Raw genomic sequence first — 60,948 nt, 5'->3', positions numbered from 1 at the left:
TTATATTACATATTGATTATATTCATTTTGTATTTAAATTCTTATATTATTTTTCTTATCATTAGACTGCTGTATTAGGTTATTATAAAAACTCAAATTCTCTGAGATTGAAGTTACATAATAACATTTCTAAATAATAATAAATATTATAAAAATATTTTTGTTGTTGTTGTTTTTACCTTCAATTGCAAATTAATGCAAATGCAACGATAAGAAGTTTGAGATTCAAACTTTAATCGATGTCATAGACTGCAGCTAATCAGAAACGAGTCAGACATTCAAACTGTAACCGGTGTTAAACACAGCAGCCTCAGAAATGTAAAACAATTTGCACTCTTAGGTGTTCCAACAATAAACGAGCACAAAGGAACAAGTCTGAGGCACTGCCCCCCCAACGGAACCCCGTGTTTTTTAAAATATATATATAGAAATACATAGCGCCAAATCACAACTCACTTTTCACATTGAACAGGTGCTCTTTTATTAAATAAACCAAACGCTTATGTTATTTATCTAATTTATGTGCACGTTTCCGTGTCTACTGCGTTGCTGCTTTGCGCATTCACATTCTCTTCCCGACACACACACACACACACACACACACACACACACACACACACACACACACACACACGTGTGCGGGCACACCTCCAGTCAGACACAGAGCGGAGGAATGGAGAGGAGAGAACTACAACGTGCAAAAAAGTAAAAACATCCGTGTTGGCACACAGCATACAGCACACAGCAATCAGCAGCAGTGATGCAGATGTTAGCTCTGCTACTACGAGCAGCTAGAGTGCAGCTCGTCTGCTGCTGGTCCAAGTCCCGACCAGAGCGATAGTGCTTTAACATTAATTCAGATCAGTTTTTTTCTTGGTGTATCCTTGGATAGATGGGCAATTGTTTAATTGTGTAAATGTTTTAAGCTACTGGATGCCTGAATTTCCCTCGGGATAAATAAAGTATCTATCTATACATCCAGCATCTACACATAAATCACAAGTTAAGCTCCAAAACAATTATGACACATTTAAAGAACACCTCACTCTCTTCAACTAAGCAATTAGAAATGCAAGACAAGCTCATTTCTCAAAGCTCATTTCTAAAAAATGTAATATTCACAGAATACTTTTCTCAACTAATGACAGCCTCATAAATCCAGTTCCAAAAAGCACTCCCCCACCCCCAACCCCACACACACACACACCCTTAACGGAGGAGGAGTTTGCAGCATTTTGCAGAGACAAGGTACCAAACTAAACCCTGCTCTGAATAATGTGGGTGACCACCTGTCTTTAACTTTCCTCTGTCTAAGACTGCTATGAATGATTTTGCTGCTGTTGATAAAGAAATGCTCAGGAACATGGTCATGCAACTAAAACCCTCCACCTGCTCACTTGACCCTATCCCCACCACCTTTTTTAAGACTGTGTTTGATTGTCTAGACCAGTGGTTCTCAACCTTTTTTGGGCCAGCGCCCCCCTATCCATTATCCAGGTCCCTTACCCCCCACCCCCCACCCCACATCAAATAAAATGTAGGCTTCCTGTTGGTCTCCCCTGAATTTTAATGTTGATTATTATTCTGTTTGTATTATTCTAATTATCATTAGTAGTATTTATTATTTATATTACATTGACATTGAAGTTACATAATAACATTTCAAAATAATAATAAATATTATATTATTAAACAAATGTTTTGTTGTTTTTACATTCAATTGCCCTGATACACCCAGTACCCAGGGAGCAAACAAATACATTTTATTAAGGAGTGTTAAACAAATGCAACTAAAGTTTGAGATTCAAACTTTAATCGATGTCATAGACTGCAGCCAATCAGAAACGAGTCAGACATTCAAACTGTAACTGGTGTTAAACACAGCAGCCTCAGAAATGTGAAACAATTTGCACTCTTAAGTGATCCAACGATAAACGAGCACAAAGGAACAAGTCTGAGGCCCCTAACCCCTCACGGAACCCCGTGTTTTATGTTATATAAATATATAGCGCCAAATCACAACTCACTTTTCACATTGAACAGGTGCTCTTTTATAAAATAAAATAAACGTTGCTTTGCGCATTCACATTCTCTCCGTTTCGCGAACACCTCCAGTCAGACACAGAGCGGAGGAAAGGAGAGGAGAGAACTACAAAAAAAGTCAAAAATCCAACACATTAATTATAAATGGAGCGACGTCGACTCCAACGTTCAGAAACTCAGACGAAAATATCCGCGTTAGTGTTTTAACATTAATTCAGATTAGTTTTATTCATGGTGTGTCCTTGGAATAACATTAATGCTTTCGAGTAGTGGCGGCTGAGGTGGACAGCGCTTGTTTAGTTTTTTTCAAGCAGCACTTTATCGCTCAGCAAAATAAAAATAAAAGTCTAAAAACACACAATGTTAACTTTATCCAAACGCACTCGTCCTTTCAGCTCGTGCAGTTTGGCATGTTTCGTGCTGTAATGCAGCTCGAGAGCCTTTTTCATCACCGCAAAAACTAGACACACTGGCCTTATACTTCCACAAAGAAATAATCGTTCGTCCATTTCTCCTGGAACATTCCGCATCCACCTTTCTCTTTTTTACACTAGCCATGCCGCGTTCACTGATGTCAATGACAGTTTAATATTGAAGTTTTTTGACATGAGGTGACCACGTGTGGCACGTTCCGCTCGTGTTGGCAGTCGCCGATTTTATTCTTTATCTGACTAGATTTTGATTTATTTTTTTGCCTGTTTTTTTGCGTGTGTTTATGAAATACCTCGCGGGCCGTACACACAAACGCCCCCCAAAGACACGTGAATGCCCCCCTTTCTAAAATATTGCTTCCAGCGCCCCCCGATGTTCTCCCCGTTGAGAACCCATGGTCTAGACTGTATGAAGTGTAAGTAGCTCCCTGCTGATTAGCATTCTCCCCCAGCACTGAAAACTGCTATTGTGACACATCTCCTTTAGAAAAGTAACCTGGATCCTTTAGTGCTAAACACTTTCAGGCCAATTATTAACCTTTCCTTTTTTAGTAAAATTCTTGAAACATTAGTGTTCAAACTGTTTAATGATTGTTGCATATATGTCCAGTTAAAGTTGGAAATGATATGGATGACAAGAAACTCTCAATATTAGTATTTTTAGACTTAAGCGCTGCTTTTGATAAAGTCCATTATGACATCCTTGTTAACAGAAGTGTGTTGGTCTCTCTTGCTCAAATTTAGGACTTATCTGTGTGGAAGACTATTTTGTCTCCCTTGGGGACCACTCCTCGGCTAACACGAGCATAACATGAGGGGTTCCTCAAGGTTCCATTCTGGGACCTGTGTTGTTCAGTCTCTATATGCTGCCACTGGGAAATATCATCAGAGAAAACAGGATTCACACAACTGTACATCTCCTTTTCACCAGATGACTTCAGCCCTATTGATAAACTGGTTCAATGCATTGATCATACTTGTGGATGTCACATTATTTCTGTTGATTAAAGTGGGCATTTCAGTCATTTCAAGCCCCGAGCTGGTGTCTGTGCCTGTGCTGTGATCTTGTAGTATGCAATAGTGAAAATCAAAGTAAAACTGATATTGAATGGCAATGACTGAGGCACTCTGTAAACTCTTGTCATGTGTATTGTAATGTGTAACTGTGAGAAGAACATTGTCTTGTGGGAAGTATAAGGAAAGTCTTTTCATAACGCTGAACAAGAGACTCAAAACAGAAATAAAACATTTTAAATGGCAATTTATTAATGAGAATGTTCAAACACTCAAACAGAGATCTGAAATCAAATGTATCTTTAGATGCATCTCTCTGACTTCCTGAAATGCTCTGAACTGTTTGCATGATTAAGGCAACAGGTGCATACTCTTCATTACTCGGCAGTCTGTTACATATTAATAATTACACATTTTTCAATTAAAATAAAGGTTGATCCATGATAGATATGTCCCCAGATATATGTATTATAATCTTTACAATATAAGCGGTTGTGTGCTAGTAAATGTGCATAATAAGTGTCATAATAGGACCATTAATGTGGGAATACAAATATTTTGAGTGCAAAATACATGCATATTACTTCAAAAATAATAACTTCATCCACAGGAAAGTGGAACATAAATGCTGACTTTCATGAATATATGCGAACAAGAACAAATGCAGAGGGGTCTTCACACACACTCTAACTAGCTGTAGCATGCTACTACGCTGCTAGCTAATGACAGCTAACGTCTGAACAGTCAGCACATTGGCTGTTTGCGAATAAAGACAGACTTCAAAAATGAAGGTGAGGTGACGATTGGAAAAGTGGTCCACCCTTTAGGAGGTGAGGTATTACATATCAAACCCTTACGCAGGGTTTAATGTTCCTGAGTATGAGTGCTTGCTTTTTAAGCGGAAATTATTTAGACTTCAAACACTGAGCCAGATTAACTAAACCAAAAGCTCATTCACTACACTGTCAACAGTGTAGTGAATGACATTATTACTCAACACCAGCAGTGTTTTGTAATAAGTGTATATTGATAGCTGTATTTCACCTGCTGAGCTGTGGCTACAGTTCATCTCTGCTTTGGTAGTTGCTATGGAGGGACACATTATTACAATGTACACAACAGACATTCATGTTGACAGAAAACATTACATCTGACTTTGGACCTGTGTTTCCTGTTTCTATGACTTGGCTGTTTGGGATGCTTCATTACATCATCAGGAGCAGAAGTATAAGAACACTGGCTGGCTCAACTTTGTGAGAACTATTTGTCTATTCAATTACAAACTGTTATTAATAAGATTACATTTTCCTTTTTTTAGTGATTACAATTTCACTAATAATAGTCATATAAAACAAGTACATTAAGGATATGAATGCTTAAAAGGTGTATTATGCAGTGTGAGATATAGAGACTGTTTATATTCCAGCATGAACCATTGAAATGAGAGGATTTAAATCAAGCATTATGTTCAGTCCTGACCTCTACCATTAATCCCAACACACTGGGAAGATTAAGATTAAATTAGACGTTGATGGCTGTAATATTTAAATTTCTCCTTCCATTACAGTCATCCATAGCTTCATATTGTCCTCTCTCTTCATTCACTCCTGTTTTCTGGAGCGTCCCTTGAATGTGTCCATGAGGTTGAAGGCTCCCAGGTACTGGCCCAGCATGATGCCCTGCTTCATGGGGAGGATGCTGTGGAGACAAACACAAAGAAATGAACCCTCATGTCTGCTACATCTCACAGGTTAGGTTGGGAGTTGGGTTTGGATTTGAAAACAACTGTAGAGGTGAGAGGACATTAAGCATAGTTTATATATATATATATATATATATATATATATATATATATATATATATATATATATATATTATAATATATATATTTAATTATTCAAACAATAAATTTGGGTTTGGATTTAAAAACAACTGTAGATTCATGTGAGAGAAGATTAAGCATAGTTTATATATATATATATATATATATATATATATATATATATATATATATATATATACATATATATTATATATATAAATATAATATATATGTATTATATTTTTATATATATATAATTGTATTATTCAAACAATGAACTGGCACATACTTATTATGCAGGTGATACCCACACTTCCCTTGCTCTGTCCCAGATTCACTTAAAGTCGCATGTTTATAGAAACCAATCAATGATCGGATGTGCCCAAACTGTATCAGCTGAACACATATTTCTGTGCAGAGTCAGAGAGACAAAGTGTGAGTGTAAAGTGCTAGCATGCTAGGGTTTACTTTTATTTATTAAAACTACTTTTAGAATGTGGGAAAAATTAAATATTTAATCTCTAATAATCTGTTTCAAATTCAACATTTATCTGACAACTGAATGCTTTTGAAAGATCTTAGACTTTTTCTATGTACACAAAAGGCTTGTTTCTCTCAAATTTAAATATGTGCATATATATGTAGCCCATATACACATGTGAAACCCATAGGTCAGTGTCTAATAAAGGTCTTTTCTTTTTTAAAGAGTGGCCTTTTATTGTGACCAGGCCAGGCCCCTGTGTGGTAATCCTGCTGTTTAATGTCTCACTTGTCAGATGGATGGATTATCAGGTGCTCACTGATTTGTGCCCAAAATGTAAACTTGGGAAAATGGGAGTAAAAACAAAAGTGTTGCATTCATTTTTTTTAAAGAGATTAAACTACAAATAATTCAAACAAATGAGTGGAAATCCTTTTTAACTTAAAGTGACAGCCCTATTTCAAAGAGAGGTATCCTCTCTGTTTTGGCATTATGACTATGGCAGACATAACACAGGCACAGTGTCAGTGCATAGGTTGCTACTTAGCTATATGCAAAAATACTCTCCAGTCAAATTCACACAAATAATGCAAGTTTGCCTTACCACACATTATACTGAGACTCAACAGCAGCACAAACTACAGCCTCCAAAACCTTCACAGTGATACACAGCATCTACACTAACTGCACAATACCATGACTGAGGATATTAGATGTTCTCCATACATTTTTATTGGACCTTATACACACAGCACTTACATGCATGGTGCTCATCTTTTTCATTTCTGTATCATGTATATTTATAAAAATTATCCTATACTGCAATTCTTTGCTTTGATGCCCTAAGTATAAACTATTTGTCCCCTAAATTAAATAGCGTTTATATGATGGATATATTTCATTAGGAGTGCAATGATGCTCTTAGTCTGGACATAGTCTCATTAGTGTTATTTGTTAGAAAGGTATGATTTGCAGAACAACGATCATATATTTCTGTCATTATGGTCAGCGATCTTACTGGCGGATCAGAAGTCCTCTAACACTATGGAAGAATACTACATTTCTTTAAAAACAGACAAACATTCCAGGGGCCAAAAATATATATAAAGTTCCTAATGGAACAACGATTTTGTGCTAATGTTAAATCATTTGTTAGAACAAAGATGCATCCCTGCATCTCTTCCTAAGTGTTAGCAGCTTTTGGATGACTAACAATGAAACTTTTGTCTCCAAAGAGGCAGCAGAGACAAGGCTGGAGAATACAACAACATGTTATTAAAAGCTTGACTACAAAGGCTTTTATGTAAACTGAGCAGAGGAGACAGGCAAGACACTATCTCCATTTGTGTGAGCTGTGTTCCAGAGACGAAAAGCTTTCTAATGGAGAATAATGGCTCCGTGCTCAGACAAATGGACCGGAGAAAGAAAAGAAGGCTGCCAGAAGACTGCAGTATGCTCTGTCAGCACAGGGCAGAAGACAACACACCTGTTTTATCACCAGGGGCAAGTGATGGCACTGATTTACACTTGGACTGTTACTTTGTGGGAAATGTAGGCACCACGAAGTAGCCTACCTGACTCTGAAAAATATCAATCAATATGTTTACATGTCCACACAGTGAACATTGATTGATCCATTCAAACGTCTCTCTCTGCTGTCTTCTCCTGGTGTTTCTATTCAAACCACCGGGTAACCGGGGCAACGGCTGCACGCCTCATCTTTTAAACCAATGTGGCCAAACACCTCCAGAGTTTAGATTCCAACACAGGTGGCAGTCATTTTAACATGAAGATGTCGGAGGTAAAACAGTCAAATCTAACTTGAAAAAAATACACCATGCAAAAAACTAGATCACATTTTAAATAGGGCTGTCAAGCGATTAAAAAAATGAATCTAATTAATTACAAGCTTTGGGATTAATTAATCTAAATTAATCGCATATATCAATATTTGCTGTGAGAAGCATTTCAAAATATTCAAATAGATTTTGGAAGATGAGTGAATCAATAAGTAGCATTATAAACTGGTCAACATGTCTTTTATTTCAATACGCTTTCTCCAATATCTTGTTTTACACAATTATCTTAGACAACACAGACCAACAGTTTGACATAAAGTGCAATTTCAAATCTGGCATAACATCTTTCATTGCACAATAAACAATATGTTTAAAAGTTGTGTAATTTGACACCATGTGTAAAGCCTCCGTTAGCCCCCTGTCCTCTACCACCTGCAGTCCATTGCAATACATTTCCTGATGGAGTTGTTAATGTGTCTCAGGTAGATCGACTCATGCTGCGTCTGAACGCTTGATCGAGAGATGACCAGACATGCGGTGCTAGCTAGCTCTGAGCGCTTTGCGTTGAGGTGATATTTCAGGCTTGAAGTTCTCCGATGGTTCGAACATTCTTTGCTGCAGGAATCTCACAGAACGGAGCATCAACAGTTACATCTGGGAGTTTATTAAATGTAAACTTTCCATTTACTGGGCCAAGTAACGTTTTCCATCCGCTTCATCTAAGGGGCATTCATTTTTTTGTCGCGTCATTTTTTCTGTGATTAATTAATCTAAATTAACGCTCTAATTTGACAGCTCTAATTTGAAATTCTAATTTCATTGTATTTATGGTACCTCGTGGATTGCCCATGCAGTGGTCTTCTGCTCTTGTCGGTGTATTTAAGATGCTGTATAGTCATCATTATTTCATATTTGAAACTCTGCACACTACAGTTTAAGGACGAGGAATGAACCAATGCAACCTGCCACACTCATTTATCATTAGTCAGTGCATTACATCCTTACAAGAAGCACTCTAACAAATCAATAATCCTTTAAAGCAGTCAGGTTAGTTTCATGACAACCCGACTCTGTAGAACAGAAGAGGCTCCTCTGCTATTCACTGGCATAATTGAACCAGTTAATGGCTATTCAGATCATTTTAGTCAAACTAATCCCTAATCAACTATTTCCAAGTCTTACTGGGAAAAAAACAACTGAGAATTAAGGGATCCACATTTCTAATGGAGCTTACCCGTCTCCCAACTCCTTAGCTAATGTAGCATCAGCATTATCACTATATGTGGACAGCTGATTGGCTTACATGTAAAACAAGGAACCATGAGACTGAATAACAATGGGGTACTTTTTATTTTAGGGGCACTTTTGACCACTGTATCAAAATCAAGTGCAATAATTTAGTGGGCTGATTTGTAATTCAAACACAAGCTGGATACAAAATGCAGTGCAATGAAAATGCCCCATTAGCATGTGATGATGTTCATTCTCTTCGCTGTCCCAACATCTACAAATGCACTTGAGCATCGTCATATTAAACCATCAAACGGACCGAGACAGGAAGTATGTGTCTGAACTTCTAAAACAATATTGCAATTTTTCAAAAAGCACTGAATTTCAAATAAAGGACTGTTTTACTTGGACTCTACAATAACAAACAAAAGGCAAACCTTTCACATCCTAAAAATGTGCTGTATGTCAGTATTTTCAAATATTCTTCTGCCCTTCCATCCATCAAATTCCAAATCCAGTAAAAAGAAAAAAAGACCAGGGATCACAGTACAAAGCTCTGCTATAAAAGGTCAGTCATATTAGAGTGGATAGCAATTAGCAGCAATGTGATCTATAAAAGAGCTGTGCTCAGTAAGTCGAGGGGAACAAACACAGACTCACTGATCAGATGAAAGCAACAGCAGTCACAGTCGGCAGGAAGATGACTGACACACTAAATGACACGAAAGCATACAGGAGCACAAACTGAATTCTGATTTCACATGGAAGCTTTAAGCCATTATCACAAATACACAATAAATAAATAAATACATAAAACCGTTTAAGCCACTAACTGCAAGTCAAAATCAACTACAGAATATGAGAGTATCAAAAGATTATCAATAATCTTTAATTAACATTGTTATTTGGGCTTCATCAGGTTCAACCCTGCAGATTGAGTTATTTTGAACTATTGGCCAAACAAACTAAATAACTGTTGCTTAGAAAATGATGAGACAACACATTAAAGGGAAAGTCTTCATTAAAGGGTGGCGCATAAACGTTTAACATGTTTAACACACACACACACACACACACACACACACACACACACACACACACACACACACACACACACACACACACTGTATTCCATAGTTTGTTCAATGTTATCTAACTCTTCAGATATGAATCAAAGGCAGAACTGTGTTTGTGTTATGTAACAGTGTATTTGTATGTAACTTTTATAGTTAAAAAAATGTCAGAAGGGAATTTTGGCCCCCGGCCTCTTCACATTATCAAATCTGGCCCTCGTTTGGACACCCCTGATTTAGACCCTCGTAGAGTTCTGTGACAACCTACGACAAACAGAATCATTTGTCTTGTTGAACTGAGGACATTGGTATGCACCTTAGACCACAGATGTGCATAAACAAGATGTCAAGATAAGAGAAGAGATCGAAAGAACCCAAGGGTGACCACAACCTGTCCCAAATACACCAAGGGATCGTTCAATCTAACTAACGTAATTCAGAGCGAGGAGAGCAGTGTCATATCACCAGCTAACAAAGGACTGGAGGTCCAAACAAAAAAAAATTATTTCATTTTTCATGAACGCCACAGTTCAGTCTCCATTTGCCTCATTAAACACATTTTTTGAAGCGCCGTGGTAGCTGAAAGGTTAAAGAGCATGTCACACTCCCTCTTTTTTCTCCGTCCTTCAAACTTCATGCTCAGTTTGTTTGTAACTTTCTGACAAAACTTGACAAATCTAGATAGCATTAAGATAGTACAGTACAGCAGGTTTAAAACGTTAAACAGCAGGTACACTGTACAATTCCTCAACATGCTGCTTTACCACAGACCACTACTGGCATCACTGTGTTCTGTTTTGTCCCCCCAACACAAAATATTTTAACTCTCCTTCAACGTTTTATGTAGTAACATTTCAGAAACTCATCTCTCCACAGCCTCACGTCAGCACCATCAGATTGTCTTTATTACAATAATAAAGGGCTGTGAAGCACAGAACAAGCCTGTGATGGTAGTTAAACATGGTTTTATCTACATTATATCATAATCTATGAAAAATATGCTGTACTGCCACACTGGTTCAGTAGGGAGTCACTCTCAAGTGTCACCGCTGACGAGGCACGTTTATAAGGTTGGCGCTTACAGCCAAGACTTTTAAGTGTGAGCACGATACCGACAACGATCAATACACTGATGACAATGAACCAGAGTTTATCTTTAACTGACATTATACCCTGGCTAACCACCATCCACCAGTGGCAGGGCCATGCTGTGGTATTGACAGTGTACGGTACAAAGGCTCATTCTGCAGGGATGAATTGCTATTTCTGGACATTAGCAGTAACAGCTCTACAGAGTCATTATCCAGCTGTTTTATGCATACACCTGCACATAAAACAGCAATCCATTAATGAAATCACATCATCGTAGGCGGTCAGAATGTGTAACTGTGTTCAACAAGAGCTGAAAAGCAGCTCCTGGCAGGAACATTATCATGCTTCATAAGTTGGCTCTAGACTGAGACCCACTGCCATAAAGACACCCAGTGTCTCCATAAAAGTGATGCGTGTTGATGGCTGTAGAAAAGGCAGCTTGAGGCTTGTGCTGTTTGACTAAAGGTCATAAACACTGAGTATATAGAGCAGCCAGCTGATTTATTTCTTATATTATGTTGTTTCTGCTGTTTGTCTGTACTCAGTCAAGCTCTGAAGGTGGAGACATTTGAAAATGTATCACCCCAGATGGGCTCAGGTTTGCAGCAAATGTGTTCCCACAGCCACTCCCTTGTTTTATTGATCTGTTTATCAACTCGTATGTCAATGTGTGGGAAACATGCAGGTAGAATATTTACAGTTGTACTCCTGCAATGAGGTTGCAGCTTCAGAGCACTGACTGTCAGGCAGCACTGTGGCTGAGCTGCCTGCATCCCACTGTACAACAAACTGACAGACAGAAATATAAACACCTGGCAAAGTACTCAGACATTCCCCGTCCACTACAACATATGTACCAGGGAGACACACCGTTATTTATTATCTGGGTAGGTTGCTTTTAATTTCCTGTTCATGTCCTTTCTCTGTTTATGTCCCCTATTCAAAGCCCCTGCTTGTGATAAGACTGTATAAATATATTAAATTGAACTCTAAATGTGTGTAAAGATGATGAAGCAAACAAATGGAGGGCATCTGACTTAATGGAAATGCTTTTAGAAGTGAAGTGAACATTGAAAAAGGTCCACACTGCCCTGACAGCAGGTGAATCACTGCCCACTGATGAAGTCACATACAATGTCCACTCGGGTTACATTTCCTTATTTATCAACACTGCCTACACAGTTGTGTTGTAACTGTGCTCATGAGTGCTTGAAAGCAGAATGTGGGATTTATCAGTTTGTAGTGATGCTTGAGAATGTGAGTCAATATCAGCAGGCACAGGGTCCACCAGGCTTTTTCACTTTCACTGTGAGTGAAAAGCAAAGACTGCAGATACAGAACGCAACTGAAGAAAGGCTTTACTTAGATGATGACCTCAAAAGCCTGTTTTCTGCTAATACCAAAGGGCAGAGGAATGCCTTTGATATCTGTAACCTCTCTGCAATACGTTGACATGCTAAGCCAGGAGAGATGTGGTATTTATTACTGATGGATGAGAGAAGTGTCTTTGCCGTTCTCCTGATCCATGTATAGATACAGTCAACACAACTCAACACTGCCTGATGCTTTGTTCACATTAAAATACTATAAAAGGGAAGGCTGCCAGACTCTATACTGGTGGAATTAGTGGTGTGGAAGTGAACATTATACTGAATTATTCAGGAGAACACGTACACATGGAAACATATGTGCATTTGCATTGATTGTGGGACAGCAGAAATAAAAAATAATGCTGGTCAATAACATAATAAGCCTTTTCCAAATAAAGGCCTACTTGGTCCTTGCTACTTGATCAACTTTTAAATACATCTTTAAGCATATCAAATAACATTGATTTTACATACAGTATATACATAATGGTTACATGCATGCATGCACATACATACATACATGCATGCACATACACATAAAACTAGTCTAACGTGTATCTTATTTATTTAAAGTTAAAGTGGCCTGCAACAATCTGTGACAAACTTTCTTCATCAGATCCTCGACTTTCAGAAGATCAGGCTCCCAGCTGCTAGCACTTTCCCTGGAACTCATGTATTGCCCAAAGGCTCTGACATCACACTGCAGCCACATCTCTATACATTACATAGTCCTTGTCACTGTATTTAAAAAGCTCCAAACAACATCCAGAAAGATTTCAATGTTTTGCAGCCAATGCCCTTATAGTAAAATGGGATGCTCATCATTAATGTTGATAGACAATAATAATAGAAAATTGTATTTATAGGCACACTTTTCATTTGAGTAAACAAAATTCAAAGTGCTACAGAGTAAAAATGATGAGCAGAATATACATATAAAAAAATAAAACATTTGGTGGACAGACAAGGCAACAGATGGATGGTTAAAAGTCTAGCAAAATGCTCTGTTAAAAAGATGGGTTTTTAGGCCTGTTTTAAAAGCATCCACAGTCTGTGGTGTCCTCAGATGCCCAGGGAGAGAATTCCACAGTCTGGGAGCGGTGGAGCAGAAGGCGGAAGGTTAGCCTTTCCAGAACGGAGGTTTTTTGTGGAGGTTTGTGGGGTTAGTAGTTCTCTGAGGTAGGATGGAGCATTTCCGTGAATGCACTGATGATTTTATAATCAATCCCGAGTGAGACCGGGAGCCAGTACCGTGCTTTGAGGATGGGTGTGATGTGTTCATACTTTCGCACTCTCATCAGGATCCCAGCAGCGCTGTTTTGGATGTATTGCAGCTTCTGGATAAAAGCATGGACAAGCTTTTCAGCATCTGACAGAGTGAGTGTGGGGCGGAGTTTGGCAATGTTTTTGAGGTGGTAGAAGGAGTTCTTGCATGTTTGCTTGATGTGGGCCTCAAAGGTCAGGTGAGGATCCATTTTAACACCCAGATTGGTGACTGTTGATGAGAGTGGAATGTTCTGACCGGAGAAGGTGATGCAGGTTATGGAGGAGGACTGGACCTGATGTGGGGTGCCAACTAGAAGGGCTTCGGTTTTAGAGCGGTTTAATTGGAGGAAGTTGTGCTTCATCCGCACCTTAATCTCCTCCAGGCAGGTGGTTAATGTGGATGATGGCAGAGGTGCAGCGGGGGTTGGGTTAGTTCTGATGTAGAGTTGTGTGTCATCAGCATAGCAATGGAAAGATATTCCTTGCCGGTTGATGACACGACCAAGGGGGGACATGAAAATGGTGAAAAGGGTGGGGCCGAGGACAGATCCTTGAGGGACACCTCAGGTGACAGAGTGTATTTGTGATTTTGCCACTGCCAAAGTGACATGCTCAGTCCTCCCAGTAAGATATGAGGTGAACCAGTTTAGGGCCGAGTGAGAGAGTCTGATTGTGGAGTGAAGACGTGGAGGAGGATGTCATGATCAACGGTATCAAATGCTGCAGTTAGATCAAGGACGATGAGGAGTGATGGAGATCTGGCATCAGCTGTCATCAGCAGATCGTTGGTGACCCTAACCAGGGCAGTTTCTGTACTGTGGCCAGGGCGGAAACCAGACTGGAATTATTCAAGGAGGTTATTGAAGTTGAGATGGTCCTGAATCTGAGTGGCAACTACTTTTTCCAGCACCTTGGATAGAAATGGCAGGTTGGAGATGGGTCTGTAGTTGGCAAGGACATCTGGGTCTAAGGTGGGTTTTTTGAGGAGTGGTTTGATGAGAGCAGTTTTTAAAGGGGATGGAACATGACCAGACTGGAGGGAGTGGTTTAACACTGTAGTGATCAGGGGACTTATGGCACAAATGTTAGATTTGACCAGGGCTGTGGGAAAGGGGTCCAGAGCACAGATGGAGGGTTTCATCTTTTTGATGATGGCCTCAACCTCTAGCTACGAGAAGTCATTGAAGCGGCAAAGAGGCTGGGTAGGTCAAGGCTGGGGGTTGACAGTCGGGACTGGCAGAGCAGCGGAGTTGGAGAGGAGAGAGCGGATGGTATCTACTTTTTTTCTAAAGAATGCAATGAAATTATCACACTGCTCCTTTGCAGTGTCTTGGTGTAAGGGAGTTTGAGGTTTGAGGAGATGATTTATTGTGGAAAAAAATAGCTTGGAGTTGCCAGGGCTGATTGTTGATCGGTATGCCTGTCTGTGAACAGTGAGTCCTGAAGCCTTGAGGCGCCGCTCAAGGACACGCCCCGCTGTCTTCATCTTCCGCAGATCGCAGATGTACCAGGGTGCTGAGCGTGAGAAGGTGACTGTTCTGGTTTTGACAGGGGCGTGGCGATCCAGGAGACTGCTGAGATATTTGTTGTAAAAGTCCACAGATTCATTGACTGATGTGAGATTTATAGAGGAGAGATGCTGGAGATCCGAGGTCATGGTTGATGTTTTTCAGATTTATGAAATGGATTTGATGCTTGGGTTTGGTGTAGGGAAGCAGGAGAGGCAGATCCATTGTGATGGCCTTGTGATCGGACACACTCAGATGGTAAACCGATAGATTAAGGATGGGGGCAGAGTTTGTGATGACTAGGTCAAGTGTGTGGGGACATCAACATGTTGAACGAGGTTGAGGCAGTCCAGAAGGTGTAGGAACTCTGCTGCATAGTGACAGGATGGGGTGTCAACGTGAATATTTATATCTCCAAGTATTATAATATTGCCAGAAGTAGTGCAGAGTGTAGTCAGAAGGTCGTGCACCTCTGGGATGAAAGCTGAGTTGGGTTTCGGTGGTCGGTAGATGAAAAGTATTGTCAGGAGGAAGGGGGGGGGGGTTTACATTTAAATCCAAGGCATTCAAATGAGGATAGTACAGGAAGAGGCATGGGGGACAGTTTCAGTTATTTTCTGTATTATTGCTAAGCCGCCACCACGGCCAGTGCTGCGAGCCTTTTCTAGGTAGCTGTAGCCAGGGGGACAGACTTCATTTAGGGCAGAGCAAACCTCTGGCTGTTGCCACGTTTCCGTAAGGCACATAAAGTCTGTTCCCTTGTCCATGACACATCTTGTATGAAAGATGATTTGTTGGTTAGTGATTGTGCATTAAAAAGTTCTATTTTGACTCTGGATCAAATGGTGGATTTCTGTAGGGTCCAGAGTAGACTGAAATCCACTCCACGTTTTCTGCTCTGCTCAGTGTGTAGCGATCTCGGGGTGTTTCCCGTGCTACTAACACCGAGAGCATCAGTCCTCTGATGACGCGCCAGACATGCGACAGTGGTCCAGATGGAAGGAATGGTTGACACAGACAGGCCAGGCTGGTGGTAAACAAACTTTTTACGGGAGCCTCTGTGAGTGTAACGAGGTCTGCGTAGGAGTCCAAGTTGTTTGATGGCTGAGATGCACGTTGGAGCTGTGTAGTTGTTGAGACTCAGCAGTTGCAGGATGGAATACGTGCGGTGAGGTTCATGGCTGGGGAGGCACTGACTCTTTCAATCAGATTTACAAATATATGAACCCAACTGAGTAGCTTATTCACCATTTTTTTGGCAGCATGACCATTTTTTCACTGTGGTTTTATGTCACATCAGCAAGACTAAATATGTTACACACATACATTACATACATTAACTGGACTATGGAAAGTCAGGACTCATAATAAAAGTGTCTGTAAACATTATATTGGCGACATACAGAGAGATAGCAACAGGCACGTGCCAAATGCATGCGCTCAACCTAGTTTGCGAAGGATTGCGCAATCCAAGGTGAGGCTCAGCTCGTCACTGCCTCAGCTTGCATCTCTCCTGTATCGGAACAGAGGATACGCAAATTCAGCGATTTTGACTATAAAAGTGATCAAAATTATTGGAATCATACAGAAAATGCAGTTATAGCATGGACCAGTGGACAAATATACATTTATATTTATTTTATTGTTATTTGTTTTTTTACTTTTCATGATGACAGGGGAGGCTCTGCCTTCACTGACCGCACGTCCCTGCTTGGACATCATGCCAGTTGCCGCAGGTTTTAGGCTGGGGCTAGCCGTTAGCCATGGACAGAGATGGAGAACTGTTAGGCAAGGCAAGATGGTGATCCGTAGCATGGCAGGAGGAGATTAAGCAGGGCGAAGCAGTCTGTGTCCATGCAGCAGTTTAGCCGGCAAGCTAGTTGACGGCTAGCTGTGGAGGCAGCGGTCCTAGCCAACAAGGGCTAATTACACCGGGACAGCTGAAAGGCTGATAGGAAAGGGATACCTCACAGTAGCGATGGTGTAACAATGGTGGATGTATTGTGGCCCACTGGCAACAGGAAGCTGACCGTAGGGAGCTGACTAGCTCGTTGCCAGCTAGCGTTAGTTGTCCGGGAGCTATCGATAGCAGAGGAAAGTGCCAGCAATAGGTAGCAGCGTTTATCCAAACACTGTTTGTAATTCAGTAGAATCCAAGTAGAAATGCAGTCAGCAGAAGATATAAGTTAGACAAATTCACTTCATTCTGAATGGAAAGGTCAAAAGGTCACCAGACTTAAAGCTGGGGATCATGATCAAGGCAGATTGACTGCTGCAGTGAGAGAAAGATTGTAGCAACTCCATACAAATTATGAATCATATTTGGTGTCAATTTCACTATCATGACAGTAAGACAGAATCATTGTTGTGAAGAGGAGTTTCAGTGGATCAGTTGGAGGTTCAGTACCTTGGTCAGGGGCACCTCAACAGTAGTTGCCAGCAGCAACAAAGGGAGAGTCTTTTCAAGAAGCCGGTGACCACTCAGTAACAAGTTACAACAACATGTCACCAGTTGAAGTTATGAAATGACAGAATCATTACAAAACGTGCATTGAATAGTCACCTCAAGGATCCTACACAAAGCCTCAGGGATAGTAAGCCTACTCAGTGTTTCCCCTAGGTTTACTGCTTTGGGGGGGTGCTGTGGTCCGTGCGACATTTAGTTCCCTCCTCTCCAATCCTCCGCTCTGTCTTTGACTGTGTGTGTGTGTGTGTGTGTGTGGAGCGAAGCCCCGCCCTTCGCAAAACAGAGTGGAGGAGAGAATGTGAATGCGCAAAGTGGACAGTACACACTGAAACGTGCACATAAATTACCATGCACCCCTACCATTGTCTACCATTGGCAGTGCCCTCCCAAGACAATGGTAGGGGAAACACTGCTTTATTATAAAAACACACAGAATTCAGATTCAGGACAAAATAGACAATCTTTATTTAACACTTTCAATATCTTCATTTTTCAGGGACAATTAACCAACACGGCAGAACAATTAGGCACATTTTCAGTGCTTAAAGCTTTACTTACGTCAAGTCACTCAGAATATGAGTGTCAATGGAATAAAGTTTTTTTTCTATCAAAAAGTTGTACAAGCTTTTAGTCAAACCAGAGTCATGATGACACATGACCTGGAGCTACTCTGTCTGTAGAGTCCTGATGACACATGACCTGGAGCTACTCTGTCTGTAGAGTCCTGATGACACATGACCTGGAGCTACTCTGTCTGTAGAGTCCTGATGACACATGACCTGGAGCTACTCTCCAGAGACTGTTGAAGAACATCATCAGGACCCGGCTGAGCACAAGCTAACAATAAAATACCTGCAATATGTTTGCAGTCACTAATATACTAAAAAGACACTTGCTCAGTTTGTCTGTGAATGACATCACAAACAGGTTTGGCGTCTCTGGGTAAGTCTTGTTTGTGTTTTGCACACTAAACTGTGAAAGAAAAAGCTTGCTGTCAGCTCTGTTCTATAGTAAATCAATAGAGAACAATAATCCTTGTGAAAAGCTCTCCTAAGGCTGTAATAGTGCTGCATGCTAAAGCCGCACTGACCTCCACAGTACATTAGTGCTAGAGGATAAGACTTAATGTGCTTGATGCACTTCCTGTACAGTATTTGTGCCACTGACACACACACACACACACACACACACACACACACACACACACACACACACACACACACACACACACACACACACACACACACACACACACACACACACACACACACACACACACACACACACACACACACACACACACACGCACACACGCTGAATGTGCTAGTGCAATTTGTAGTGCCGACTGGTGATACTGTGGCAGTCTACTTCGACTGACAATCCCAGGTAAGAGCCGAGGAGGGAGTAAAGTTTCCACTGTAGAACACTGAGAAGCATGATGAAAGGACAGGAGGAGGCCAGGGGAGAAAGGTAGAAAATATTCAGCTTCTTTCACAGATGCAGGCAGTGCATTCAGCATTTTAATTCATCAATACACTGTATATTTGTCCAACTGACTGATAGCAGTATGTAGAGCAAAACTCAGAGGAGCGGTGCGTCACTTAAATGAGCTGGTCCAGCTTAAGAAGGTCAGCCCACCTTAAGTGAGCCGGAGCTGCTGTTGTCTCTAGCTTTGGGGCTAACCCCCATCAATTCAATCAGCAGGTGGTTCACAAGACACAGTCGCTTTGCCTGGGTCTTGAGTTGTATTCACCGATAAATATTAAAATGGCTTTGTTTACAGTTATAACGTTACTGCTACTTACCAAACACACTCTCTCTCTATATATCGCTAGCTCGGGTACCGACACATCAGTGGGCTGAACGGAGATGACTTGGGTTGCATAAAATCATGTGGCTATAAAATGACAGCGTCATGTATGGTGCAGTGTTTCACCGCGGGCGTGGCCCCATGAACAAAAAAGGCAATAAGAGCAATTTACAAATGTAATCGACGCAAAAGATGTATAGATGACGGAAATGAACACTCAACATAATACAGTTCATTCAGGTGACTTTACATTACACCTAGCTGTCCAAGGCAACTTACAATAAGTGCAAACAATCATGATGATAAAACTCAGAACAGTAAGAATCTTGCAAGTATATTAGCTTCAATAGGTGAAATAATTTAAAGTACCGTACAAAAGCTTCAAATATGCCAAACCAATGTAAGTGCTACATACAGAAATAAGACTTTATTTTTTTGGCCAGGGTGCTGTTGAAACAGGTGAGTTTTCAGAAGACTGTCTGCTATCCTGACATCAATGGGGAGCTCATTCCACCATTTTGGAGCCAGGATAGCAAACAGGCGGGTTTTGTTTGAGGGGAATTTGGGTCCTACTCGCAGTGAGGGAATAGCGAGCCAATTGGATGATGCAGAGAAAAGTGAGCGAGCTGGGGTGTATGGTTTGATCATGGCCTGTATGTAGGAAGGGGCTGATCCATTCACAGCACGGTCGGCCAGCACCAGAGTCTTGAAGCAGATTCGGGCAGCCACTGGTAACCAGTGAAGGGAGCGGAGTATTGTGGGAGAACTTGGGTAGGTTGAAGACCAGTCGTGTTGCTGCATTCTGGATGAGCTGTAGAGGTCGGATGGCACATGCAGGCAGTCCAGCCAGGAGAGAGTTGCAGTAGTCAAGGTGTGAGCTGACAAGAGCCTGGACAAGAACCAAGAAGCAGGATCAATCTGAACAGACAGTTGGCCGTCCAGTGCCACACCCATTACAGGTAATTTAGCAGACGCTCTTATGCAAAGCTTACAGTAAACTAACTACAGGGACAGTCAACTCAGGGTTAAGTACCTTGCTCAGGGGCACAATGGTGGCAGCCCTGGTATTGAACTCACAACCATCTGTGTTATATTTGGAAGGCGTACCACTAGACCATCAACACCACCCAGATTTCTTGTATTCTGCTTTGGGGAAACAACAGAGGTGGCAATGTTGATAGTAAGGAGAGCCATTCCCCGGAAGAAAAAGCAGTTTGGCCTTGTTGAGGTGGAGTTTCAAGTGGTGTGAGGACATTCACTGAGATATGTCAAAGATTCATGCCTCCACCTGGGTTTCAGATGTGGGAAGAGCGAATCAGTTGAGTGTCATCTGTGTAGCTGTGATAGGAGAAGCAATGAGAGTGAATGTCAGAGCCAAGTAAGACCAAGGAAGAGGAAGGAAGGAAGGAAGGAAGGAAGGAAGATTGCGTGCGCGTGCAAGGCGCGTTTTCAATTTAGTTCTCCCCTCTCCTTTCTTCCGCTCTGTAGGTGTGTGCGCACGTGTGTGTGTCAGCTGCGAAGCCCCGCCCTTCGCAAAACGGAGCGAAGGAGAGAATGTGAATGCGCAAAGTAGACAGTGCACACTGAAACGTGCACATAAATTAGATCAATAGCATAAGCGTTTAGTTTATTTAATAAAAGAGCACCTGACCATATTTTTTTTTTTAATTCGAGAAAGAAAAAAAACACTTTGAATTTCAGGCCAAGACAATGGTAGGGGAAACACTGCATATGAATACAATGTTTCAACAATGAAGCACAAAAACACACCTTAAGAGAGTTCTATAAAACAGGTAAATTACATTGAGGTAAAATTGTACATTGTAAAAGACAATTTGTTACACGTTTGTTACAATTGTAGTTGTTGAGGTGATAACGTTTTCAAAATGACTTTTACAATTACAATTTTGCCATGTTAATTTTCAAATGTATGTTTGGGCCTATGTTTTATAGAACACTCTCCTTGTGGCTGCCATTTATGGGAAAATGATTGCTAGTAAAATAATGTTTTTATTTATAAGTAATTCTGTATTCACACTATCAACTTTGACAGCATGTAGTTCTCATTACAGATGGGGGAGCTGCAAAAAAGCAAAGCTAGCTTTCTCAGCAGAGTAGTTACAGCTCATGTCACATTACCGCTTTACTTTACTTTGACACTGGAAGTATTTTTCTAATTAAAGACTCCAAAGTCAAGAGGAATGAATAGCCAATGGCATTAGTCTCTAATGAATTCTCGAACAAAGATGGGAAAGTCTGCAGTGAAGCAATCAAGATTTCTCCATCTCGTCTCCAGATAAGATGGTACCAAGCTCTTCCTCAGACCTGTCACGGACTTAGTCCTCCTTCTCTACGACTACAAGAGCAATTAGTAACTTACGTAAACTATATACTGACAGTTTTTTTATCTCTGTTAATTATGATTACTAAGTTTGATGTGGAATATGAGTATTCTGATGAGGATTGATCATGCATATTAGAATGGCACCATGCTAGCTGCAGGCTACCGGTAGGCTACACTGTGTTGTCTGTCGGTTTGTTTTTACTTCGGACTTGAGCAGGTAGACGGGATGGAGAGAATCGCTGATTGATTGCGATAATGGAAATGGAAAGCTCTTTTAAATAGATTTTTCCATTTAAAATGTGGTACAACAGGGATCTTGGCTCCTTTTGAAAGTGACCATTACAAACCCAGCATTAACATCCTGAGAGCAAGCAGATGATTTGGCCTCTCCCACTATTAAACTCTGTTTCTGTGATGACATTAAGCTTTTAGAATCTGACAACAGTAGTGTGGTGAATCAGTGTTTGACATGCTAGCAGCCTTTCTAAATCTATTACCTTAGTGTGAGCATGACTTAGAAAAAATGACAGGCACTAGATTTCAAGACTTGACATAAAGGTTGGGAGACTAAAAGAAAGGAGAAATTATGGACACACTTAAGTTCTAAAATGTCTCTATTGACTCAGTAGATATCAACAATGAGCTGTGTATGCAGAGAGATAAGTGTAACTTCAGTGCAGTTATAGAAAATGTAGACACTAACTTCTTAAGTGCAGTGATGAGGTACATGCTCTTGGGCAGGAGCAGGAAGACCTGGTCTGTGAGCACAGCATCAATGATCTTCTTGGCTACATAGTTAGGATCCAGGATTGGCAGCAGTCTTGGCCACCTGATAAACACAAGAAAAATGATTAGGACATAAAAATACAACCCCTAACAGCACTGAACCACTTACCAAGACATTTTAATCCATTAAGCAGGTCAATGTTTTTTTTAGGATGTTTCGTGTTTATGTTAAAAAGGGTACAGATGTGAGATGTAGAAAGTGACAGGTGAGGCATAAAGCATGTGTCCTGGTGCCTTCAGGGGGCTGTTGGGTGATGAAGAGAGAGAGACGGAAATAAAGATGGACACTATTCTCCAAACACATTTAAAACCTGACCACAGGACATCTGGAAGGGGACCACAATGGACACACAGAGTGTGTGTGTGTGTGTAAAAAAAGAAAGGCACTGTCAGTCCAATGTCTGCCAATATAAGTGTCACCGGAGAGGCCTCAGGGTAGTGGCTCCTCTTGTCCATGTGTCCATTTGTCTGTGTCGTGAGAGCTAGGTAAAGTTTGTGTTTCGTATGTCATAAACAAAAGAAGGAATTAGACAATTCATGTCTTTCTACTGAAGATGTAAAACACCTCAGAAATGTATCGTTTAATTTCTTTTTAAAAAGACTGCTCGCTGTAGCTTTCAACACTGGTTGGCTGGTTTGGGTTTTTATCTGTCGACGATAAAAACAAACAAAAAAAAAAACAAACAAACAGACTTATCCTTTAATGTTCAAGACATGTAGCTACAATCTGAAGTTAGACCTGTGCAGCAGGACTTTTGAAATCTTGATTAATATTTGTTTTTATTGGAACATTTAGGCCAAGGAGAGGGAATGCCTTTCACATGCCATTTTGTACATTGAATGCAGCAAGTTGTAAACACAATATATAACCATCTCATACGGTTGCAATGGCTAACATGTAGTTGCGTCCGCCTGGTATACTCTTTTAATTGGTTTGGTCGCTACAAATTTTCCTTAAATAAATAACTGTCTAAATGTGCCACTATTTTCACCAGCTATTCTCTAACTCCGTCTGTCTGCTGTTTGCTGCTGAGCAGGCAGAGCACAGTATAATACTTATAGTACTTATACTGCTGGAAACACAGTTGATGAGAGTAGTGGGACTCAACCAAAACAGTACAAATGCTAAACTTAACAATGAGCTGAAAGAGGCTAAAAAGTCTTGTAGATCTGAGGTGAACTGTACAGTATGGAGATAATTCTCATCATACAAGCAACACTTTTCACATCATAAATAGGTACTGACAGTAATAGTCAGTGATGCATGTTAACAAACATTAACTCATTAATTACTAGGGGTGTGGCGGTACACACAAGTCGCAGTTTGGTTGGAGCAGCTGAAAAATAAAATTAAAAAAAAGCTTACGGATCCGTTTGTTTTCATTTATTTTGAACAGACAGTAGTGCAAGTGTCAAGGACACACGCAATCCTCCTGCTGGAGACTAAGGAAGAATTTAGCATGATATCAAAAATCCATGTCCATGCCCCAGATAAAGGAATGTCTTGAGAAAACAGAAGGAAGAATGAAGGAAATAGAGTCAGAAATCCGCTTAAATGATGACAGAGGTCGCTCCGCTACCTTGAAAAACAGATGCAGAGATAAAAGGCAAGATGCAAGGACTTGCAAAACAATATTCCGATTTACAAAGTGCCTGAAGGAAATGAGGGTTAGGATACTCAAGAGTTTGTGAAGGAGATTTCGATACAAACTCTTAAACACCTGAACTGAAGATAGAAAGAGTGCACAGATCTCTGATAGCTGAACTAAGAGAGACAGACAGAGTTAGGGCTGCTGATTATGCTTTATTTTAAGTAACATAGTGAGTTGTATAGTGCCAACATGACACGTGAGGACACTTTTACTTTAGCTTAAATCGCACTTCTGGCAATGCTCCCCGAGAGTGACAGCTATACCTCTCTGCCCATGAAACCCCGGCAGCACGTTACAATTTATGTTAGACAGCCTGCTGGAGAGTTGGAAGTGAATAGGGAACTGCTAACGTTTGTTTTATTGTGTTTTATATTCCTTGATAAATATTTCAAGCTCATAATATTTTGGTAGATGGATCTATGTTTTATATAACACTTACAAAAACTAGGACCAGTATATTAACAGTGACAATGTGACAAACTGTTTTAGTTGTAATATAAATGGTCTTAATAACAAAATGTTCAATAATTGAATACAGGAAACGGAAAATGAAACGGGTCAAACAGGTGTGTAGTCCTTCTTGTCAAAAGTGGAGCTATTTTATTATATAAAAGTGTTTATTTTACTGAAGAAAAGGAAATTGCAGATGACCAGAGCAGATATCTCATGGTTATGGGGTCAATTGGAAGAATAGATTAAATAGATCTGCACCCAATAAGACAGCCCTAACTTCTTGAAACACAAAGAGTCACTCTTGGCTGGTAATGCCAAAGGAATTATTATTCTGGTTGGAGATTTTAATTGTGTACTTCCCTGCAGACAGTGGACGCATTTCGAAAAACTCGAAATCACTGGACGCAATGAAACAATAATTTGAATGTATACAGTAGATGCGTGATGTTTCCATCAACCCAGGCAGAAAGACTTTACTTTTAAGTCAGGGGTCCATGGTTGTTATTCTCAGACAGATTCATTTTGTATTTCCAAGCAAGATATTAACAAGGTTGAATCTGGTAATATTCAACCAGTAACCATCTCAGATCATGGACTTGCAACTCTTCAATTAATAACTAAGATCACACACACACACACACACACACACACACACACACACACACACACACACACACACACACACACACACACACACACACACACACACACACACACACACACACACACACACACACACACACACACACACACACACACACACACACACACACACACACACACACACACACACACACACACACACACTAACCATCCAGAGCTCTCAGGTCATCTGGGTCGAGTCTGCTTTCTGTCAAAACAGTTTTTACGCCCCATATATCTGGAACAAACTGCAGGTCCACTGATGCTCTCACTTCTTCTAAATAAAGGCTTAAGACTTATAGGTTTTCCACTGCCTTTTATTAAATCAAATAATTATTCATATCTTACACTGCACTGTAACTTTTATTCTGTACCAGTCTTATTCCATTTTAGCTTGTATTTATTTTCTTGGCTCTTGAATGACTGACTTGAATTTTAAATTGTGACCTTACACAATTACCTTATTTGCTGATCATATCTTACTATATACCACAAACATCTTAGACACAGTTCCAATATAACAAGGGTGGGTACAGATTGAACAAACTAGGCTTCAAGAGGCTCGACTTCAACTAATAATATTCTTTGGTGAAGCACATTGGGGGAAAAATGAAGATTGGAAACAATTGGATTACAAACTGGACTGGTCAGATAACTCTGCTGCTCTGTTTAAGAAGGGACAGAGCAGCTTTATCTGCTGAGGAGACTGAGGTCTTTTGGAGTGCAGGGGGCTCCTTAAGACCTTCTTTGACTCTGTGGTGGCATCTGCTATCTTTTATAGAGTGGTCTGCTGGGGCAGCAGCATCTCGGCTGCTGAGAGGAAGAGACAGTTTTTCTGCAATTATCACTGTCATGTGCAATACTCACTTTTACAACTTTTTATCAACGACTTTGTACTTATACTACTTTTATTCTATTTAATTATTGTGTACTCGCTACTTTACATCATATGGTCTTTTGCTGTAACAAGGTACATTTCCCCGTAGTGGGACTAATAAAGGATTTCTGATTCTGATTAAAAATACATTTAATGTGTCGGAAAATGTACGGGGAAAGGGGGAGGGCCAAGTCCAATATTTAAGGGACATACCAATAGCAGATAATACAGATTATTGACATCTTTGTGTAGTGGTGGCTTTAAAAGTTGGTGGACTTGGGCCTGGCTACAATTAATCATATAATAGAAGGAGATCATTTGAAATCTTTGCGTTTCCTTTAAAAGACCGGTTTAGATATTTTCAAATAATAAATGATGTAGTGTCTCACAGCGAATGGAAAGCAATTAAGGGAACTCCAACAGGTGTGGACCGGTACTTTCTCAACATAATAGAAAATATTATTGTGGAAACAAAGCAAATATCCTATATTTATAATACTTCACAATTAGATGATTCAGGAGATACCTCTTATATTAAAGAAAATGGGAGTTTACAAACAGTGCTATGTGGAGGTAGTTTGACCTCGACTGCTAAGATTACGTATTTTGTTCACCTAACACATTAGACTACGAAATTGAAATAAAAAGTTTACGAGGCTACAAATGAAGCAAATATTAAATAATGCCTTTGCTCTCTTTTGTTTTTGTATTGTTATCCTACTGCTCCATTTCATGCTCCATAAAAATGTAACACTTTATTTTTCTCTCAGTACCTCTCCTTTTCTGTACTTAATTTCCTTGATTATTTTTGGTTCCAGTGTCTTCCCTTGGAGGTCGTTAGCTTTCAGGGCTGTCATTACAAATAAGACTTTGTTCCTAATTGACATAAAGGATGTTTTTCACCTCCTCTTTACTCCTCCTCCTCCACTCCTCCACTCTGCCCTTACAAGTCAGTCAGTCAATCTGACAGCAGTCTTCTAAACACTGGCCATGACAGCCAGGCTATGAAACAGCCCAGTCAGCACTGCTTAGTGGCACTCTGTATTGGCTGTTATACTCCGACAAACGCATACACACCTCAATAGAGAAGATAATCTATAGGAAGCTTTCAACACAGGCTATGTTATACTAAAGCCAAGGATTGAAAATGATCAGAGAAAGGGAGACATTTTATCCATTTGAATGATTCCCTATATGACATGGTATTTGTACAAAAAGAAAAAGACAGGAGAAAACAAAGAAAGGTAAAAGGACAGTGAGATCAGAGCAGAGAAAATAATGTGAGCGATGGAGAGAACTTGTGTGATTGGTTCATTTAAGCAGTGCACAGCTAAGGTGATGTGATAATAGCCTATCATTTGAAGCCATCAGAGTGATCCAAACAGAACATTATAGACTTTGTGATAAATAAAAAGTTTATGAAATGCGTTTGTACGGTGTTTGGATGGACGCAACTACCAACAGACAGATGTATTGACTGACGGACATACCAACTCACTGACGTACGTGCAGAGATCTACTTACTGACTGACGTAAATACCTACTCTCTTACAGACGGATGTATTGACAAACTGACAGATCAACTCACTGACGGATGGAGGCACCTCCGTACTGACGGACGTACCTAAATACTGACGGACGGACGGACGTACCTGTGTACTGATGGACGAACCTACGTACTGACATTCTGATGGATGGACGAATGTAGTAACGAAAACCTGAAAACATAACGCCTTCGGCCACAGCTCTTGACGGCATAGACTTGTAGAAATTTAACAGTCAAAAGAAAATCATGTCAAGAGACCTACTTAGTTTGACATCCATCGAACATTCCAGTGTTGATGAAGTACGGGCACACAATGGTTGTCTTCACGCCATCTTTCCCAGTGGCCAGAAGCTCCAGACCCACAGACTCTGCAAAACCTACGGCTGCAAACTTACTGGCACAGTAGTCTGCAGAAAGAAAAGGAAGAAAGCATGAGCATTTTAAAAGCATTGTATCCCTAAAACCCAGAAATAGACTTGCTCACTTTGTGATACACAACCACATGCTCCCTTAAAAGTCAGTAAGAAAAAAGGCCACACTTAGATTTTCAGGACAATTGGCAAATGGTTGATCGAATGACCATTTTATAGGAAAGTGATGATTCTCCAAATCCATGGTTCAGACCTATCTTTATTTGTGCGTGAAAATAAACAGATTTTTTTTCCATTGCTGACAACTGACTTTGTCCATCAGTAAACTTACTAATTGAAGTGCAAGGTTTATTAGCAGCCATCCTGAGAGCCCTGCCTCGTGACGTACAGAGAGCTCAACACGCAGCGTTTGAGGTGGGTATGTGTGGGTGTGTTTGTGGGTGGGTGGGGATTGTGTCCAAAGCTCTGTTTTCCACATCCACACTGACAAACACAAACATGAGGCCAGCCTGTTAAGATTATGGAAAACTATTCTTTCTGTTCTGAACAGCCCAGAGGGTCTGCATGACATCAAATGAGTCATCTGTCCATGTCTGCACCTTCACATGCAGCACAACACTGTACGCAGCCACCCTACCCAATGTACCAGATTTTAGTTTAAGGTTTGCCAAGGATTATTCTATAAATCAGCCTTTTGGTAAAAACTTTGGCAATCAAACCCATTTTAGGTTTAAAAAATAATAATCACGGAACACAGGGGTAACTTATAACTAACAGAATACGCAACATTTGACCAAAAGTGATATTTAAGTAGGCCTGAAGTCAAACACTAACGTGTTGAGTGTCTCTTTTTCTGGTCAGGTCGTACATATCGCTCATCTTCTAGTCTACGGGCGCTGACGGCCCACAGCTGCAAGATAACAGTTCAGATGGCCCAGTGTGTTCAGACTGGAGGTCAGGGAGATACTCTGACTGAGTCTCTCACAATGTGTTGACTAGGATTTGAAGCCATCTAGGTGATCCATCTTTAGGTAAACAATATATACAAAGTTTATACTTGTTTAGGATAGATGTCGAGAGAGCGGCTGGTTGGCAGGATGGATGGTGGCAGACAATGTGACTGCATCTCTGTATTCACTTGTATTGTTCATTCGGTTCTCCTTTATTAAGATCCAATAAACCTTCAGTGTAAGACATCACTTCGGTCTCTATCAGTTCCCAGTACTGAGGCAGACTGCAGCTACACTCACTCACCTATCACCTCTAGAGGAACAAGTGGTATTACAGACTAGAGCAGTGGTCTTCACTATGTTTTACATGAGAGCCACATTGATAGGACAAAGTCAATAGGAGAGCCACTTTTACCGCAAAGTATGAAAAGCAACATCCAGTCATAAAAAGCATGTCTGCTTATCAACCTGTCAGCCCACCCAGAACATACAATATGCAATGTAGCCAACCAATACATTCAATAAAAGCAGGATTATCTTAATACTGGGATGATGTTGTCAAACTCTGCAAACAATATAGCTGCTGAAGCCAAAAAGCAGTGTTTCACAATTTTTGAGTCTGAGAAGGTTTTTTTGCCCGAGCCAAAATCCATGCGATTCCATGCGATCTCAAAAGATGTCTCAGTTAATCGTTCAGCTGTATTAGTTGTCCTGTGTACGAGCCTTTGTTTTCCAGAAAGAGAAGAAGAAAGCTGCTCTATTTTATTTACTAATTTCTCTTCCAGGTGCGTAAGTTTCGTCTTGTATGGCTCGTACCTTTCTTTTTTTAACGGGAGCAGCTGTTGTCGGTCCACAAACCACATCTCCAGCATCTTCCTCTCGATTCCGCTGTGGTTTGATGCTCCAAAGACAAATCTTAATGTTCCTTGTTTGTCACGCTTTGTTTCTGTCCAACTGGTGTGCAACTCCTTAATAAGAAATCGATCCATTTTACATCTGTAGAAAGACGCGCTAACTATCATGAAATGGTGAAACGAGTCAACCGGAGCCAAGCTAACGCGAGTATGAAGTGCCAGGTTGGTCGTAGTGTCCTCCAATTTAAATGTTCAAATTTAGCGATATAAATGATTTTTTAGCAAATGTCCATATTCGTAAGCATGCTTATGATAAGATATTTTTAATGACCATAAGTTTATTTATTTCTATACTAGCACACCATGTATCTACCCGTCCAAGAGCACATTCACCATTGTAGTGCTGATAGACCGCCACAACTGGCAACTCCGCAGTGAGTCAGTGTTCCGCTGAGCAAGTTTAAATATCTTGTTTCTATATTTACATCTTTTATCAATTATCATCTATTATTTGTAGGCTAATAGTGCAGACACTGTTTTAATGGGTTGTATGTAATAGCCCTGCTTGGTTTTAGTGTTTTTATGAAATATCTGTATTGACTCCATAATCATATCTATAACCCCTTTATTTAGCCCACTGTCACGCGAGCCACCAATTAAAGCTTGGTGAGCTGCAGGAGTGACGCGCAATGAGTAACACTGCACTAGACGGAGCACAGCTAGCTGTTAGCATGCTAACGTCAGTAGATATCTCTGCAACACAACAGAGACATCTTTGACATAACATTAACACTGTTACCTCTTCACACTGTTGATAATGTTCATTGTTTTAATATATTGAACATTAATTCTGGCAGATCTTACTACTGGCAAAAAAAAAGAAATGTTGAGTGACGGTAACTACATGTTCATGTTGTAATGTGTTCACATTCACTTCATGACACACCTTGGTAAATGACCTTACCTACTATGAGCAGGTTAAGTAAACTGACTGGAGCGTCATCATTTTCTTATCTACAATAATCAAATCAGAAACACGTAAATAATCTTCTGTCCATCAATCAAAGCCTGCAAGATGACGTTCCAACACAGCCCTGGAGTTGGGACACACTTATCTACGTGTAGATAAACAGTACGATTCAGACAGAGTTCAGGGTGTGTGGTACTACGACTATAATAAAGATAAGAGAAATGGAAAGATATTGTTTTTCAGAAACATTCATGCTGTCAAATATGCACAAAATAAATAGGCCTAAAAGGTTTCATTGGTGAGATGCGGCACATCACCTGGAGAGGAATCATTCACAATAAAGTGATGCACCCATCATACCTCTTGCATCTCTCTCATCACTTTTGTCTGTTTTATATTAATAAGCGTAAACATTATTTTATTTTTTATAACTGTGCAACAAGGGGGGCGTGGCTTCAGGGCTCTGAGCATGTTGTCTGCAGTTCACTTTTGCTGCTGGATGATGGATACACTGACATTACATCATGGCTTGATTATGGAACTTCAGTATAAACAAGAGTGAAATCAGTCATTAGGATCATCCCTACCTGCCAATCCATTGACTCCTATGAGTCCAGCAGAACTAGCAATGCTGACAAGATGGCCGTGATTGTTGGCTATCATGGCAGGAAGGAAGGCCTTGTAGGTCTGCGCAGAGAGAGACAGAAAACATGTATGAAAACAACAAGTATGAAACTAAATATAGAAACCTTAACAGGGCTTTGATTGGACAGTTCAGAGAACACTTAAATAGACTACATTTGGTTCACATTTATTATGTGGATTATTTTGACAAAGAAAATCTAAATTCAATTCAATGTTTTGCTTCTAAATGCATCTCATTCCCCAATACTGACTGATCTGCCTCTATATACATGTTCAATCAGGAAAAGGTTGCCATCAAAAATCATTTGGATCCAAAGCTCAGCTGTGCAGTGATCTTGGAGCTGCCTGCTGTGTGTGACTGACCCAGAAGTGGGCCATAGTATTGACCTCCACCGTCTTCTCAATAAGGGAATCAGGAGCATCCATGAACTTCTTTCCTGTCACTATCCCAGCATTGTTCACCAGAATGCTGACGTCTCCCACCTCTCGCTTTACCTGCATGGAGCAAAGGAATGTGTCTGTTATGTCTGATGCAAAAGATATTCCCAAGGGCAGACAGAACTCCCAGATGTACACATTTTGTCTTGAAATGTTACGAAATGTTACGAAGCAGAAGACTGTTGAGACACAGAATAACAAAACCATTCCAGGAATTAGGTTCTTTACATCAGGTTTCTCAAAACTTTTTTGGGCTAAAGGCTCCTTACAGGAGAGTATATTTTCCAAGGGCATTGCTTTCTACCATTTGTACTCCAAGACGCCATTGGAATTATTTGTATTCTAAAACTTTTCAACCTGAATACTTCAGACCTGATAAACAGAATATTTTAATTTGAATAAAACCAAACTCAATGGAACCGTTTTCATATTTTCTAAATTTAGCTACTTTGGTTTTAGTGTCCCTTGCTGTTCTATGCTCACCTGGTAGCTGCTAATAAGCCAAGCTAAGCAGAAGCAGGAACAGTTTGTTGCATCCTGAGTGAAGTGACTGATTGACGCAATGTGACAATCATATCAGTTTCTATTGGCCCAAAACTAATGTTGGTGGGAGTAATGGACACAATATGCTTGTTATATTGGTGCGACTGGTCCCCATTTGTAGATATGCACTTTTTAATGATATGGCACAATTTTATAGTATTTATATATTTTATGCTCGTCTGAGCAGAGGAGGGTGTAGATACTTGTTAAGACACCGTTCTTTGGTTCTCCATTCACACTAATGCAAGTGTGTTCAAATAGAAGAACACAAATACTTTGAAGCCCATAGATTTTAAAACCGTCTTCTTGTGGTGCCTCCTAGTGGTAGTAAGAGTGAAAATCAACAGTGACTGTCCCAGTTTTCTTGCCTGGTTCCAGACCTCTGAATAAACACGCACATCAGGGATTAAAGAAGTCTGGTGTTGTTTTCTCAGCGCAGGAATCAGAGCATGGTAGGCAGAATGGGGACCCTTCTTTTTTGAGTATGTCTACCCTATACTGGCTGGATTTGAAAACCGTTTTATCTTTCCTTTTTTGGACCTCCATCAACACTAATCAGCATTTCAACAGTAGAGCATTCATCATCTCTGACTTGTAGCCTGATCCAAGATTAACATTTATGTTGACCACAGGGTGTAAACAGTTACTACTACAAATAGCCGTGAGACGATAGGTATTTTACATGTTTTACAAATAACGTTGGCTGAAGGCATCTGTCTGCTGAGCACAGGATCCTGTTAGCACTCGAACAGGTAGACACCCGTGGTGTGCTGAGGAATCGCTTTAATAGTTTATCAATTATTTGACTTAATCATTATCTATTCATTCAGTTTTCATCTGGTGAATTATTGCTGTGGTCTTAGTAGTTTTCAATGTTAGTTTTTATTCATAGCATTGGTTTCGATGTCTCACTATGGGATATGCCTCCTTGCATTTTCCACAGAAGTATAAATCTCATTACGCCAATCCTGATTGTCTGATGAACACGATTTCCGTATCGGACAGATCCATCTTCCCCAAGTAGGACTTCCTGCCTGGATTTTGAGAGCATGGAGAAAGTATTACTCAAATACCCCCATGGAGCAGTTAACTGCAGCCCACCTCCACCCGGGGCAAAAGTTGGTGTCTTCCATGAATCCTAAACCGTTTCCAGTCTGCCATGACTGAGAGGGCCTACAAAATGGCAGCATTGGCTGTCCGGGAGCTGAATGTTTCCTCCATGCTTGCGGCGTAGCCAGCAAAGCCTGAACCTGCTTTGTGCGAATAGATTACTATGATTAAGGATATTTGTCTTTCCGTGTAGAGCTGTGCGGTCAAAGCCACATGCAAATCTATTGGGATGATGGTGATGCAGGAAAGAGTCAGATGGCTCAACCTGACCGACCTGTTAGACAGGGAGAAGGAGGTCATTCACCGGGAGGCTGAGCCTCCGTGTCCACCGGCCCCTAGGCATACCTTCGCCCAGGCTGTCTCACAGTGTCTCAAGTGTCTAAAGTGTCTAAAGTGTAGGTACAAAATGTTGCGATCGAAGATTGTCTATTTATAGAAGATGTGCATGATATGCAAGTCACGGAAATAAAACCTTCAGAAATATATGAGCAGGTTTTGTTCGAAAGATCTGGGATATTTCTTCCATCGGTCTGGTTAAGACAAAAGCATCAGCTAAATGAACTGTAATAAAAAGAACTGGAATTTCGCAAACTTTCTGAATCACCTAAACGTACCTTGACTTCAGACGCACAGCGGACTCTAATAATAGGGAAACGAGTCAAACGTCACAATTTACAGTCATCTAAGCCTATGGTCTTGCTAAAAGATTTCACCACGGCATTTCTTTTAGCGGATTTTAGTTACTTGCAGTTCAGAGTCAATTTTACTCTGACAATCACAGGGAAGCTTAGGGAAGAGAAAGCAGCCATCTCACACATGTTTGTGTGACTTTTGTGGCCACCTCGTGGCTGTATTGAAGCACTGACAGCATTGAGGCTTATATTGTAATTATTTATATATTATTATGGTTTACTTTGCTGCCATTGCTGCATGTAATGTGGGGTTTGAAGATTAAGGCCCCTGGGACTTGACAGTGGTTTTGGATGGGCTCTCTGGTCCTCCATTAAAGCCACTGGATGAAGTAGACTTGAAATCCAACACGAGTTGGTTCAATGGATCCGGCCGCTGGTCGTTTGCCAAATGCAGAACCAATTTGCAAATCAGCGTAAACTAACTTTATATACTTCAGGCTGGAGTCTGGTGTGTTGGCAGTAAAGTTGACAAGTGGTAGTAAATGTACAGTGTAGGTTTCAGTTTGCGTGTTCAGAATTATCATGGGATGCAACCTAGGTCTGTTCTGTTTAACATTCATTTCACAACAACACTTTAGATGAGCAATCCAGAACAAAAAAAAAAGTTTAAAAATAGCATGATTATATTGTTGAACAGATTCAATTAAAGCAGTTAAAGCAGTAAACATAGCTGTGATATGCTACTCCAGTACATTTTAAAAACAAATATTACTGGGACCACTTCAGAAAATTGCATTTAATTAAATAGCCAATAATTCTAATACTAGGCTTCATGCTAGTCTTTTTCACTTATGTTGATATATTGTGCAGCTGTACATCTTCAAACAGGATAGGCCAGTTTTTACTTTTGTTCCCTTTACATTTTTATTGTTATTTGTACAACTGTGTATTTTGTTAAACTGTAGAAGAACTACGATCATTGTTCTCGGCTATTTACATGTTTTCCAGCTGTATATTTTAAAACAGGTTTGTTTTAACAGTTTAAGTGCTTGTGACATCTCACTGTGGCTTTGACCTACAATTGAACATTTATTCCACTTCGTAGAAAATACAGAGATAGAGATAGAGATATATAGATAGAGATATAGATATATATAGATATAGATAGAGATATATAGATATATAGATAGAGAGATATATAGATATATAGATAGAGAGATCTATCTCTATATCTCTCTCTATATATATATATATATATATATATATATATAGATAGAGAGATCTATCTCTATATCTCTCTCTATATATATATATATATATATATATATATATATATATATATATATATATATATATATATATAGATAGAGAGATCTATCTCTATATCTCTCTCTCTATATATATATATATATATATATATATATATATATATATATATATATATATATATATATATATATATATATATATATATATATATATATATATATATATAGAGATATATATATAGAGATATATAGATAGAGATAGATATAGATATATATAGAGATATATATATAGAGATATATAGATAGAGATAGATATATATAGAGATATATATATAGAGATATATAGATAGAGATATATATATATATATATATATATATGCAATAGCTCACGACAGGCTGTGGTATATGGTCATTATATCACAGTTAAGGGGCGTGGTTCGGCCCGACGCGAGCTGTCAAAGCTCTGTGCTCCCAGAGCGCGATTCATCTGCGTTAATATTTTTAGAGATAGATATAGAGATAGATATAGAGATAGATATAGAGATAGATATAGATATAGAGATCCTTACCTGGTCTGCCACTCTGTAAACCTCGCTCTTGTCGCTGCAGTCACACAGATAGTAGTGGACTCTGCTGGCTCCGCTCTGTTTAGCCAGTCTGGCTGTTTCTTTCATCCCCTCCTGGTTAATATCCCACAACACCAGCACAGTGCCAAGAGCAGCAAACTCCTGAGCCATGAGGCGACCAATCCCACTACCTGCCCCCGAGATCAGCACCACCTCGCCAGCTATGTTCTTCTTCTTCATGGGCACAAAGAGGTGGATGAAGGATTCCACATTGTACCAGATGGACAGCAGGAGGACTTGCATTGTTTCTAGGAAGAAATTCATGATGGAGCTAAAAAGGAAGGGAAAGACAGAGGACACATCAGAGAGAAACTGGGACAGCAGGGTGAACTCAAGTCAAAAGTTTAAATATTTGCATAATGTTAATGATTACTTTTTGTGCTCTAAATCAATAATACTTTTTTATGTTGTCGATCTATCTTTAATTCTTCTAGCGTTTTCTTTCTGCCTCCACTGACATCATCAACCTACAAACATTAGACACCTTTTGTCTGTGTGGTTTTCTCTACTGGTCTGAGGTGGGCAAGCGGTCCGTTGGAAAAGCGGGATGTTACATATTTCTGTGCACTGATCAGAACTAAGCAGCATTCGAAGCAAAATGAGATGAAGGAAATTGGTTTGTTACCAAAAGCCTTTCACAAACACAAGCTTACACATTGTAATCAGGCTGTGTGCTCACACTGTACAAATCAATGTACCGACCACACGTGGTGTTCACACAGTCATGTGTCTTTGAGGGATTTTTTACAATTCTTATTCCTTCTTGAGTGGTCAAAATATGTTAAATTAAGCACAAAACCTTTGCAACAAATAGTATCAAATCAAACATTACTGCAACCCCTTATAAAACATAAGACATAAAAGAGCATGGGGATGGTCATCATACAGATCATCATTTTCCATGCCCTTATATACTCTAAACTTTCAATCGAAATAGGATACTAACCAAAATAAAATGTTTATTACAGATTTATGAATAGAAAATATTGACACTAAGCATCATCTCAACATCTTGGCATTAATCTTTAGGCCTCTCAGATACACCACTTCTATGGGACATATACTGTGGATCTGCTATCTCCCCCTAAAGATTACCTTTCCTCCCCTAAAAAAGACAACATGGGTCTATGTGGGTCTCTATGGGTTAATGAGTTAAAGTTGTTGAGCTTTTAATTAAAATCCTTAACTACTAACTAACTTGCTCTCAAGAGGAGATGCAGTTTCCTGCTAATTGACTTATCTATTAATCAACTAATCACTTAATTAGATTTTACTATTTGCATGTGTTATCAACAAATATTATGCATGTAAATTAAAAACGAACTAAAAACTCATGACTCTGTAACCAATACTGTAACTATGTGAACTAGAACATACTTTGAAAAATTAAAGTGGTGTACATTTTGTGAGAATAGTTATAATGAGCTTAACACGTGGAAACACATTTAAGTCAATAACATGCACTGAATATGTTCTAACGGATTAACGGGTTTACTCGACTTTCCTTTAAAAGCCACAATGACCTTACTTATCACTGAGCGATAAACTGAACACAAACACAGACTTCCGCATGAAAGCGGAAAATAAGTGCCAGATAGGACTCAGCTTGACAATAAGTGTTAAATCGAATTGAGCTTCTAACTTACCTGGATAGAAGTTATATGAGCTAATGTACCGAGTTTGTTCAACAGTCCTACTTCCTTACAGTCCTTCCTGCTGTAACCTTATCAGCGTCTATCGAGACCTTTGCTCACCACGTAGACAACCGTTACCACAGACAGCAGATATACTCTGCTCTAATCAGACGCGTGTTAACGTTATCACGGTAAAGTTGATAAAAGCGACATGAATCTCACGGAGACAGTGGACGTACCATGAAGTTTGCTGAGCAGAGTTACAGTGTTCGGTGCGCTTCCTGGGAAAGGCTCAGCCCTTTTTGTAGCATTGGGAGACAAAAACAAAGCGGGTAACGCTTTTCACATAACACTCAAGCTAAACGCGGACCAACACGGACAAGCCGGATGTGCCACGTGACAGCCAATCAACCACTCCCAGCCCCAAGCGTCTCCTCTGCCACGCAAGGTATTGTGGGACTTGGAGTGTGAGTAGGCCTACTTTTTCACTTTTTTTAAATTACAGTTAGATGTAAATTGAATGTACACACACTGTAACAAACTAACTCACTTAAACACACATAGTGCGTTGCAGTTTAAAGGTTAAGAGTTAGCAAAAAGAGGGGAAAACAAATACAAATCACAATAGTGATGAAAAGATTGAATAATATTATTCATTTTTACTGGACAATTTACAATGGTTAATAATAAGTTAGTAAGACATATCAGTTTATTAACTAACTCATTATAGCTAACAAGACCCAATGACAAATCATTAGTTGGGAGACATCTTCCGTTGACGAAGCCTGTTTAATTTTTGCATTAATACCAAATGATTTTAGCTAATCAACTTGTTTTACTTCTTTTTAAATTTCTTATTGCATTTCATAAGAAATGTACATATCAAAAATGTGCAGTTACAACACTCATGGTAAGGACAAGTGGTAAACAAAAAAAAGAGGAAAGGGAATGTTGAATATGTTTATGAATAAATACATAAATACTATGATTCTTGATCCATTCCCAGATTCTAAAACTTGATTATTGTACATCAACAATAATCTTATGGTTTTCCTCGCTATTCCATTTAAATGTGTGAGGGCATTGTTATCATCAGGAAACTTTCTACTGTTGTCACTGAAAAGGGTAATCAATACATGATGCATAATCTTTCTGTCACGTCTGTGCCTGAACTCGCACCTGCCACGCCCCCCTCTGTCTCCACTCACTCACCTGCACTGCATCCACAATCACCGGAATACTGATTGCCAGCACCTGTGTTCACAGCATAAAGTCTCCTCACTCCCTTCACTCCACATCTGGCCTCGTACAAAGTGGACTAAACCCCATGGACTTCCTCCCCAGATTCTGCAACGCGATTTTCCTGCCTTTTGCCTTTTTGCCCGTCTGTCTGCCTGATCCCGGTATCGTACCGTTTTCTGTTTGCTCCGTTGGTTCTCGTTTGTTCCGAGTTCGACTCGTGTACCTTGTTTTGACGCTCCCTGTTTTGTACTTTTTAGTTCACTGTGCTTTTACGCCAGTCTCCTTATTTTCCAGTGCTTAGAGCCTGAGTATTCCTGAGTTCCTTATCCTTGTGTTCACCCCTCCCCTGTCTGTATGGTGTTTCCATCTGCTCGCTGGCTGAGCCTAATAAACTATTGTCAATTCCATCTCTGAGTCCTGACGTCCGTGACAGAAGGCCAGATCTACAAAACGATGGATTCAGCCAGCGGAGCCACCTCCGCTTCCTCTGTCACCCCCGCTCCCACCGCCACGGGAGACCCGTTCCAGGGTCTCGTCGAGGAGATTCGTCGTGGTTCTCCTCGCCGCAGTCAACACCATGCCCGCTCCAGCGCCTGCTCCTGCCCCGGTCGCCCACACCGACCGAGCCGTGCGACCGCCTCCGTTCACCGGGACCTCCTCATCTGCGTGCCGCGGATTCCTGTTCCAATGTGACCTCATCCTGGAGATGGAACCCAATCGCTACCCCACCGAGAGATCGAAGGTGGCGTTCGTCGTCTCTCTACTCCAGGGTAGAGCACTCCAGTGGGCAGAGTCCGTGTGGCAGCAGAGCGGGCCCATCACTGCTTCCTATGCTGCTTTTGTGCAGCACTTCAAGGAGGTCTTCGACGCACCACCAGGCGATACTTCGACGCAGGTGCGCCTTCTCCGACTTCGTCAAGGCCGTACGCCGATTTTGGAGTATACCCTGCAGTTCCGCACGCTGGGGGCCGAAAGTGGCTGGAACGAGGCGGCCCTGTTGACCGTCTTCAGGCAAGGATTAGAGCCAACCCTCCGACTCCATCTCTCCGGTTATGACGACTCGGTCGGGCTGGAACGTTTCATCCAGCTCGCCATTCGGGTCGCCAACCGCCGTGAACATTGCCTACAAGACCAGCCACTGCATACTGTCCAGTCCCGAGCGCTGCCCAGTTCCCTGCGCCAGCCCGGTACCCCGCCTACCAGGGAGAGGAGCCCGAGCCCATGAGCGTGGACTCCCTGAGACTCACCCCTGAGGAGAGAAGCCGCCGCATCACTCAGGGCTTATGCCTTTACTGCGGAGCGCGAGGACATGTCGTGGTGACATGTCCTCTACGACCCCCACAAGCCCGGGTGAGTGCGTTTCAAGAAGATGTCTTTGTCTGTAAACCTCTGTTGGTCCCGGTAACCCTGACTACTCCCTCTGGTTCCTTTCCAGCCAAGGCTCTCATCGACTCGGGGTCCGCCGGCAACTTCATCTCCGGGGCTCTCTGCCAGCAGATAGGTCTGCCTAAGTCCTCGAGCCCCACTTCGTTCTCTGTCCACACCATCACTGGTCGCCCCCTCACTAAGCAAGTACGGCACCTCTCCTCTCCAGTCCTGCTCGAAGTCGGCCTTTTCCACAGGGAGCAGATACAATTTCTCCTACTGGAGGGGTCGACTGCTGACGTCATCCTCGGGCGACCCTGGCTGATCCTGCATTCTCCATCGCTGTGCTGGGAGAGGTGACTCTGTGGGGTCCGAGATGCTTCGGCCGGTGCCTGCCTGCTGTCACTCCACGCCGCACTGCTGCACGCCGCCATTCCTCACGCTACGCACCTGTTCCTGCACGTATTGGCCTGCACGCCACCTCCATCGAGAGTCCCGTCGACCAGGTCAGCCTTGACATTCCTCCTCGCTACTCCCAGTTTAAAGATGTCTTCTGCCCGCAGCGCGCAGCACACCTCCCCCCACACCGACCAGGGGACTGCTGCATTGACCTGCTGCCCGGTGAGCCTGTGCCTCGTGGGAGAATCTACCCCCTCGCTTTGCCTGAGCTGAAGGCCATGGAGGAGTACGTGACTGAGGCTCTTCAGCAGGGCTACATTCGTCACTCCACCTCTCCGGCTGCTTCTAGTTTTTTCTTCGTGAAGAAGGACGGTGGACTTCGGCCCTGCATTGATTACCGTGGTTTAAATAAGATCACCATCAAGAATCGTTACCCTCTTCCCCTCGTTCCATCGGCTCTGGAACAACTGCAAGGAGCACAGATGTTCACGAAGCTCGACCTCCGGAGTGCATACAATCTGATCCGGATACGTGAGGGGGACGAGTGGAAGACGGCCTTCATCACCCCTAGTGGCCACTACGAGTATTGCGTCATGCCCTTCGGGTAGGCCAACGCCCCTTCTGTGTTCCAGGGTTTTATGAACGAGGTGTTCCGGGAGTATTTGCATCGGTTTGTGATAGTGTACCTTGATGACATCCTGGTCTACTCTCGGAACGAGACCGAACATTCCCATCATGTGTCCCTCGTTCTTCACAAGCTCCGTGAACACCACCTCTTTGCCAAGGCTGAGAAGTGCTCCTTCCACTCTGATCACATGTCTTTCCTAGGGTACAACGTCACTGCCTCCGGAATCAGTATGGACGAGGGGAAAGTGGAGGTCATCAACACCTGGACCCCACCTAAGATGGTAAAAGAGCTACAACGATTCTTGGGATTCGCCAACTTCTATCGCCGGTTCCTAAAGGGCTACAGCCAGATTACTGCTCCCCTGACCACACTTCTCCGAGGTAAGCCGAAGTCCCTGTTATGGAACCCTGAGGCAGCCGCCGCATTCGCCCTGCTGAAGAGAACCTTCATGTCCGCACCCATTCTCGCCCTGCCTGACCCCAGCATTCCGTTTCTAGTGGAAGTAGACGCCTCCAGCACGGGAGTGGGTGCGGTGCTGTCTCAGCGCTCGGGCGTTCCACCTCGTCGCCATCCATGCGCCTTTTTCTCAAAGAAGTTCACCCCGGCGGAGCTAAATTACGATATTGGGAATCGAGAGCTCCTGGCAGTAAAACTAGCGTTAGAGGAGTGGCGACACTGGCTAGAGGGGGCGCGTCATCCTTTCGTCGTGCTCACAGATCATAAGAACTTAGAGTACATACGTCAGGCACGTCGTCTGAACCCCCGACAAGCCAGGTGGGCCCTCTTCTTCACCCGATTTAATTTTACCCTCACGTACCGTCCAGGACCCAAGAACATCCAGGCGGACGCTCTCTCTCGCATCCATGACGCGTCGAAGATCGCCTGATCGCTGCCCCGATCATATGGGCCCTGGACGAACACATCACTCAAGCCCAAGTCGATGATCCAGCTCCGCCGGGCACCCCAGCCAATAAGACATACATCCCAGCCACTCTGCGAGATCAGGTAATGGCGTCTACTCACAGGTCACCCTGGGGCCAATCAAACCCTTTCACTCCTGCAGGAACGCTTCTGGTGGCCAGGCATGGCTAAGATGGTCAGAAGGTTCGTAGCCGGATGCGCGGCATGCGCCATGGCGAAGACTCCTCGCCAGTTACCAGCCGGCAAATTAAAACCTCTGCCCATTCCCCAGAGACCATGGTCACATCTAGGCGTAGACTTCGTCACAGACCTGCCTCCATCACATGGGTTCACCTGCATTTTCATTATAGTAGATCGTTTTTCAAAATCCTGTAAACTCATCCCTTTAAAACGTATTCCCACAGCTGCCGACTCTGCCTCCGCCCTGTTTGACCATGTCTTCCGCCATTTCGGTCTACCAGAGGACGTGGTCTCGGACCGTGGACCACAGTTCATTTCCCGGTTCTGGAGAGCCTTTTTCTCGTGCCTAGGTGTGAGCCTGACGTCTGGTTACCATCCACAGACCAATGGGCAGACTGAGAGGAAAGTGCAAGAGGTCAGCCGGTATCTACGAACCTTCTGCCACAACCATCAGCACAGCTGGAGCCAGTTTCTCCCTTGGGCCGAGTACGCACAGAATTCCCTCCGTCAGGCCACTACGGGGCTCACCCCTTTCCAGTGCGTACTCGGTTACCAACCACCACTGTTTCCCTGGACGTGCGAACCTTCCACAGTCCCCGCTGTTAACCACTGGTACCAGCAGAGTGAGAGGGTCTGGAACGAGGCACATCACCACCTGCAGAGGGCAGTCCGACGCCACCAACGCCAGGCTGATGTCCGACGGGGACCTAACCCCGCCTTCTCCGTCGGGCAGAAAGTTTGGCTCTCCACCAGGGACATCAGGATGCGACTACCCTCTCGCAAGTTAAGTCCTCGCTTCATTGGTCCCTTTCCCATTATCAAGCAAATAAATGCGGTCGCCTTTAAGCTCCAGTTGCCACCTCACTACCGTATACACCCAGTATTTCATGTGTCTCTCCTGAAACCGTATCACCCTCCAATCACTTCTCCCTCAGAGCCTGGTGTGAACGAACCCCCCCTGCCGCTCCTGCTGGAAGAGGGTCCCGTCTACGCCATAAGGGAGATTCTGGCGTCACGACGTCATCGAGGCCGCCTTGAATACCTCATCGATTGGGAGGGCTACGGTCCTGAGGAGAGAGCCTGGGTCCTTCGTGACGACATCTTGGACCCGGCCCTCCTCGAGGTCTTCCATCGAGACCACCCGCACCTCCCAGCACCCCGAGGTCGTGGTAGGCCGAGACGACGACTCCGACGTCGGGACCCTCGGCCCGCTGGAGCGGTCCCTGGAGGGGGGGGTAATGTCACGTCTGTGCCTGAACTCGCACCTGCCACGCCCCCCTCTGTCTCCACTCACTCACCTGCACTGCATCCACAATCACCGGAATACTGATTGCCAGCACCTGTGTTCACAGCATAAAGTCTCCTCACTCCCTTCACTCCGCATCTGGCCTCGTACAAAGTGGACTAAACCCCATGGACTTCCTCCCCAGATTCTGCAACGCGATTTTCCTGCCTTTTGCCTTTTTGCCCGTCTGTCTGCCTGAGTTCGACTCGTGTACCTTGTTTTGACGCTCCCTGTTTTGTACTTTTTAGTTCACTGTGCTTTTACGCCAGTCTCCTTATTTTCCAGTGCTTAGAGCCTGAGTATTCCTGAGTTCCTGATCCTTGTGTTCACCCCTCCCCTGTCTGTATGGTGTTTCCATCTGCTCGCTGGCTGAGCCTAATAAACTATTGTCAATTCCATCTCTGAGTCCTGACGTCCGTGACACTTTCCCTGTTCAAACACATACATATCCTACAAGCAGTGTGTGTTAACGACAACTAGTTATCCCTCAAGCCGTGGCCGTCAATACGTTTGGGAAGGTATGGCAGCTGCCATATTGGAATCAGGACATGGGAATCAATTAAGAAGGACCCTCATTTTCAGAAATACCAAGCATGAACACAGACAATAGGTCCATAATATGTAGCTGATTGACAGACTGACAGACTGACTGACAGACATACAGGTTTACACGGGAGTAAAACATACACAGTAAATATATCAACACTAGAAAAGAGAGATATAGTTAAAGACTCTAATACACAATATAAAGAATGAATTGGAATACTCCAATACAATAAATATGCCAATATACTACAACTAAAATATGATCATAGGATAACATACTATAGCTTTTTTGAGAAGAGCTGATGATTTAGATGGTTGATGAATTCAAATTGTATTGGCCCAGTGGTAGAGGTGAAATACTGGTATTTTATTACTGCTTTCTGTTAGATTTTCCACCTCTCTAAACTTTGTCATCCAGAGTGTCCCAAAAAGTTCAGTGTTGTATGATACTGCCATAACAGCAGAATAATAACGTAAGCAGGTATACTTTTCCACTGAAATATCACTTTATTATTATGAAATTACAATTATTTAAATATTATGACTTTTTTCTTGAAAGACTATTCAAGTTCAGATTCAAGACCTTTATTTGTCCTCAGAGTCATTGGGTTTTGCCACAGTAGCAATAAAAAAAAAAAATCCACAAACATGAACACAAAATAAAAACACCCCCCCCCCCCCCCCCCCTTTTCCTTATGGAATTGGTATCTTCCAAAAGTTGAAGGGCTCAACAGCAGGCACACCAAGCCCCCAGGAACAGCAACAAGCTTTATGTCACATAATGGCCAAATTCTAGAGATAAAACTTCTGTGTCTGTATCGTGATGCTCCTCTTACCCACTTGACCCTATTCCTCCCCAAATCCTGAAAGAGGTATATGACTTTGTAGGTCCCTCCATTTTGGCTATTAATAGCGCTCTTGTATCTTGCCAATTACCAGCATTTAAAAAAAAATGCAATCTTGCAGCCACTAATCAAAACCCCACACCTTGACCGCACGGATCAAAATAACTAGAGACCGATCCAAAAAACTTCCCTTCCTTTCCATAATACTTAAAGTATTCCAGCAATTTCTGTCCTACTTAGCTGAAAACAACATTTCTGACCATTTTCATTCTAGTTTCCGTTCAAAGCACAGCACAGAGTCTGCACTAATCAAAGTCATCAATGACCTACTGCTGTCTGTAGACACTAAAGAAAAGAAGGAAAAAGTTGTTTAAGTGCTGCTTAAGACACTGTAGACCACTACATTCGTATAGAGCGCCTGAAGCACTGGGTGGGCACCACACTTAAATGGTTTGCATCTTTCCTAGAGAGGAGAACCTTTTCAGTTTCCTTAGGTAGATCATTGTTGTCTACCCCTGCCCCCTTTTGTATGCTATACCACATGTATCGGTGATTAGCTTTATTTAATTTTCTTTGTACATGTTACCCCTTAGCCACATTAGGGCTTATGCTGCGTTCACTCCGGATACTTGCGTGTTAGACGCGCCGAGGAAGAGGCGGGGCTAACCTCCATGTAGATATCTATTGCTACTATTGCTGATTTGTACATGTTGTTAACCTCTTAAGGGGTGGGGGACTTTACTCGAAAATATGAAAAATACCTACAAACGAAATACCCAAAGTAAATTGAAAGCTGATCTTCAATCATTTGCACCAGATGCAGGATTTTGGTCTCATTCAAAAGATAACTCTCTTATTGTTCTTGCAAAACATTGATTAATCACTCCAAGTGCTTCTGGCACTGAGTAATAGTGGTCTGAATATACTGAATTTTAAGAAAATACACTCCGCCTGAAGTTTGTTGTTGAAAAAGATGCCTGAAGATGGGTATAGCTGGCAGGTATGGACTGGAAAACACAATAAAAACATAGCACCAGTGTAATAGAAGTAAAACTTCCAATTTCAGATAAAAGGGATAAAAACTTAATTTATTAGACATATTTTTCTAAGAGTAACACCAGGCATACACAAGCTGTGCATGTGTACATATTATAATATTTTTAATAAAATATTATTTGTATTGCTCATAAATAACTATTATATATCCAATTATCCCTGCCAGTAGTAATGACACAAAGTAAGGGAAGTACAAATACATTTATTGTAATATTTTTGTGTTTTCTTTGTATTTTGTTATTAATAAATACAATTATGAGAAAGATTACAACATTTGAAAAAATAAAAGCATGTGTCAGATGTGTAAAGATCGAGCAGTTCATTGGCTACACAATAATAGCGTCACCGGGAGGCTGAACTGCTGCAGGCTCCGTCAATAAACAGAAGAAGAGGGCTGGCACTTCCTTATCAAGTGGACACTGATTGGCCTTGATGGCTTTAGGAATCTTAAGGAAGCTCCGATTGGCAGAGACCAAGTGTCAATCGAACAGCTGGGCTTTTATCAATGTGACTATGTTCAAGATGGAAATCACCTGGTAAGAGGTTTTAAAGTCCCAGATTAATCGAAAAACCAAACAGTGTCATGTCTGGGTTCATAACATCATCCTGGGGCACCCACAGCTCAGTGAATTTCACCTAGCTGTATTCACTGTGTCTTGCAAGTCATACCTCGGCTATATTAATATTGTTTACTACAGTGGTATGAACCCAAAATCAACAGATTTATTTGTGGTTTAATTGCAATAAAGGTATCAGATGGATGCCGAAATACCAACATAATTATACCAATCAGTAAAAAGCCTGAATGGCTTTGTCAGGTCTGACAAGCAGAAATCATTTAAAATGATTATCATCTCGGCATAAATACAGCAGTGACTTTATTGTTTGTACCATAGACAGTCTGGGGTTTATACACATATATTTATAAACCTTGATTTTTTGTCCAATCTCTGTACAAACATGTACTGTAGAGCTCTGGGTGGCGGTGCTAACAGCCAAGGGCTGCTTTTTGCCTCCGTTTCTGATTGAACAATTAATTTAATTTTGAGTCTTTGCATCATTTCCCTGACCTGGCGCTTCCGGTTCCCATTTCTGTTCTGCCTCTCAATCTGGTTCTTAAAGGTTGTTGGTTTCAATTCTTTAAAGGGGGGCAAAACAGTTGACATGCTTACTTCAGAGAAGAAGAAAAAAGACAATGTGTAATCTTTCACTCTTCTCATTGCCAGACTTCACTCCTTCGTCTTTCGAATTTCATTTCGTTATTGTAACTAAGGTGGTCACATTAAACATTGTTGTTTTCTACCGTCCTCCGGGTCCTTTGGGGGAGTTTTGGAGGAATTGGAGATTTTCCTCTCTAACATCTCTGAAAATGGCCCTCCGCTTGTACTTCTTGGTGACTTCAACATCACGTCAGAGAAGTCAACAGACTTATTAACGCTCTTATCCTTCTTTGCTTTCTCCCTGTGTCCGTCCCCACCTACTCACAACGCTGGTAACCACCTCAACCTCATATTCACCAGAAACTGCTCTATCTCAGACCTCTCTGTAATCCCACTTCACATCTCTGATCACTTTTTCATATACTACTCTCTCCCCCTCTCCCCCTCTCCCAATCTAACAAACCTAACTACCCTAATATTGTACCTGTATGCCGTAACCTCCTCTCTTGCCTCAGCTGTTCTCTCAGCCCTCCCTTCATCTGACTCCTTCTCACTCATGTTTGCCAATTCTGCCACAGACACTCTCCTCTCTACTCTGTCCTCTTCTCTGGACTCTCTCTGTCCTCTCCCTTCGCAGCAAGTTCGCCAGTCCCTTCCAGCTCCCTGGTTGGATGACTCAGTGAGTGCTGACAGAACCATCCTACGGGCAGCTGAAAGAAAATGGTTAAAATCAAAGCACCCTGACAACCTTCTATACACTCGCCAAGAACTGGAAGTCTGCTCAAATCCTACCTAAAGGACTGCACCTAAAGGATGACTTGAAGAGGGTCTCTGTCGGACCCCTGTCAACGAACCACTGGGGTTCCTCAGGGCTCCGTCCTGGGTCCCTTCCTCTATTCTACGTACACCAATTCCCTTGGCTCTGACATTCATTCTCATGGCTTCTCCTATCACAGCTAAGCAGATGACACTCAACTGATTCTGTCTTTTCCGACACAGGTTCTGGTCCAGGCTCTTGTCATCTCATGACTAGACTGCTGCAACTTCCTCCTGGCTGGACGATCTACATCCGACCTCTACAGCTCATCCACAATGCAGAACCCCAACTGGTCTATAACCAAGTTCTCCCACACTACACCGCTCCTCCGCTCCCTTCACTGGTTATCAGTGGCGGCCCAAATCTCCTTAAAGACTCTGGTGCTGGCCTATCGTGCTGTAAATGGATCAGACCCTTCCTACATCCCGGCCATGGTCAAACCAGACACCCCAGCGCGTTCACTTTGCTCTGCATCGGCCAATCGACTCGCTATTCCCTCACTGCGAGTGGGACCCAGATACCCCTCAAACAAAATCCGCCCGTGGAACGAGTTCCCCATTGATGTCAGGTCTAGCCTCTGGTGAGCTGCTACTACTACATCTAGCCTCTGGTTCACGAGGAGAATGACTTCTGAGTTACGCATCATTAAATCAATTTACCTTATCCTTAATTATGTTTTGATTGAACAGTTAATATGAAGTTTAATTGCTGGTGGTGGCTGATATCATCTATCCTAATCCTGACTTGATGAAAATATAAATTAATATAAATTTTTAATGATGATGATTAATCTCTAGAAAAACCTCCAGATGTTATGAAGAGAGAGCTGATTGAATTTTAAGCTTTCAGATCTTATCAACAGATGTCAGACGACAACGTGTGTGTCCACGCGTGCGTGTGTGTGTTCGTGTCAAACAGAGAGAAGAAGTTATCTAGATTTTTAAACTTTTTTATACGATATGAAGATCTTTTGTTATATTTCGATGCAGGATTGTCAGCCTGAACAAAATCCGAAGGCCATTAAAGCATAAGACTAATGTAATCCGATATCTTTCTAGCTGTAGTAGTTTATCAAGCAGGAAGAAATAGTACAATTGTTGGGGACTATTTTCACACTAATTGATTGCAATTTTCTGTCAATCCTGCTGATTCTGATTTAATTAAATTCTAAGAATTGTAATTTTTCTTTAGTGGAAAGTTAAATTGTAATTTCATACATAGAAGAATCAGAGGAAATATTATTATATATGGTGTATGTAAGCCTATTAAAGAGAGTCAAATTTTTATTATCTATTTGAAACTATGTATTTATTTATCTATCTAATTGTAAGAAAAGTTTTTTCAAGTTGAATATTTTCATTCAGTTTCTTTAATTATTTTGAATAAAATAGTTATTAAAAACTTTCACTTTCATATGTATTTTGATATTTGAGTTCTTACTTGTTTTATTTGCAGTTTTATGTTTTCAGATTCAGATCAAATTTTGTACAGGTTTCAAATCTTATTTTTTCAGTTTCACATCTTTTCTTTTTGTTTCTGCCGTTGATTTACCTGAGAGGGACGTTGAAATGTGGGTGACAGCAAAACAAAGAAGGCTGAGGACCTTCCTCAATCATGCTGCCATCAGGAAAGGTACCTACCTCGAGAAATATGATTTCAACACTTTCTATAAACATATTCCTGTGATTGGCAGTAAAAAAACTGACGGCAGTGACAAAGTTCTGTTAAGCAAGCTGTCTTATCTTAAGGAGAATATCCAGCGCCAGGGGTCTACGTTTCAGAAAAAGGATCAGTTGAGCAAAAGCTTTGTCTCTGTAGCTGAACTTCAGGCAAAGCAAATTTCCTATATGTGGGGACTGGATGGCTAACAAAGTTTTGCAGCTAAATGCTAATAAAACTGACATCCTTGTCCTTGCTTCAGATAGCATAGCTTCTAAAGTTGCTCAGCGTATTATGTTCCTTCCTTCAACTGTATCTGTGTCTAATTTTAGAAATCTATCTGAATTGGTTTACAATCTGAATTTAATATTCTCTCTACAAAAAATGCTGAACCTATGCTGTTATAGTCGCATGGCCTCATATATCATACTCCATTACTAGTAGCATATTTTTTGAAAGTAACATTTTCTATTTTATACTTTTCATGCATAAGTTGGTGCCTTTGCCAGGGATAAAATCATGGCCAGAATGACCCAGAATCGCACAATAAAAAAGAAGAAGAAGTAGTGCATGCAAACTAATGCATTAGTTTGCATGCATGAGTTTGCATGATTCCAGTGTAGACGTGAGAAGTAGATCAAATCATTATTGGTTTGGGGGCTTTTCATCAGTAACGCCACAGGACAGACTTTGAACCTCTATGTTTAGTGCATTTCGTATGTCCCTTAAAGCCACTATATATAAGTATTTTTTGTTTGGAGAAGCTTTACTCCATAAATATTCAGCACTTTAAAAATACAAGCTTGGTTTGCTGAGTGCTTGAGCACATTCATAACAATATCATTTGTGTATTGTCATTGTCTTGAGTTGACCCTAGCCACAGGCAGAACCAGCACCATGTCATATTAATAGAGCAAAAAGCTCGGCATTTTCATGAAATGGCTCAAAATGAATAGATGCCTCTGCAGCAGATAACCATCAACTGTTCGCTGCTGCTTTGATAACTCACCTGCAAAGTCATAACCATAACTGATTACATTTTACAAGAACAGGGTCAGGGAACGAGTAAGGACTGACGGTATTTAATAATGCAACGTCTCAAAACAAAAGGAAACCAAATGTATATCCATGTGAGAGGAAAAATGAAAAAGACAAAGTGAGGAAGTGTGTCAGATATTTCAGTGCTCTGTCCAACAAATTGCACATACAAAGTTAAGAAAGTAAACATGATGATGTCATCATATGAATGATAAGATATTTGTTTTGTTTCTTATAATAGATAAAAGAGATAAAAAAGTACCAGGTGAGTTTATAGTTTATTAGAACAGTTTCTGGTGTGATAGAACAGGAAGGTTCATAAACTGTGTGTGTGTGTGTGTGTGTGTGTGTGCGTGTGTGTAGGTGTGTGTGTGCGTGTGTGTGTGTGTGTGTAGGTGTGGGTGTGTGTGTGTGTGTGTAGGTGTGGGTGTGTGTGTGTGTGTGTGTGTGTAGGTGTGTGTAGGTGTGTGTGTGTGTGTGTGTGTGTGTGTGTGTGTGTGTGTGTGTGTGTGTGTGTGTGTGTATGTGTGTGTGTGTGTGTGTGTGATGGATAACACTAAGGCACACCTGTAGAGATACGGCCACAATATGAATTTGGCTGTACAACTTCAATATAGAATGGAGGTTAATTACAGTATCCCATTAATCTAGTGTGCAGCTGTATGTCTCTGATGAGTCAATAACAAACATGTGAACATAAGCCTGGTTTTACATTCTTGCATGTCACACTAGCGTCGGTTCACACCAAGAGAGCACAAAAAGGAACAATGTTGTCCTGGTGCGTGCTTGAAAAATCAAGATTCAAGATTTAGTTCATCGTCAATTTCTTGTGTACTTGCATATATATTAGATGAAATGCTGTTCCTCCCAGCCCACAGCTGTGAAACAAGAACAGATTAAAATGTATGTCTGAAGATTCCCTATAAAAACAATACAACTAAATACATAATTACAGAAAAGACAGTTAGCATTGTGCATTGTGCATCAGTGCATTAAAGTGCATTTAGAGAGAAAGTGCATGTTTCAGTTTAATGTCAACTGGTGTATGTCAACGTGTGACCAGCACTGATGGGGGGGTTAAGGCTGGTTTATACTTCTGTGATACATCTACACCGTAGCCTGACCTGCATCTCCCCAGAAATTAAACTAAGCATCACATTTCCTCCTACACTATTCCAGCTGCTCCTTCACATGAACATGGACTAAATCAGTAGAGGATGACTGAGGAAGTTTGTAAATATGTACATTTGTATGACTGTTCTTCACCACACTACACAGATTGCCAGATGGCAGCAAATTCATGAAAAGAGATGTCCACAAAGTCAGCAATAATCATTATTTTGCGATTGGAGACATGTTTCGTTTTCTCGTTTTCATAGCTCTGCTAATCTGTGTATAGACACTGAATGCATGTATTACCTGTATGTAATTCCAAAGACTGACTGAAACTATTTTATAATCACACAATGGCAATGTTTCGACATCAAGTCTGTCCCTAACCTCAGCTGTTGAAGAGACACCCAGAGGAAAACCAACAACCACCAAACATTACACCTTCAGGTTCACAATCATCAACATCGAGTAGTGAGGTCAGCCATCTCCTCTGTCCCCATATTCTCCTCTGTCCCCATATTCTCCTCTGCCTTTTGCAGTTCTAGAAATCCCCAGTTTAGCATTGAAAGATCCTCCCTTAATGTCTGTGTCCAGACAAGTGGCTTCTCGATTCTAGTGCCATTACCACTTCCACCACCTTCTCTGCTTGTCTAGTATGTCTCTCGCCTTTTACTCTGGAGAGTCCTTCGTGTAGCACCGCTACATCTGTTCAGCTCTGAAATCCACTCAATGTAATCTCAAGTAACGAGGGTTTTTTGGAGAACATATCTTTATAACGTGATACCTGCACATTCTACAGCTCTCACACTTTAAACTTGATTCAGCAGATATAAACATTATACAAGAACTGCATTTAGGTTTGACAATGTTCCATAATGAAGGATACGTGGAAATCACTTGTATTTTCTGTGATTAATACCAATGGATTTAATACATTTTCTAATCTGTGTTCTATGAGCAGCAGTTTAAAAATGACAATTGGGACCAAGATGAAAACATCATGTAAAGTGGTATGTAGTTGCTGTGCCTTTTAGTATATGGATGATATGCTGTGTACAATGTAGAGTATTAATATCCCTGAAGCAAAACTGGAGGGTGGCAGCTCCACCAGACACACTAGATGCTGTGAAAGGACCTTATTGACAAAATCACCATCACTCTTCCCTCAGGCTCCAGTGATGTTATGCACAACAATGTTATGAATAAAGGCATTCTACTACACTTAGAACCTGAGGGAGAACTATGAATGAATTATAACGCTTTTCATATGCAAGTAAACGTCATTGGGAACTATTAATGTATGTGATTTTATAGAAGGTTAGCACATGTCCAGAGAACAGTACAAAAATATTCAGTAGCTCAGTGAATAAAATGAAACAGACAAAACAAACTCTCTCTCTCTCCCTCTGGAGAGAACTAAAACTCTGAACATAAACTGCTCCGGATTGCAGCATTAGTTACCATGGCGATTTAGGTTAAAAGAGAGCCGCCTTCCTAAAGGCCCTGTCACACATATCTGTATGGCAGAAACGTATGCTGGCGTATATGAAAATGTGTCAGAGTCCAAATACGTCCAACTTTTTATCGGATTGGATCAGAAAAATGAACGCATACAGATCCGCATGTCTAACCTATTGATAGCGCATCACTTCCTAATATAAAATGTATCAGATGAATGAACAACGAATACATAACTTAAATATGGCATATACAAAATATTGGCAATACGCTGGTGTACATTCATATAAGGTAAGGTATAAGCAGTGTTCGTTAAGAGCAGGCAGTGTTACGCTCGGGTGCGTTGTTGAACGCTGATGTTTTGAGCATGTTCAAAATTACCGGACGTACCCGACGTGTGCTTCATAAGATATGCAGACGTTACACATAAGTTACGTTACGTTAGACATACGTGAATACGGAATATGTATGTGAATACTTACCTACATAAATATAGTATGTAAATACCTACGTGAATACCTACGTAAATACGTTAGAGGTACGTTAGATATAGGCTACGTCGGCTGACGGTGAACCCTACAGCCAATTTATTGATAATGAGTGAATATATAGTAGAATATATAGTAGGGTCCCTGTGAGTAGCTCATCCTCACTTCTTCACAGCACATCTTGATGAATACATCAACCCATCATCAACCCAGCATCAGAGAGCATGGATGATGCTGAGAGGCTGCGACAAGAGTACATTCTAGCCGTTCTCCAGTATTAGCATGACGTGAACCAAATGGCACTTTTCCAGCTCCGTTGGCCAGACGTTCTGATACGTTTTGTATAAGTAAGTGATACGCTATCAATAGGTTTGACATACGTATAATAATTTATTATGTATCCGTTATGTATACGTCAGCTACAACACCGCTGTGGAAAAGTTGGACGTATTTAGACTCTTAGAATCTTTAGCTACTTTTCATATATGCCGGCATATGTTTCTGCCATACGGAACTGTGTGACGGGGCCGTATGTCGGCTGTGTTCGCCGTATCGTCTGCGTCCTTCGAACGATCACAACTTACCCTTAATTTATATCAACGTATTGCCAATATTTCGTATGCGCCGGCATACGTTTCTGCCATATGGATATGTGTGACAGGGCCTTTACATTCAAAACTCTGATTTCAGGCTCAACATACCTCACTAACACATACCTGACAGCTGCACACTAGATTAATGGGATACTGTAATTAACCTCCATTCTATATTGAAGTTGTACAGCCAAATTCATATTGTGGCCGTATCTCTACAGGTGTGCCTTAGTGTTATCCATCACACACACACACACACACACACACACACACACACACACACACACACACACACCTAGTGATCAGAGGCCTGTTGTACTCTATCTGGAGGATTGACTGTGTTTTTGTGCAGTCTAATTGAAGTAAAAATGCTTTTATGTTCCATCCCAACAGGACTGAATGATCCCCCATTTCACAGCTGAAAGCTAAATGAACAGCTGGAGAGAGAAATGGAGGAGAGTGAGAGAGATGGAAAGAGGAAAGAGAGAGAGGGGTAATTATGATCTATAATTGTAAGACCTCTGTCTCTATCTGATGCATGTTCAGAGCCATAACAAAACAAAACCACTGAGCTTTATTCCATTTTTTGCCAGCAAACATTATCTTTGGAGCAGCTACACATCACATCAATCCCACCAATGTTTTAAACCCATGGCCCTAAAATCTGCTAGCATACAATAACTTGTGTGCTTGGCATCTACAGTTTGCTTTGGATTCATTGAACTGCATTGTATCCTTAAATTATAATCATTAAGATGTTCATGGTTGGCAAATTTCAATGTATTTATAGTCTGTCATTCCCTCCATTAAATGCCTTAGAACACATAAGGTTTTAACAGGAAATGATGTAGTATGTGCCAACCACCACCAGTACTGAAACCTTAAGGATTATAATTTTAGGCAGTGAAAGACTGAACAGTAAAATGAAACATGGCCAACATGGCTCAGTAGGCCGGTGAAAAGACCGGGCTGGAGGCGAGCAGAACCGCTCAGGAGGCTAGGCTGGAGGCGGGTGGAGCCGCTCAGGAGGCTGGTGGAGAGGCCGGGCTAATGGCGGGTGGAGCCGTGCAGGAGACCGGAGGAGAGGCCGGGCTGGAGGCAAGCAGAACCGCTCAGGAGGTTGCGCTGGAGCCGCTCAGGAGACTGGCGGAGAGGCTGGACTGGAGGCGGGTGGAGCCGTGCAGGAGGCCGGCCTGGAGGCCGAGCCAGAGACACTGGGGTCTCAACAGTCGGGGGAAACAACACGGGGATCATATTACTCCTGTATTAGCTGCTCTGCACTGGCTCCCGGTAAAATACAGAATAGAATTCAAAATCCTTCTCCTGACTTATAAATCAATTAATGGTCAGGCTCCAGCATATCTTAAAGATCTCATAATACCTTATAAACCAACTAGGGCATTGCGCTCTGCCGGGGGACACCTCCCTGCAGGACCAGGGCGGCAGGCGCAGCCATGATTCCTGATCATGACGTAAACTTTATCAGTGGCAACCTGCCACATGAGAGACACAGAAACTCCAAGGATGATGCCCCGGATGCTGTGCTAGTAACACACATTTACATAAATGCATACAGATAGAGAGGGAGAAGAAGAGCGAGGGAGGGGAGGAGATAGGAAGAGAAGGAGGAGTGCAGGGAGGTGTCCCCTGGCAGTCTAAGCCTATAGCACCATAACTAGGGGCTGATCCAAGGCAAACCTGAGCCAGCCCTAACTATAAGCTTTATCAAAAAGGAAAGTCTTTAGCCTACTCTTAAATGTGGAGAATGTGTCTGCCTCCCAAACACAAACTGGAAGCTGGTTCCACTGGAGAGGAGCTTGATGGCTGAAGGCTCAGGCTCCCCGTTTATAAGGTACTATGAGATCTTTAAGATATTCTGGAGCCTGACCATTAATTGCTTTGCAAGTCAGGAGAAGGATTTTGAATTATATTCTGTATTTTACCGGGAGCCAGTGCAGAGCAGCTAATACAGGAGTGATATGATCCCGTTTCCTAGTTCTTGTCAATACACCTGCCGCTGCATTTTGGATCAACTGAAGAGTCTTAAGCAACCTTTTGGGACAACCTGATAATAATGAGTTGCAGTAATCCAGCCTTGAAGTAACAAATGCATGGACTAGTTTTTCTGCATCATTTTGAGACAGGATGTGTCTTATCTGCGGAATTCCAAGACTGACTTTGGCTGTCATGGAGGATTTATCGTTAACACATACAAATTGAGATCGCTCAGATAAATAGGACTTGAACCAGCTTAGTGCGGTTCCTTTTATGCCAACATAATGTTCCAGTCTCTGTAGTAGAATGTCATGATCAACAGTGTTGAAAGCAGCACTGAGGTCTAACAAGACAAGAACAGAGACAAGTCCTTTGTCTGATGCCAATAGAAGGTCATTGGTAACTTTCACCAGTGCCGTCTCTGTGCTATGATGAACTTTAAATCTACATTGAAAAACCTCAAATAAATTATTATTATGTAAAAATTCACACAACTGTTTTGCGACTGCTTTCTCAAGGATCTTAGCGAGAAAGGGAAGGTTAGATATCGGCCTATAGTGGCTAAAACCTCTGGATCAAGACTAGGCTTTTTAAGAAGTGGTCATTTAATAATGACATGTTAATTAAGGGTAAAACTTCTTTAAACAGTTTAGTTGGAATCGGGTCTATAATACAGGTTGATGGCTTAGACGATGATATTGTTGAAGTTAGTTCGTTAAGGTTGATAGGAGTAAAATAGTCTAGATATATTTCAGGAGTTACAGATGATTTTGAAATTCTGGAGGTTGAAGTAAGTCATTACCAATTGAGGGCAGGAGGAGATTAATTTTGTCTCTAATAATTATAATGTTATCGTTAAAGAAGCTCATAAAGTCGTCACTACTGAGAGATATAGGAATAGAAGGCTCTGTAGAGCTGTGGCTCTCTGTCAGCCTGGCTACAGTGCTGAAAAGAAACCTGGGGTTGTTCTTATTTTCTTCTATTAAGGAAGAGTAATAAGCTGCTCTGGCATTACGGAGAGCCTTCTTATACGTTTCAAGATGATCTAACCAGACTAAACGAGATTCTTCCAGTTTAGTGGAACGCCATTTACTTTCAAGATTTCGACTTTTGTTTTAGTTTGCGGATTTGTAAATTAAGCCATGGAGCTTTCTTTTTCTGTTTTATGATCTTCTTCTTTAGAGGAGCGACAGAGTCGAGTGTTATTCGCAGTGAGGCTGCAGCGCTATCAACAAGATGATTAATTTGGGAGGGACTAAAGTTAGCATTAGAGTCCTCCGTTATATCGATATTGAATTAAGTGCTGATGGAATCATTTCCTTAAATTTATTCACAGCACTATCAGATAGACATCAAGCGTAGGATATTTTGCCTACTGGCTTGTAGTCCAGTAACAGGACTTCAAAAGTTATTAAAAAATGGTCTGATAAAAGAGGATTATGTGGACACACTGATAAACTTTCAATTTCAACACCATATCCCAGAACAAGGTCCAGAGTGTGGTTTAAACAGACAGACGGACGGACGGACGGACGGACGGACGGACGTTGAGCGACAAGTAATGCTGTGATCCGGGGTAGTAGAAACAACAATCTGGCGATGAGTGGCTGGAAGACCGGGGTAGATAAACTGTGCTGGGATGAGTTGATTGTAGACAGGTGAGCAGATTGGAGTTGAATGAGATCAGCTGCTGAAGTCTTTGGCCACGCCCCTGCCACTTACACACACACACACACACAAAGAGACAGGGAAAACATGGACCGGAAAACACTAGGGATACAGATGGGACCGTGACAGAATTCAGATAGAAATTCAGAATATGGACCAGGAGGGCACAGTAACAAATAAAATTGGCTTTATTGTTTTCCATGTTGGGTTTGAGAGCGTAAGAACAAGGCTTTCAAAAGAGTTATAGTTTCGTTTAGGTTTAGGATTTATCAAGAGGTTTGAGTCAAATATGGCCGCAACTCCACCTCCTCGGCCAATGCCTCGAGGAATGTGAGCATTAATATGACCAGGTGGAGTGGATTCATTTAGACTGACATATTCTTCATGTCTCAGCCGGGTTTCAGTGAGACAAAATAAATCAATCTTATTATCTGATATTAAATCATTAACCAATCCAGCTTTCGTTGATAAAGATCTGATGTTTAAGAGCCCACATTTAATTTTTCAATTTAGTTGCACTTTTGCAGCGGTGGTGTTTATTTTAATTAGGTTTTCATGTATAACTCCTCTTCTGTTAACCATAGATTTAATTAATTTCAGTGGCCGTGGGGCAGACACAGTCACTATGGGGATTTGAGTGGGTGACTGCAACTCTGTCTCCTGGTCTCAACTCCCGGTCGTCATGGATTAGGTCCACTAATAAACTTTGTAATATTATTGGATATGAGATCTGCTCCATCCAAAGTAGGATGGATGCCGTCACTCCTAATCAGACCAGGTCTTCCCCAGAAAGTCCGCCAATTGTCTACGAAGCCCACATCATTATCTGGACACCACCATGAGAGCCAGTGACGGAGTGATGACATGCGGCTAAACATGTCATCATTCAAAAGATTTGGCAGAGGACCAGAGAAAACTTACGGAGTCCGATATTGTTTTTGCAAATGTACACACCGACTCCACATTAACTCTAGTACACTCCGATTGACGCAATCGCGTGTCATTATCGCCAACGTGAATAACAATCTTACCGTATTCACGTTTAGCCAGCAGTTTCAAATGTGCTTCTATGTCGCTCGCTCTGGCCCCCGGAATGTACGTGACTGTCGTCGCTGGTGTCTCAAAATGAACGTATATCAAAATTGAGCCACCGATAACCAGAGTTGGCTTCTCAGCTTGTGTGTCACTGAGTTGGGAGAACCTGTTTGGTGGTGAACTGATAACACTTCTTTCGGACAGTCACCCAGTTTCCCAGCTGCTCCGGGGGACAGCTAACAGGAGATGCCACTGGCCGGCCCGCACCGGCTACAGGGGGCTTGCTAACAGCTACAGTTGCTAACCGCTGACTAACCGTGGTGCGGAGCCGCTCATCTATCCCTCTAAAACTCGCCTCCAATCCTGCGTATAAATTACATTTAATACACGTACCATTATTACTAAAGGAGGCAGAGAAATAGCTAAACATGAAACACACCGAGCAGGAGAGAGCAGAAGAGGGAGATGCCATCGCTAGCTGCCGAGCTACAGCAGCTACCGTTAGCAGTGCCGAATGGAGCGTAAAGAATTGAGGATTAGCAAGAGTCGCTAAGAGAAAAAGGATAAGGAGAGAGTTGTAAGTGCTTAGGAAGTACAAGTATATGTTTAGATAGATGACAGATAATTAGTCAATGTGATCAAGAATATAACAACATTAACTGAGTCAAGCTGGAGCTGCCGAAGTATGCTACCAGCAACACAGAAACATTTACAACCGGAAATGACGCGCTTACCGTACAGCACCACTGTATTCTACTATCTTAGCTGGGTCCCAGCTGTTCCACTGTGTTCCAATGTGGTTCTGTGTGTTCCAGTGTGATCCAGTAATTGAGGCCATGTTTCAGTGTGTTATGTGTTTTCCAGTGTGATCCAGTATGTTCTGTGTGTTCCACTGTGTTCTGTGTGTTATGTGTGTTCCAGTGTGATCTAGTGTGTTCCAGTGTGTTCTACTGTGATCCAGTCTCTGAAGCTGTGTTCCAGTGTGGTCCACTGTGATCCAGTGTGGTCCACTGTGATCCAGTGTGTTCTATGTGTTCCAGTTTGTTCCAGTGTGTTCCGGTGTGTTATGTGTGTTCCAATGTGTTCTGTGTGTTCCACTGTGTTGCAGTGTGTTCCACATTGTTCCAGTGTGTTACACAGTGCTCCAGTGTGTTATGTGTGTTCCAGTGTGTTTCAGTGTTTTCTGTGTATTCCAGTGTGTTCTTTGTGTTCCACTGTGTTCTGCGTATTCCAGTGTGTTCCGTGTGTTCCAGTGTGTTCCGATGTGTTCCAGTGTGTTATGTGTGTTATGTGTGTTCCAGTGTGTTCTGTGTGTTCCAGTGTGATCCAGTGTGTTCCAGTGTGTTCTGCGCGTTCTACTGTGTTCTGCGTGTTCCACTTTGTTCTAGTGTTTTCCAGTGTGTTCTTTGTGTTCCAGTGTGTTCCAGTGTATTCTACCGTGTCCCACTGTGTTCTGTGTGTTCCAGTGTCTTTCAGTGTGTTCCACTGTGTTCCACTGTGTTCCACTGTTTTCCAGTGTATTGTAGTGTGATACAGTGTATTCCAATATGTTCCACTGTGATCCAGCGTGTTCCAGCGTGTTCCAGCGTGTTCTGTGTGTTCCACTGTGTTCTGTGTGTTCCAGTGTGTTCAAGTGTGTTCCAATGTATTTGAGTGTGTTTCAGTGTCATGTAGTGTGTTTAACTGTTTTCCAGTATGTTGCAGTGTGAT

At 41.6% G+C, this 60,948-nt stretch overlaps 1 protein-coding gene across 8 annotated transcripts; it reads right to left on the bottom strand.

Annotated features, from left to right (window-relative positions):
• Nucleotides 1-3,715: 3,715 nt before the first annotated feature.
• sdr16c5a (short chain dehydrogenase/reductase family 16C, member 5a) lies at nt 3,716-38,162 on the bottom strand. Of its 8 annotated transcripts, none has more exons than XR_003833833.1 (8): nt 37,987-38,161; nt 36,057-36,384; nt 31,860-31,991; nt 31,439-31,538; nt 27,969-28,113; nt 22,454-22,579; nt 18,296-19,022; nt 18,038-18,255 (listed from the first exon to the last, which is right to left on the bottom strand). XR_003833833.1 is itself a non-coding variant. In XM_029453051.1 (8 exons), the coding sequence occupies exons 2-7, from the start codon at nt 36,375-36,377 to the stop codon at nt 18,920-18,922; spliced, it is 927 nt and encodes a 308-aa protein (XP_029308911.1). In that variant the 5' UTR covers nt 36,378-36,384; nt 37,987-38,162; the 3' UTR covers nt 18,038-18,809; nt 18,910-18,919. The 8 variants fall into 8 exon arrangements, 6 of the variants coding, with proteins under 6 accessions (XP_029308913.1, XP_029308911.1, XP_029308910.1 ...); XR_003833834.1 differs by having other exon boundaries at nt 18,038-18,335; nt 18,376-19,022; XM_029453051.1 differs by having other exon boundaries at nt 18,038-18,809; nt 18,910-19,022; nt 37,987-38,162.
• Between the last annotated feature and the right edge of the window lie 22,786 nt (nt 38,163-60,948).

Source organism: Cottoperca gobio, chromosome 17 (assembly GCF_900634415.1).
Source record: "Cottoperca gobio chromosome 17, fCotGob3.1, whole genome shotgun sequence".
NCBI classification, from domain to species: Eukaryota; Metazoa; Chordata; class Actinopteri; order Perciformes; family Bovichtidae; genus Cottoperca; species Cottoperca gobio.
Note: the sequence above shows the minus strand (reverse complement) of the source record. Positions and strands in the feature narration are given on the sequence as shown.

What these genes read in the sequence shown, in the direction of transcription:
- sdr16c5a (XM_029453051.1), bottom strand. Translation starts at nt 36,377, where the DNA reads ATGAATTTCTTCCTAGAAACAATGCAAGTCCTCCTGCTGTCCATCTGG. An exon ending in AGGAGTCAATGGATTGGCAG is followed by an intron (nt 28,114 to 31,438) that starts GTAGGGATGATC and finishes TTCTTTCTGCAG; the next exon opens with ACTACTGTGCCAGTAAGTTT. An exon ending in TTCGATGGATGTCAAACTAA is followed by an intron (nt 22,580 to 27,968) that starts GTAGGTCTCTTG and finishes TGTGTTTATCAG; the next exon opens with GTGGCCAAGACTGCTGCCAA.